Here is a 66,182-nt window from a genome sequence, read left to right as displayed (position 1 = left end):
TACATAATTATTCAGACCCCTTACTCGATACTGTTGAAGCACATTTGGCAGCGATTACACAGCCTTGCTTCTTCTTGGGTATGACGCTACAAGCTTGGCACACCTATATTTAAGGAGTTTCTCCCATTCTTCTCTGCAGATCCCTTCAAGCTCTGTCAGGCTGGATGGGGAGCGTCGCTTCACAACTATTTTCAGGTGTCCCCAGAGATGTTCGATCAAGTTCAAGTCTGGGCTCTGGCTGGCCCACTCAAGGACATTTGGAGACTTGCCCCGAAGCCACTCCTCCATTGTCTTGGCTGTATGCTTAGGGTCATTGTTCTGTTGGAAGATGAATCGTCGCCCCAGTCTGAGGTTTTGAGCACTCTAACAAGTTTTCATCAATGATCTCTGTACTTTTCTCTGTTCATATTTCCCTCAATCCTGACTAGTCTCCATTTCCCTGCCGCTGAAGAACAACCCCACTGCATGATGCTGTCACCAACATGCTTCACCGTAGGAGCAGGTTTCATCAGACTAGAGAATATTGTTTCTCATGGTCTGAGAGCCTTTAGGTGCCTTTTGGCGAACTCCAAGTGGGCTGTCATGTTTCTTTTACTGAGGAATGACTTCCATCTGGCCACTCTACCAGAAAGGCCTGATGGTTGTCTTTTGCTGATTCCAAACTTCTTCCACTTAAGAATGATGGAGGGCACTGTGTTCTTGGGGACCTTCAATGCTGCAGACATTTCTTGGTACCCTTCCCCAGATCTGTTCCTCGACACAATCCTGTCCCGGAGTTCTACAACAATTCCTTCAACCCCATGGCTTTGTTTTTGTTCTGACATGCACTGTCGACTGTGGGACCCTATAGAGACAGGTGTGTGCCTTTCCAAATCATTTCTAATCAATTGAATTGACCATAGGTGGAGACCAATCAAGTTGTAGAAACATCTCAAGGATTATCAATGGAAACAGGATGCACCTGAGCTCAATTTTGAGTCTCATAGCAAAGGGTCTGGATACTTATGTAAATAAGGTATTTATGTTTTTTAAAATTTGTAATACATTTGCAAAAATGTCTAAACCTGTTTTCACCTTGTCATTGTGGGGTATTGTTCCTTGAGGATAATTAGGAACGTGGTTTCATTTTTATGAATAAAAAAAAAATCTCAGTTTGACATTCCGCTGGAATTGCCCTAATACCTACATAGTTTGTTTAAAATGTTCTCAAATTTGGACAATTTGGACCAAAAGGTGACCACTGCATATATTCTTATATGGTGTCCCCCACACATCACACTTTGTAAGAAAGTTAGAACCACTGGGGTTGGCTATAAACAACGTTCGCTCTAAGCAGCGCAAGGGGAGAACGCAGAATAAATATCAGCCTGCACAGAGAAGAACGATACTGACCTTCACTCAACTTACCTTCCCTATATATGTCACTCCCTGTGGTTCCTTCCCCAGGCATCATTGTTTCTGTTTCAGTTTCATGTGTGTGCGTTGTTCATTTTTCATTTATTGATTAAATCACTCACTCCCTGAACTTGCTTCCTGACTCTCAGTGCACATCGTTACAGAATGATGCCTCACCTAAGGGAAGCATCAGGGAGTGTTTTTTTTTTGTTTCGGTGGGGTCCGGGAGCCGCTACAGGCTCTCATGCCTCAGACAGATCGCCAGGCACCTCTGCCTCAGGTGGTTCGTCAGGCTCCCATGCCTCAGCCCGATCGCCAGGCTCCCCTGCCTCAGCAGGGTGACCGGTCCGCTCCTGATCCCCGGGATCGTCCCTTTGGTTGGCGTCCTGCGGCTGGAGCCAAACACGCCTGGGAGGGGGAACCATCATGTATGCTCTCTCTCTAGCCTCTAGGTCACCAGGCTACTCGTTATGGCGCACACCTGTCATCACTTCCCTGATTACCTTCCCTATATATGTCACTCCCTTTGGTTCCTTCCTCAGGCATCATTGTTTCTGTTTCATGTCTGTGCATTGTTCGTATTTCTTGTTTTGTTTTATGTTTCGTTTATTGATGTCACTCACTCCCTGAACTTGCTTCCCGACGCTCAGCGCACATCTTTACAGCTTTAAATATTTAAGGAATTCCGTGTATGTCAATTGGCCTTGAGGTACAAGATTATAGATATTTTGTGTAGTCATGTCAATACATATTAGTCAAATGAACTAATACAAGTGTGGTCACTAACAGCCATTATGCCTTTATTGTTTGATCCATTGCACATTTTACATTCAGACTCATGGCAAAATGTGTAGAATATCAGGAAATTTGCTAAAAAGCATTTAGTGTTAGTTTTAACATATCAACTAACTCTAAATGTTGTGATCTTATATATCAATTACCACAAAGTGTTGGTTTATCTAACACCAAATGTGCAGTGGCCTCATCTTTAAAGTAACACTGAGCTATACTTGCATCTACAGTATGAAGATTCCAGGTAGCTTAGGTAGGTAGTAAAGGTGTTTGCGTGAAATCATATCTGATAAATGAGGGCAGTGCTCCTGTGGGCGGGAGCCCTTCAGTAGTATTAAGTGCTATTTTTTGCATGCAGTCTAAAACTTTTGGATAGGCTCTCCAGGGACTACGGGAATGGGTTGTGTCGTCAGATTCCCCACTGTAAAGCTTACCCACTTCAATTTGTAGTGCTTTTTCTGCCATCAGAGAGCTGGAGTGAGTGAATGAGAGTGTGTGTGTGGGGGGAGGTGGGCAGTTAAGAGCGCTGGGCCTGTAACCGAAAGATTGCTGGTTTGAATCCCTGACTCGACTAGGTGAAAAATCTGTTGATGTGCCCTTGAGCAAGGCACTTAACCCTAATTGCTCCTGTAAATCGCTCTGGATAAGAGTGTCTACTAAAATGTAAGTGTGTGTCGGTTGAGTAGGAAGCAGAGGTTCAAAACCATCTGCAAACGTTCACTTTTAACCTATTGTGCTGGATGTGCTGCTTTAAGTGAAACAGGATCAGTGATGTTTTTACCTGGCACTCAAAATAAGTGATAACGCACTCACCAGGACACCGTGTCAGTGTGAGGCACATGTGGTTTCAGAAATCTGGAGCAAATACTCAACCTAAGGTCACAACGCACTAGCAGATCACCGATTTTGATAGATCACTAACTCGTGTACGGTAGCAATAGGTTATGTGGAATATACAGACAAAGCCTCTCTTTTGCCATACATTATATCAAACTAAATTATAAGGTGAGAAGTCATGATTTTCATTCATGACTCATGAGATTCTAGTGGGCATTGCTGTTCTCTCATAATTTTCTAATATAGCACCTGAAAAAACAAAACATCATAGGGAAAAGCAAAAAAAAAATAATAATAATAATTTTCACATGCCTAAAATAGACATTGAACGTTCAGTGAGGCTTTACTGCCACACTGGCGGTGAGAAGTCATCCCATTTGGATATTTTGTAGCACTGTTTTTAAATGTAATTTTTAAATTTAACCTTTATTTATCAAAGCAAGTCAATTAAGAACAAATTCTTATCTACAATGATGGCCTGGCCAGTGACGACTTGGAAGTGCGGTTCAATAAAGGAAGGGGCTATATAAATAAATTTGATTTGAATAAAGGTATTCTAACTGAAGTAGACTACTTTCAATGACCTTTTAAACTGTATGCCCTCAATATACAAGTACCCTTGCCCGATCCTGGCCGTTCTACTGCTGTAGGCTAGGCAACAAAAAAAACGGTTGACCGTTTTATGTGTGGATTAATAGGGACAGGTCGAAAAGCATTAAACATTTATGGCAATTTAGCTAGCTAGCTTGCACTTGCTAGCTAATTTGTCCTATTTAGCTAACTTGCTGTTGCTAGCTAATTTGTCCTGGGATTTAAACATTGAGTTGTTATTTTACCTGAAATGCACAAGGTCCTCTACTCCGACAATCGACACATAAAATGGTCAACCGAATCGTTTCTAGTCATCTCTCCTCCTTCTAGGCTTTTTCTTCTCTGGACTTTATATTGCGATTGGCAACTTTCATAAATTTTGTGCTACCGCCACCAACCTCGTTCGTCTTTCAGTCACCCATGTGGGTATAACCAATGAGGAGATGACACATGGGTACCTGCTTCTATAAACCAATGAGGAGATGGGAGAGGCAGGACAATCTGCATCAGAAATAGAACTGACTTCTATTTTAGCTCTTGGCAACGCAGACTCCTCATTGGTGCGCGAGAGCAGTGTGGGTGGAATTTTTGAACAACATAGATTTCTAAATTTATTTTGCAATAAATTAGTCAGCCTGTTAGGCTATTTGATCAGAGAAACGTGCATGGTGTAAAAATGATGTCTTATTACATTGTCATACACTTTATCTACAGCCTGTAGAACACAGAAAGAACACAAAGTATTTATACCTTAGGCTACAGTATATTTTCTACATGATTTATGTTAGATTATTTTTTGATGGAATGTTGCTGGAGCGACGCGTCTCTCCAACCTGGAGAGGCGCGCTGGGAATGGACAAGCGTTATTTTTCGCACCTGCTTAGTGGGCACTGCTTATCACAGGGCGGCTCAGCACTCACCTAAAAAGCCCAAATGCCACTGGTTGATAGAAATTTTAATTGTTTTTGAGCAGAATTGTGTGAGGTTTTATGTGTTGTTGGAGGCCCCCCTCGTCATAGGCGGCAGCCTAATCTTGTCTAATGGGCAGGTTAAATTCAAATCAAATCACATTTATTTATATAGCCCTTCGTACATCAGCTGATATCTCAAAGTGCTGTACAGAAACTCAGCCTAAAACCCCAAACAGCAAGCAATGCAGGTGTAGAAGCACGGTGGCTAGGAAAAAATCCCTAGAAAGGCCAAAACCTAGGAAGAAACCTAGAGAGGAACCAGGCTATGCTGTGCCGGCAGTACCACTATAGCCAAAAGGTGGACATGCTCATAGAAGGCGGGGTGCTGAATTTTTTGGGGGCTCGCTCTACAGACTGCTATATTGGTCCTCTAGTACAGGACTAGTAAAGGACCAGTGGACTACTTTTGTGAAGAAAATAATAATAACAACAACAATACAATTCAAATAATAATAATTTCAGGGGGGTGCTGCAGCACCTTTGCACATCCCTACTTCCCACGGCTATGGGCATGCTGGGAGAATGTCAATTTCTTGATACCATACCAAAATGTAATCCACATAGGTGCTGGTAAAGACAACCTACACTGAACAAAAATATAAACGCAACATTTAAAGTGTTGATCCCATGTTTCATAAGCTAAAAGAAATCCATATGCACAAAAATCTTATTTCTCTCAAATTTTGTGCACAAATTTGTTTACATCCCTGTTAGTGATAATTTCTCCTTTGCCAAGATAATCCATCCAACTGACAGGTGTGGCATATCAAGAAGCTGATTAAACAGTATGATCATTACACAAGTGCACCTTGTCCTGGGGTCAATAAAAGACCACTCTAAAATGTGCAGTTCTGTCAGACAACACAATGCCACAGATGTCTCAAGTTTTGAGGGAGCAAGCAATTGGCATGCTGACTGCAGGAATGTCCACCAGATCTGTTGCCAGATCATTTAATGTTAATTTCTCTACCATAAGCCGCGTCTGACATTGTTTTAGAGGCTTTGGCAGTACGTCCAACCGACCTCAGAACTGCTGACCGTGTATGTATGGATGAACGATTTGCTGATGTCAACGTTGTGAACAGAAAGCCCCATAGTGGCGGTGTACAGTTTTTCACACAACACAATGCATAGCTGCCTCCAACATAATTTTTGAGAATTTGGCAGTAGGTCCAACAGTCAAAACCACATTTCTGTCTGTAATAAAGTGTTTTTGTGGATGTAAAAAGTGGCCACTGCTTATCACAGGGCAGCTCAGCACTCACCTAAAAAGTCCATAGTGTTTTTGTGGGGAAAAACTCATTCTGATTGGTTGGGCCTGGCTCCCAAGTGAGTGGGCCTATGCCCGCCAAGGCCCACCCATGGCTGCACCCCTGCCCAGTCGTGTGAAATCCATAGGTTAGGGACTAATGAACTCATTTCAATTGACTGATTTCCTTATATGAGCAGTAACTCAGTAACATCTTTGAAATTGTTTCATGTTGCGTTTATATTTTGGTTAAATTATAGATAATCACATTTTAATTTGGCATTATAAAATCTATCAAGTGTGTGTTTAAAAATGTCCTCCAATTCTTCGGTTGAGAGTCGTGTTAATATCATTATTTAGTTTAGGATCGGTCTGTATCCCATATACACTACGTAGCGTTTGTTTAAAAAAAAATGTGCCTGTGATACAGAGGCGCGCGCAGGCACCCTCAACGGTCATGTGAACGCGCCCTCTGTCGTGGCTTCCAATGTCATATGACTAGCAGCCGCAGTGTCATTTAATACCATACAGAAATAGCTAGCTTGTTACCAGTATCTTTTAGTTATTACCCTTAGCTACTAGCACACCAGCTATACTGTAGTTCAGGTAGAGGGTTTATTTAAGTATGGCAACCTTGGTGGGAAACAGGACAATGGACATCAACGGTCCTGCTGCGGCAAGGACACACACACAAGCTGTGACCAGAAACTACATCTCTCAACCAAGGCTGAGTACGTAGCTAGCTACCTAGCCAGATGCTTGATTCTCCATAGCTTGCTAACTACTGGATTGTTTGCGCGAAAACAAATACTTACAGTGTATGTGAAATATTCGATAAAATACATTTTGCATTACCATTGAACCGACTGTCACTGCAGCGACATAAGTAAAATGCTTGAAGGTGTGAAGTGGCTAGCTTGCAAACTAATATTAGCAAGCTAGCTAACCTGTGTGCGAAGCTGTTTTGCAACAGTCCCATTTATAATCTTTGCTTGTCTGTTATGTAAAAGTACCAGTTTAATATTAGCGTACACTTATAAATATAACTATGCGTTTAACTATTTACTATATTTGTTAATCATCAAGCGTTATGCGAACATAAGCTAGCTAGGTAAAGACAAAGTAAGCTAACTAGCTAGCATAGCGAAATCAGCTGACTGCTCCTGACAGAATGAATAACCGTGCGATAGCAAAATATAGCGTGTCACGAAATCAACGCCTTTACTCTATAATGTACAGAAGATTGGTGTATGTCATGGAAATTGTAACTATGTAGCTAACTAATTGTATTGGTTTGTGGTGTGGAAATTATTGCTAGGAAGATGGAGTTATAGACTGACAAATAAGTTGATTATCCCACTAAGACATAATCACGTGAGGCTGAAGGCACAGACAACATTGAGACCGATGTTTCACTGGATGTACAAATGTGACGCATCCGTTTGGCGTTTCCACTCACTACCAAATATGGTAGTGAGTGGAAACGCCAAACGGCGTGCAGTGGGGGAAGATGGAAGGAGATGGATTTTGTCCGACATTCAGCAAATCTACTCCTCAATTAAACATTTTAATCTCAATACAGTTTTCTGTTCCCAAAACTAGAATCTGTTATAAACAGAACGGACTAAGTTTTGTAGACTTCACTCTTAGCACACTTTTATTTTGCAGTTTAGGAGTGTGAAGGTGAACTGAGGTATTGCACACGGTCACCTCAGAGTAGGCATTCCTTACAGAATATGCAGATGCAGATTAGAACGCGCCAATAGGATATAGCTATGGCCTGTTCTGACCACTGACTCATTTGTTCCTATTGGGAATTACAAGCTGTGGTCTATCTTGGTCTAGTTATCGCTGTACATAGATTTTTTTCCTATTGTGTTATTGACTGTACGTTTGTCGCACTGCTTTGCTTTATCTTGGGCAGTTGTAAATGAGAACTTGTTCTCAACTGGCCTACCTAGTGAAATAAACATTATAAACAATCTTTGTTGCAGGCCTGCTGCTGGTAGTCATTAGATATCACGTTTTTGGTTTTCGCCCTAGCACTACACAACTGACTCATAACCAACTCATAATCAAGCTTTGCTTATTTGAATCAGTTGTCATGCTAGTGTAACCGACGTGAAATGGCTAGCTAGTGGTGGTGCGCGCTAATAGCGTATCAATTGGTGACCTCACTCGCTCTGAGACTTTGAAGTAGTGGATCCCCTTGTTCTGCAAGGGTCGTGGCTTTTGTGGCGCGATGGGCAAAGATGCTTCGTGGGAGGCAGTTGTTGTGTGCAAAGGGTCCCTGGTTCGAGGCGAGGAGAGGGACGAAAGCTATACTGTTACACTAGGGCAAAAAACAAAAAGTGCACCGGTGGGTGGGGGCAGGACAGAGTTTGGGAAACCCTGACGTAGACCACCATGGGCAGTGAAATGCTACTTACGGCCTTTCCCAATGCATAGATTATTTTTTTACAAAAGTTAAACACTTAATAAAATAACTTGGCTATATACAGTGCATTCGGGAAATTATTCAGACCCCTTGACTTCTTCCACATTTTGCTACATTACAGCCTTCTTCAAATTGATTAAATTGTTTTTCCCTGATCAATCGACACACAATACTCCGTAATGACGAAGCAAAAACAGGTTTTAGAAATGTTTGAAAATGTATTAAAAATAAAACATCACATTTACATAAGTATTCAGACCCTTTGCTCTGTTGAAACACCTTTGCAGCAATTACAATCAAGGCTTCTTTGGTATGATGCTATAAGCTTGTCACACCTGTATTTGGGGATTTTCTCACATTCTTCTCTGTAGATCTTCTCAAGCTCTATCAGGTTGGATGGGAAGTGTCACTGCACTGCTGTTTTCAGTATCTCCAGAGGTGTTCGATCGGGTTCAAGTCCGTGCTCTGGCTGGGCCACTCAAGGAGATTCAGAGACTTGTCCTGAAGCCACTCCTGCGTTGTCTTGGCTGTGTGCTTAGGGTCGTTGTCCTGTTGGAAGGTGAACCTTCGCCCTCAGTCTGAGGTTCTGAGCGCTCTGGAGCAGGTTTTCATGAAGGATCTCTACTTTGCTCTGTTAATCTTTCTCTCGATCCTGACTAGTCTTCCAGTCCCTGCCACTGAAAAAAACATCCCCACAGCATGATGTTGCCACCACCATGCTTCACTGTGGTGCCAGGTGCCAGGTTTCTTCCAGATGTGACGCTTGGCATTCAGGCCAAAGAGTTCAATCTTGGTTTCATCAGACCAGACAATCTTGTTTCTCATGGTCTGAGAGTCCTTTAGATTTCAGAATGGAAGCCACTGTGTTCTTGGGGACCTTCAATGCTGCAAACATTTTTGGTACCCTTCACCAGAACTGTGCATCGACGCAATCCGGTCTCGGAACTCTACTGACAACTCCTTCGACCTCATTACTTCGTTTTTGTTCTGACATCAACTGTGGGCCCTTATATAGACAGGTGTGTGCCTTTCCAAATCATGTCAAATTAATTGAATTTACCACAGGTGTAGAAACATCTCAAGGATAATTAATGGAAACAGGATGCACCTGAGCTCAATTTCGAGTCTCATTGCAAAGGGTCTGAATACTTATCTAATTTAATGTTTCTGTTTCTTGTTTTTTTTACATTTTTAATTAAAACAATGTTTTTTGCGTTGTCATTATGGGGTATTGTGTGTAGGTTGAGAATTTGTATGGATTTAATCCATTTTGGAATAAGGCTGTAACGTAAAAAAATGTGGAAAAAGTCAGGGGCTCTGAATTACCCCAATGCACTGTATGTACATATTTCTAGGAATAAAGTTAGAATGTTAACAGTAGCAGCAGCATATGATGAGTCAGTTTATACAAAAAAATGTTTATACTAAAAGGGTCAATGAAGTTAGCAGACTTATGACATGGGGGTAGAAACTGTTCAGGGCCCTGTTGGTTGCAGACTTGCATCGGTACTGCTTGCCATGCTTAAGCAGCGAGAACAGTCTTTAACCTGAACCCCGTTCCGCTAGCGGAACCCCTCGCCAACAGCCAAGGAAATTGCAGGGCGCCAAATACAAATCAACAGAAATCTCATAAATCAAATTTCTCAAACATACAAGTATTAGGCACCATTTTAAAGATAACATTCTCATTAATCCAGCCACAGTGTCTGATTCCAAAAATGCTTTACAGCGAAAGCTCCACAAACGATTATGTTACGTCACTACCAACTCACAGATAAACCCAGCCATTTTTTCCAGCCAAAGAGAGGAGTCGCAAAAAGTACAAATAGAGAGAAAATGAATCACTAACCTTTGAGGATCTTCATCAGATGACACTCATAGGACTTCATGTTACACAATACATGTATGTTTTGTTCGGTAAAGTTCATATTTATATCCCAAAATCTTATTTTACATTGGCGTGTTACGTTCAGTAGTTCCAAAACATGCAGTGATATTGCAGAGAGCCACATAAATTCACAGAAATACTCATTAGAAATGTTGATGAAAATTCAAGTGTTATGCATGGAACTTTAGAAACACTTCTCCTTAATGCAACTGCTGTGTCAGATTTTTAAAAAAACTTTACGGAAAAAGCATAATCTGAGAATGGCGCTCAGGGCCCAAACCAGCCAGAGAAATCTCCACCATGTTGGGTAGTCAACGTTATGCATAAATAACATTATAAATATTCACTTACCTTTGATCTTCATCAGAATGCACTCCCAGGAATCGCAGTTCCTGTTTTTGTTTGATAATGTCCATCATTTATGTCCAATAGCTTCTTTTGTTAGGGCGTTTGGTAAACAAATCCAAAATCACTTTCAGATCCAGTTGGACGAAAAGTTCAAAATTATATTACAGGCCGAAGAAACTTGTCAAACTAAGTATAGACTCAATCTTTAGGATGTTTTTATCATAAATGTTCCAACCGGAGAATTCCATTGTCTGTAGAAAAGTAATGGAACGAGAGATACCTCTCATGTGAAAGCGCAAGACTGAGAACGAGGCTGCAGGCAGACCCCTTAGTCAAACAGCTCCCATCCGGCCCCCCTTCACACGAGCAGCCTGAAACAAAGTTCTAAAGACGGTTGACATCTAGTGGAAGCCTTAAGAAGTAATAACCCATATCCCACTGTGTATTCGATAGGGGTGAGTTCAAAAACTACAAACCTCAGATTTCCCACTTCCTGTTTGGATTTTTTCCTCAGGTTTTTGCCTGCCACATGAGTTCTGTTATACTCACAGACATCATTCAAACAGTTTTAGAAACTTCAGTGTTTTCTATCCAATATTACTACTAATATGCATATATTAGCATCTGGGACAGAGTAGGAGGCAGTTCACTCTGGGCACGCTATTCATCCAAAAGTGAAAATGCTACCCCCTATCCCAAAGAAGATAACTTGGGTGGCTGGAGTCTTTGACAATTTTTAGGGCCTTCCTCTGACACCGCCTGGGCTGTCCGCACTACACTCTATAGCGCTTTATAGTTGGATGCCAAGCAGTTGCCATACCAAGCGGTGATGCAGCAAGTCAAGATGCTCTCAATAGCACAACTGTATAACTTTTTGAGGATCTGAGGGATCACTTCAAATAATTTCAGCCTCCTGGGGGGGAAGAGCCGTTGTCGTGCCCTCTTCATGACTGTGTTGGTGTGTTTGGATCATAATAGATCCTTAATGATGTCGACACCGAGGAACTTGAAGCTCTCGCCCCCCTCGACTACAGCCCATCGACGTGAATGGGGGCGTGCTCGGGCCCTCCATTTCCTGTTGTCCACGATCAGCTGCTTTGTCTTGCTGACGTTGAGGGAGATGTTGTAGTCCTGCCACCGCACTGCCAGGTCTCTGATCTCCTTATACGCAGTCTCATTGTCTTCGGTGATCAGGCCTACCACGTCGTGTTGTTGGCAAACTTAATGTTGGTGTTATGCGTGGCCACACAATCGCGGGTGAACAGGGAGTACAGAAGGTTATTAAGCTTGCACCCCTGAGGGGCCCCAGTGTTAGGGTCAGTGTAGTGGATGTGTTGCCTACATTCACCACTTGTGGGCATCCTGTCACGAAGTCCAGAATACAGTTGCAGAGGGAGGTGTTCAATCCCAGGGTCTTTAGGTTAATGATGTTCTTTTTGTCCAAGTGGGAAAGTGCAATAGAGATTGCATCATCTGTGGATCTGTTGGGGCGGTATGCTTATTGGAGTGGGTCCAGGGTGTCTGGGATGATGGTGTTGCTGTGAGCCGTGGCCAGCCGATGTTAGTGCTACGGGGCAATAGTCTTTTAGACATATTACATTGGTGTTCTTGGGCACATGGACTATGGTTGTCTGCTTAGCGTAGGTATTCAGGTGTCGTGTTATACACATGCATTTTCTGATTTTTTTTTTTATGTATTTTTTAAACTCTTAAATATCTTGCTGCGTATTGAAAATGCAGATCTAAAATGTTTGTTATTGTCATTTCTGCTCGACATCACTCAACTTGTACTTCAGTTGCACTTCTCCACTCGGAGCATAATTCACCAATGGCAGCACTCTGACAGATGTGTAGCTACTTTTCTCGGCATAGCCTACTTGTCTCCGGGGAAATGTAAGGTTCACTTCAAACAAAACATTAGGAAATGTAGCTGGCTACATTCTTTCTATGATAAACATTTAGAAATATGATGGGTATTCATCGTTTTAAAAATTTAATTGCTCATTTTTAACTCATTCACTTGTGTGACTGCTAGACAAATAGCATTACAATTCTGTCATCTGATGAAAAGGAAGCTATTTTCAGCGGAATGTGTTACAATAATATTTTTTTGTGAAGGAAAACTGTAGTTGCACGTCACTGATCACTATTGAACCAAAAAAACCACTGACATTTAATATAAAACACAGGTGAAATGGATTAAAACACAGATTCGACCCCTGAGTATTAGACTGGGTCAGGAAGAGGTTGAAGAAGTTAGTGAAGACACTTTTCAGTTAGACATCACATGCTCTGAGTACGCATCCTGGAAACCCGTCTGGCCCTTTCCCTTTGTAATCCGTGATGGTTTTCAAGCACTACCACATCCAACGAGCATCATTAAGATGAATGCACTAACTGTAAGTCACTCTGGATAAGAGCAACAGCTAAATGACTAAAATGTATTTTTTTTTAAATATACAAATAATAATCTGAGCGGTAGATCTTGGCTTGCAATTTTGACTCAGTAATCTTTAAGGTTGGAGACCACTGTTCTAGTGTTTTCCCTGTTAGGACTATCAACATCTCCCTTTACTGTGGCAATTGTGATCAAATCAACACAATATTAGCCACTTTCAATGCAACATACTGAAACAAAACGAACTATACAAGAGATATTTTTGTAGGCTGAACGCATCGGAGTAGGATTCTATTGCATTGACACGCACTACTCAGCCCGTACTCTACACAGACCAGTGCAGCATAAGCAATCAGAGATGCAGTAGGCCTTTATGCAAATAGACCATTGCCATATATGGATCTGTGTCATTTACTTTGAACTGGACTGTGTTTACTGCATGAGCGGTCTTGAGTAGATGCCTTGTTTTGAGATCAAAGCGAAAGCTGCATGTAGCCACTTGTGCACATTTTGTTTATCCTTTGCTAGTTAGTTATTAGCCGAATTCATAGATCATTTGAAGTCAACGATAAGGGAGTGATTAAGAGCACAAAATGTGTACATTTCTAGACATCTTTGACGTCAGAGCTTTTTTTTTTTGTCTTAAAGGGGCACTGTTTTATTGAGGCAGGCTTGAATAAGCTAAGTAGCCAATAGGCAGAGGGTAGTATTTTTCTGATTCTCTGTAATAATGATATGGGAACACTCTTACACTGCGAGGTCCGGAGTACTGCTCGAAAATATGGTTTATAAAGGAAATGTCCCATTCAGGCCGTTTAACATTGAATATAATGTCAGTTCCGGTCTGTTTAACATGGCGACTCTCCCATAGGCACACATGCATTAGCAGCTGGGTCTGGTCCGCTTAGTTCATGGACTGTATATGAACCACAAAAAATTAGGGAGTGGGATGTCTCGCCTCCTCTTCCATCTCTGCTGCTGGTTTTCTTTTCTACCTGATAACTAATTATAGTCACCTGGTGCCTCAGGTTTATATCAGTCCCTAATTAAAGGGGAAGTGTGAAAAAGCAGTGGAATTGCTTTCAAAGTCCAGATTTGTATTTGAGGTTCCTATAGCGCAGTGGTTCTCAAATCTCTCCCCGGGGAACCCCAGCCATGTATTTGATCTATTCCAGAGGTAGCACACCTCTAAACAGTTTTAGAAACTTCAGAGTGTTTTCTATCCGATATTAATAATAATATGCAAATATTATCAACTATGACTGAGGAGCAGGCCGTTTGATATGGGCACTTTCATCTAAGCTACTCAATACTGCCCCTACAGCCATAAAAAGTTTTCACTATTCCTGACATTTAGTCATAGTTAGAATGACCACTTTATTTTAAGAATTAGAAATATCAGAATAAAAGTAGAGAATTATTTATTTAAACTTGTATTTCTTTCATCACAATCCTAGTGGGTCAGAAGTTTACATACACTAAATTAGTATTTGGTAGCATTGCCTTTAAATTGCTTAACTCGGGTCAAACTTTTCGGGTAGCCTTCCACACGCTTCCCATAATAAGTTGGGTGAATTTTGGACCATTCCTCCTGACAGAGCTGGTGTAACTGAGACAGGTTTGTAGGCCTCCTTACTTGCACACGCATTTTCAGTTCTGCCCACAAATGTTCTATAGGATTGAGGTCAGGGCTTTGTGATGGCCACTCCAATACCTTGACCTTGTCGTCCTTAAGCCATTTTGCCATAACTTTGAAAGTATGCTTGGGGTCATTGTCCATTTGGAAGACCCATTTGCGACCAAGCTTTAACTTCCTGACTGATGTCTTGAGATGTTTCGTATTTTGTGAAGTGCACCAGTCCCTCCTGCAGCAAAGCACCCCCACATCAAATCAAATGTATTTATAGAGCCCTTCTTACAAGTGCTGTACAGAAACCCAGCCTAAAATCCCAAACAGCAAGCAATGCAGGTGTAGAAGCCTTGTGGCTAGGAAAAACTCCCTAGCAAGGCCAAAACCTAGGAAGAAACATAGAGGAACCACGCTATGAGGGGTGGCCAGTCCTCTTCCTGGCCAAGATGTTCAAATGTTCATAAATGACCAGCATGGTCAAATAATAATAATCACAGTAGTTGTCAAGGGTGCAACAGGTCAGCACCTCAGGAGTAAATGTCAGTTGGCTTTTCATAGCCGATCATTGAGAGTATCTCTACTGCTCCTGCTGTCTCTAGAGAGTTGAAAACAGTGGCAGCATTTTTTTGATTCTGCACATGATGCTGCCACCCCCGTGCTTCATGGTTGGGATGGTGTTCTTCGGCTTGCAAGCCTCCCCCTTTTTCCTCCAGACATAAAGATGGTCATTATGGCCAAACAGTTCTAATTTTGTTCCATCAGACCAGAAGACATTTCTCCAAAAAGTACTATCTTCAGTCTCATGTGCAGTTGCAAACTGTAGTCTGGCTTTTTTATGGCAGTTTTGGAGCAGTGGCTTCTTCCTTGCTGAGCTGCCTTTCAGGTTACAGTGCCTTGCAAAATGATTCAGCCCCCTTAAGTTAATACTTTGTAGCGCCACCTTTTGCTGCGATTACAGCTGTAAGTCGCTTGGGGTATGTCTCTATCAGTTTTGCACATCGAGAGACTGACATTTTTTCCCATTCCTCCTTGCAAAACAGCTCGAGCTCAGTGAGGTTGGATGGAGAGCATTTGTGAACAGCAGTTTTCAGTTCTTTCCACAGATTCTTGATTGGATTCAGGTCTGGACTTTGACTTGGCCATTCTAACACCTGGATATGTTTATTTTTGAACCATTCCATTGTAGATTTTGCTTTATGTTTTGGATCATTGTCTTGTTGGAAGACAAATCTCCGTCCCAGTCTCAGGTCTTTTGCAGACTCCATCAGGTTTTCTTCCAGAATAGTCCTGTATTTGGCTCCATCCATCTTCCCATCAATTGTAACCATCTTCCCTGTCCCTGCTGAAGAAAAGCAGGCCCAAACCATGATGCTGCCACCACCATGTTTGACAGTGGGGATGGTGTGTTCAGCTGTGTTGCTTTTACGCCAAACATAACGTTTTGCATTGTTGCCAAAAAGTTCAATTTTGGTTTCATCTGACCAAAGCACCTTCTTCCACATGTTTGGTGCATCTCCCAGGTGGCTTGTGGCAAACTTTAAACAACACTTTTTATGGATATCTTTAAGAAATGGCTTTCTTCTTGCCACTCTTCCATAAAGGCCAGATTTGTGCAATATACGACTGATTGTTGTCCTATGGACAGAGTCTCCCACCTCAGCTGTAGATCTCTGCAGTTCATCCAGAGTGATCATGGGCCTCTTGGCTGCATCTCTGATCAGTCTTCTCCTTGTATGAGCTGAAAGTTTAGAGGGACGGCCAGGTCTTGGTAGATTTGCAGTGGTCTGATACTCCTTCCATTTCAATATTACCGCTTGCACAGTGCTCCTTGGGATGTTTAAAGCTTGGGAAATCTTTTTGTATCCAAATCCGGCTTTAAACTTCTTCACAACAGTATCTCGGACCTGCCTGGTGTGTTCCTTGTTCTTCATGATGCTCTGCGCTTTTAACGGACCTCTGAGACTATCACAGTGCAGGTGCATTTATACGGAGACTTGATTACACACAGGTGGATTGTATTTATCATCATTAGTCATTTAGGTCAACATTGGATCATTCAGAGATCCTCACTGAACTTCTGGAGAGAGTTTGCTGCACTGAAAGTAAAGGGGCTGAATAATTTTGCACGCCCAATTTTTCAGTTTTTGATTTGTTAAAAAAGTTTGAAATATCCAATAAATGTCGTTCCACTTCATGATTGTGTCCCACTTGTTGTTGATTCTTCACAAAAAAATACAGTTTTATATCTTTATGTTTGAAGCCTGAAATGTGGCAAAAGGTCGCAAAGTTCAAGGGGGCCGAATACTTTCGCAAGGCACTGTATGTCGATATAGGACTCATTTTACTGTGGATATAGATACTTTTGTGCCCTTTTCCGCCAGCATCTTCACAAGGTCCTTTGCTGTTGTTCTGGGATTATTTTGCACTTTTCGCACCAAAGTACGTTTATCTCATCTCATCTGAAAAAAAACTACTAAATTGCAATGTCCGTACTGTGACAGTACGATCGTCCTCGCAGTGTAACAACCCCAACACAGGATCGGTACATCCAAACATCACACCTGCGGGACAGGTGCAGGATGGCAACAACAACTGCCCGAGTTATATCAGGAACGCACAATCCCACCCTCAGTGCTCAGACTGTCCGCAATAGGCTGAGAGACATATACCCACAGTCGCTGGACCAGACAGGTCTGGTAAAAAGTGCTTTTCACTGAGGAGTCGCTGTTTTGTCTCACCAGGGTTGAATGTTGGATTTGCGTTATCATCGAAGGAATGAGCGTTACACAGAGGCCTGTACTCTGGAGCGGGATCGATTTGGAGGTGGAGGGGCAGTCATGGTCTGGGGCAGTGTGTCATAGCTTCAGCGTACTGAGCTTGTTGTCATTGCAGGCAATCTCAACACTCTGCGTTACAGGGAAGACATCCTCCTCCCTCATCTGGTACCCTTCCTGCAGGCTCACCCTGACATGACCCTCCAGCATGACAATGCCACCAGCCATACTGCTTGTTCTGTGTGTGATTTCCAGCAAGACAGGAATGTCAGTGTTCTGCCATGGCCAGCGAAGAGCCCGGATCTCAATCCCATTGAGCACGTCTGGGACCTGTTGGATCGGAGGGTGAGGGCTAGGACCAATCCCCCCAGAAATGTCCGGGAAATTGCAAGTGCCTTGGTGGAAGAGTGGGGTAAAATCTCAAGCAAGAACTGGAAAATCTGGTGCAGTCCATGAGGAGGAGATGCACTGCGGTACTTATTGCAGCTGGTGGCCACACCAGATACTGACTGACTTTTGATTTTGACCCCGTCTTTGTTCAGAGACACACTATTCCATTTCTGTTAGTCAGAAGTCTGTGGAACTTGTTCAGTTTGTCTCAGTTGTTGAATCCTGTTATGTTCATATAAATATTTACACATTAAGTTTGCTGAAAATAAACGCAGTTGACAGTGACAGGACATTTTTTTTTTTTGTCATTAGTCTAAAAAAAAACACCTGAGGGTAAATAAATCAGATTTGACCATTCAGACACAAGTTACATTTTTATTTTATTTTTTATTTAACTTGGCATGTCAGTTAAGAAAAACAATCGTATTTTCAATGACGGCCTAGGAACAGTGGGTTAACTGCCTTGTTCAGGAGCAGAACAACAGATAATAATAATAATAATAATAATAATAATAATAAATAAATCGGGGATTAGATTTTGCAACCTTTCGGTTACTAGTCCAACGCTCTAACCACTAGGCTACCTGCCGCCCAGGCACATGGCCAGGAATCAGATTTGTATCAGACTTCAAACCACCTGTGAAGGTGGTTTGAAATGTGGCTTGAAATATCAGATTACATGTGGTTTTTGGCTGTTCAGAATGCAGGAAAAATAACCAATTCAAATTGGATTTTGATTCCCTTCAAACTGCCAATGTGAACACTGCTTAGAGACCCTGTCTTGGTGAATTACTTTCAAGTTTCAAGTGCTTTGAGATTCTTTGCTTGTTGCTTCATGATTATTGGACAATTTAACAATTTGTCGCATGCTCCGTGATTTGTAGTTGCACAAACATGAAAGGCTCTGAGTTTGAACATTTCTGGGGGTGTGCTTCCTTGAATCCCTTTGTCCTGTAAATGATCATTGAAAGTCTAGGAATATACACTTTTGTTTACCATCAAGGACATCAGAATTGAGTTGAAATTGCCTCCCTATTACAAATTGATTGGTGCTCTTGGTCCATTTGTCTCCTTTGCCTTGGATTTTGCACCATTGAAGATTCACCGAAGATCCAACACCTCCATCTCAGAGTAGCCTATCTATCCAACTTGAATAAGCCAGAGCATTGTTTGGCAATGGGCAAGCCTTTAATTTGCCTAAAGATAGTAGGGATGTTTTCATTCCAACATCCAATAAGCCTATTCTGATACTATACATGATTTGTACTGTTTGTCTTAAATGCTGCCATATTTCTTCTGATGAGTGGCAACAAGGAGATTGTTAGGTTTAGGCTGATCTAAGCAAACTTTTTTGGTTGAGTGTGTTTGTTGGCTAAGAGTTGCATGTTTGAGTTAAGGAGGTTCCCTGGTTTCAGGCTTGGGCCAATTAGCATTCCCATCTCCTGGTGGCCTGTGAGAAGCCCCCTGTGCGTGCTTGTGGTCGGGTAGAACTTGATTGTGAGCCGCATGTCACTGTTACCACTGCTTTGTACCATGTATTCAGCGTTCGAATGATGCTGCGCCCCATCCCAGCACCCACAGAGCCCCCTCTTTTTAGCTGGGAAATTCAATTGTGTTGGAATGCTCTGTGCCTCTTTTCTCTGATACTTGAATGGGCCCTTTAGTATTTCACACCAAGGTGTCCTTCAGGGTGTGAGGTCAGGCTACCAAAACAGTTTCTAGTGGCGGATTAGGACCAATTAACATCTTTGTACACAAAGGCTCTGGCAGCTGAACAGGCCGGAGGGTGACCCACACTGCCGTTGCATGCCAAGCCAGGGGACTGCTGCACTTGAGCTCAAGTAGCAAAAGAGGGGTGGGGAAAGTTTTTCAAACCTAATGAGAAATGTTGCTCCTTCACATCATATGAATGTGTAGCGCATTGATTAATCATGATCTTGTGTAATGAGTGGGTACTATATTTCTTTTAGCTGTGTGCAACTGTCTCAGAGGACATCTGAGGTTTTTTTTTCATTATTAGGGAAGTTCTGGTGGGCCTAATCTAAACCATAATTTCAACAATGTGTCTGTGCAATGCACCACAACATTTTATTTGCTTTGTTGGAAGTACTTATTGTGTTCTAAAAGGGTACTATCCACCAGATTAAACTGGTCATTTTTTCACACAATAAATGTGAAGATAGCCCTATTTGCAGAGACCATCTTGAAATTGGGCTTATGTTCCCATTTTCTGTTTTCAAATATTTTCCATTAGAGCTTTGTGGACTTGTGGAAATATCTTAAGAGGTTGATGTACAATTGTACAGCCACAATTTTCTTGCATCATAATTATTATAACCCTTCAGTAAGTAGCCATATGTATCTCCTTTGAGCCATATATGGAATATTTGTAGGGTAAGTGTAGCTATTAAGTCCATAATAGGTCTAACACGACCAACCAACATACATTCTGCAATTTGTCTGAGGAGAAAGGGGCAAACAAAAAAAACTGTACAACACATACATTAAGCCGCTTTTTAAGGGGGTATTTGGATGCAAGATTTGTCAGAGGCGAAAGTATAATCATGTCAATCATGAGGCTAATCTTTTATTTAATTGACTGTTGAGCTTGTGGGCCAATAGGAGATAAGGGTGTGCTGATGACTAGGAGTATATCACACATATTTGTGATGGCCTGCACTACTCGTTATTTGGGATATTGACAGTGCTTCTGCATATTTCTGCAGTTACGTTTTTGTATTTTTAGTTTTGGGAACAAATTTGAGTGGGAACTCAAGAGCTTTAGGCTATGAAGTAGAAGTCCATCTGAGATGAGGTTGAATTTTTACTGATTTTAGATGCACGGTTAATTGCAAGGTTTGAATGCAACGTTTTTAGTCTGAGAAAAACGAATCATTAGCGCTATAGCCACTTCCCACACACACACCTGCATTTCAACCCCTATTACCCAGACAGGCTGTAAGAGAGAGATGGGGTTAGGGGCCCTAACCTTAAATAATACAAAAAAAAGGATAATCAAAGATTTGCCTCTATTTTTATCAACCAGGTAGTTATAACCAAAACTCAAATGCTAGGCTGTATTATGGTGTGGCATAGTTAATAATTTAATATGTCAAGATATCATGTAGGCTAGCCTACATCATGATTATCACCACTGCATGCTTATATTTAATTCATATAGGCCTACTTGCAGATTTTTAGTTGTGCCAAGTTATGAAATAGAGCTAACCAGTATTCATAGCTCATTAGGAGATCATTTGAAATAAAACCGTTTTGAGACGGGGATCGTGGTCTCTCACTGAGACTTAGCAATGTTAATTAATCCTAGACTACTCATTAGCCTACGTTCAAGGCCTGTGCCTTAGGGTAGAGGGAGGCAAAACGGAATTAATCAATGACTTTAATCACTGGTAGGCGCTGAGTTTCTATCAGGATGAGATGCTGCATAATTGTATTGTAGATTTTGGAATCTTTAAGTCTCTTTACGCCTCTACAAATGTCTTTACTCCCGGTGCAGGGAGTTGTTAGAGTAGTGCGAGCAGAGGCAGTTTATTTGGAGAAGGAAGGGAAACTAGTGCCCCTCTGTTGGGGTGGTCCTTTTATCACACTTGAGCACTCCCTTTGTCTCTCACACTCTCTGTCTCACTCTCTCTCACTCTTCCCCATCTCTCTCTTACAGCCTGTCTGGGTAATAGGGGTTGAAATGCAGGTGTGTGTGTGGGAAATGGCTATAGCGCTATAGTGCATTGACAGGTTATTTGTTGGCCACTGCCTAATTAGTGGCAAAGTGGATGCACCCCGCCAGGCTTTAGTGTTCTGTGTTAGAACCAGTCTGCTCTAATTTCCTTGCAGCTTTGATATTGGCCAAGAGATTGACGGTTCACAGAAAAAAAGAAACACAAGGGCATGATGGAAGACCTGGTGAAAACAATGTACTCCCCTTCACTTCACCTCCTCATGCTATAGCTGTGCGAGGAGAAGCAGACGGAGGCCCCCGGTTTTTGCAGACACTACCAAATTGGCTCTAATGTCAGCAGAGCTAATGTTTTCCCAAAGAAAGTAAGAGGACAAAGTTTTGGACCACACCTATGCTCTTCTGTTTCTCCATACTTGGGCCTTTAAAGGGGGGCCTGAACTTCCTGATTTTGGCCTAGTTTTTCGTTTTGGTCATTAAGCAATGCAGCGGCCATGACTGAAGCCAAACCAGAGTTGTTGGTGGTTTCAAATCAAAGCACCTTACAGATTAAATGCTTCCTTACTTGCCCTTACCAACAATGCAGTAAAAGAAGAAAAAAAAAATATATATATAAGTAACATAACCTCTCTAGGGTATGTGAGACGCTAGCCTCCCACCTGGCCAACATCCAGTGAGATTGCAGAGCGCCAAATTCAAATACAGAAATACTCATTATAAAAATTTAGAAAAGATACAACTATTTTACACAGGTTTAAAGAATAACTTTTTCTGAATCCAACCACGGTGTCAGATTTCAAAAATGCTTTACGGCAACAGCATACCTTACGATTATTTGAGAACATAGCCCAGCAGACAAATCATTATAAACAGTAACCAGCCAAGTAGAATAGTTACACAAGTCAGAAATAGAGAGAAAATTAATCACTTACCTTTGATGATCTTCATATGGTTGCACTCAGAAGACATTCATTTATTCAATAAAGGTTCCTTTTGTTCGATAAAGTCTCTTTTTATATTTCCAAACCTCTGTTTTGTTCCCGCGTTTTCTTCAGTAATCCACAGGCTCAAACAGTCACAACAGGCAGACATAAAAATCCAAATTGTATCCGTAAAGTTCATAGAAACATGTCAAACAATGTGACACGGCAGGGTCCACTCATTCAGACTGCTCTTACTCCCTCATACATGGCATTGAATAGAAAACTACCAACAAAAGAAAATCCTACTTCCTGAATGGATTTTCTCAGGTTTTTGCCTGCCAAATCAGTTCTGTTATACTCACAGACACTATTTTAACAGTTTTGGAAACTTTAGAGTTTTCTATCCAAATCGACCAATTATATGCATATCCTATCTTCTGGGCCTGAGTATAAGGCAGTTTAATTTGGGCATGCTTTTCATCCAAAATTCCAAACGCTGCCCCCTACCCTAGAGAAGATAATTAAAGAGCAGCAGTAAAATAACAATAGCGAGGCTATATACAGGGGTTACCGGTACAGAGTCAATGAGCAGGGGCACCGGTTAGTCAAGGTTATTGAGGTAATATGTAGGTAGAGTTATTAAAGTGACTATGCATAGATAATAACAGAGAGTAGCAGCAGTGTAAAAGGGGGGGGGGACAATGAAAATAGTCTGGGTAGCCATTTGATTAGATGTTCAGGAGTCTTATGCCTTGGTGTTAGAAGCTGTTTAGAAGCCTTTTTGGACCTAGACTTGGCGCTCCGATACCGCTTGCCATGCGGTAGCAGAGAGAACAGTCAATGGTGGATGGAGGCTTTGATAATTTTTAGGGCCTTCCTCTGACACCGCCTGGTATAGAGGTCCTGGATGGCAGGAAGCTTGGCCCTGGTGATGTCCTGGGCCATACGCACTACCTTCTGTAGTGCTTTGTGGTCGACGGCCAAACAGTTGCTATACCAAGTGGTGATGGTGCTCTCAATGGTGCAGCTGTAGAACCTTTCGAGGATCTGAGGACCCATGCTAAATCTTTTCAGTCTCCTGAGGGGGAATATTTTTTGTCGTGGCCTCTTCACAACTTTCTTGGTGCGCTTGGGCCATGTTAGTTTGTTGATGTGGACACCAAGGAACGTGAAGCTCTCAACCTGCTCCACTACAGCCCTGTCGATGAGAATTAGGTCGTGCTCGGTCCTCCTTTTCCTGTAGTCCACAATCATCTCCTTTGTCTTGATCACGTTGAGGGAGAGGTTGTTGTCCTTGCACCACACAGCCAGGTCTCTGACCACCTCCCTATAGGCTGTCTCATTGTTGTCGGTGATCAGGCCTACCACTGTTGTCATTTATTGTGTGTGTTCGCACATAGCAAAAGTTTGTACATTCACTCTGCCAAAACCGTACACATTTAGTCACTCACTCTTCTAGATTACTTGAAACAGTCTAACCAGGTCTTGTCTTGAAGTCTCCTAGGCTAGCTAGTGCTAGCCAATTTAAAGTTATTTATGGACCGTCAATAAATTACACAATGTAAATTGGACAATATTTTCATGTTGCGCACCCTTTTAGTTGTCTCATTAAATTATTTCAATAGTTGTATATTCATTTCTATAAGCAATAGTTGGTTTGAGATTAAGTCATTGAAATTTGAGGCTATTTACATTTTACAATATTGTCCCATGTAATTAACCGACGGTCCCTAACTAGCCCCTTAGGGAAATCAAATGTCAAAACAAATTGACCATGGGAATTACAATTGGGTTGCACCCAATTTATGATTACTTACTTACAGCTGTGGGCAGGATCAAAATAAACCCAACCTAAGGAAAACTGTTAGAGGACATGAGTGTTTCAGCATGATATAGATAACGTTTAATGGGGGAGGGGAGGGGCTTTTTGGGGGAGGGTGTGGTGGAAATTAGTAGGGATTTATTAGGTTTATATTTTATTTTTGTGGTAGTTCAGAATTGGGCAGATCATGATTGATCGTACATTCCAGCACAGTAAGTGGCGGCATGCACTTAAACGGTTGTTTGCGGACTGCCATGATATCATAGAAGAAGAAAACTGTTACAGTACCCTTCATTCTGTGACACAATTTCCTTCTGGCATCTTGCAAACGTCTTTTTTGGACAAGATTAACTTTATGACAAATGATCCTATTTACACTTTGTAGTCAATTTTGACACTAGAATAAGTGTTTATGACTCGTATTGATGCCACAGACTGTTTTCAAAACGAGAAGTTTATTTTTAGGGGCAGTCGCTCTTTAATCATAGCCTCCTGGCCCGCCTCCATCTATTCCCCCATCTGCATATTTTCCCTTGACCGTGATGGCTTGGGCTCCTTAATACCCAGTGTGGTGAGTTTGGGTAGTTAAAAGTCCTATTTCAGATGAAAAGATTCAGCAAACATAATTTTTTATTATTATTGGGTGTTCTGTAAAAAAAATGCATGATCGCCTAGTTTGCACTGCCTTGCTTGGCAAAGAGATGGTTTTGATGAGGAGAGCAGGTGTTTGTGTTTTGGAAGCAGGAAATAAACAAAAGAGAACCAAAGCGGCCCACCCGTGCTGTAGTAGAAAGTCTGTTATCTACCATACCATGTGTGTTTGGGAGGGCTTTGATCACTGGTGTGGTGTTGGGCTCCTGGCCCGCCCTTAGGGGAGGGATGTGGCCCTTCACGTGGTAAGTGTTCTAATATGTGTATTTACAAAGGGGTTAGGATCCCGGAACCAAGTAAACACGAGGGCTGAATTCTCCTTGATACATCTAAAACTGATGTTATGGAGTTGGGTAGAATACATTTTAAAGATTGAGTATTAGGCTAATCATTTAATTGTTTTATTGCACAGACAAAAGAGATGGTGGGAGCCAAAAAAACTAACATACTAGCCAAATCTGAGACACTGGGGTGAATCTTTAAGTACAGGGAATGAATGATGAATTGTGCTTAGGCAGGCCTAACTTAGAATTATACAAAATTCACAGTAATTAAGTAACATTCACCTCTACGTGTCTGGCGTATTGTTTAATAAATTGTAAACTTTGGCCTGTGTAAATTCTATTTCATCCCATATGTTCAAAGTGCAAAGTGCATGTTTTTCTTGACATTTGGCCCTGAAATGCATGAAAGGCATTTAAACCCCTTTACAAAAGTTTAGTTTTTAATTTTCCCCCTATACTGATGGTCATTGTTTTGATCAACTACTTGTAAAACATTTAAAAATATATATTTTTAATATATGATGGATAAAAAAAACATATATATAAACATATATATGTATGTATGTTTATTTATTTAAAACATATATATTATTGACTGTTATTCTCTATTTCAGCATATTCTACTGTGTCTGGAGTGAATGGCCCCCTGGTGATTCTGGATAATGTGAAGGTGACTAAAGATTTAAAATTACTTTTCTATGAGGGCTCAGACACAGCAATAGCATTTCCTGAACGAGTACTTAGCATCCTGACCCATGCTAGGTCCACGTTCGGTGCGATGTGTGCAAGCACATTTTTTGTCGCTGATCATTTAGAACAAATCACAATTTCTCAATGCTCGCATCATTTGAATTTTGAAAGGGAATAGAACTTTTGGCCATAGACTTGCGTGAAACTTGCAGTTTTCGTTAAGGGGGGTGGAGACTGCAAATCACATTTGTATCTTTCCCCCCTCTGCCCCCAGAACTTATTAGAGCATGTGATGCAATAATGCAAGATTTTTGTTCTGTGGTTCTGGCTTGCTTAGTGACATTGATAGTCTTATTTTCTGCAGGGTTAACCTAATTGCTGGCCATGTATGTTTCCTGTTTTGAAAGACCGAAATAAACATGCTTGTTAAATGGAGTTTTCCAACCTTTTTTAATGTGGCAGTTTCCCAGGTATGCAGAGATTGTGCACCTGACTTTACCTGATGGCACCAGGAGGAGTGGCCAGGTGCTGGAGGTGATTGGCACCAAGGCTGTCGTACAGGTGAGTCCCTCGCAACACACACACACAAACACACACCACAAACGACTGAAAGATACCGTTTAATGTCATTTTCAGGTGTTTGAGGGGACATCTGGTATTGATGCCAAGAAGACGGCCTGTGAGTTCACCGGTGACATCCTGCGCACACCTGTGTCTGAGGACATGCTGGGTAAGATGAGCCTTTCACGACGAGCGGAGTGGCATCCGGTGGGCGCTAGGCAGGAGGAAGCATGAAATCCACCACTGATTAAGACTAATGTTTTCATCACTCTGTATAACTGTTTCCACCTACCCTCTTTCTCACACAGAAGAAAATACCATGCAGGCTTTACTCTCTTGGTGTGCTAAATACCATTGTTCTGTTCCATTTTTACCTCGCCTCTGTTAATGCCTCAATTTGAGTCCTGCATTGAGTATTCTCCGTGAGCAAATTAGGGGAACAAAACATTGAAGAGAATCTTTGAGGCTTGTATGACTTTTTATAAATCTCCTAGTCATACCACCTCAGTGGGACTCAAGGTTAGGTGTATTTGAATAGTTGAGTGAACCATCTGTTGCTAGTATAATTCAATAATGGGCCTAAATTAATTGGAAATATAAAATGCAGCATCTCTACCATTGTCTGAAACCTGAATTAACTGCTCATATTCTGTAACGAATCAGAGGCAGAGATTATTATGTGGATGGCAATCCATGCAATATGAAATTAAACTAATAGAGAATGTCTTTCATTTCAGGACGTGTTTTCAATGGCTCAGGCAAGCCCATTGACCGTGGCCCCACTGTGCTGGCTGAAGACTATCTGGACATCATGGGTAGGACGGAGCTATGATTCAGTTCATTCAGGAAGCGAAAGATATTCTTAGATAACCTTGTCTGTGTTGAAATGCAATTGGCCCTGATGTGCAGAAATAGAAACATGGTACCTGGACAATGTTCTTAGTATACTGAGCTTTCACCGGATCAATCCCATCTTTACTCTGCTAGTGGACTTAGATGTGAAGCTAACATTAGCTTGTATAGTGTGAGTTCAGTCTTTAGTTGTATCTCACTGCTACAAGGCCAAACACTGTATTTATATTGACTGTTGATCCCATCCCTGAATCCCTTTCACGTCTAGCTTGCCATTGTGTATGCATGGCATCCCAATGAATAGATGACTTGAAGAGGGTCATGAGTCTTCCATCTTAAGGGCAATAAGGTCTTTGACCCTGACCTCTGGTCTGACCATTTATTCCATCTCGGGACCATGTATGGATGTATAACCTTTTGGCGGATTTCATGTATCTCCTTCAAGTGTACTTACTTCATTTTATTTGCTAAACCATAGTTTATGCTACGTATGTGTGCAACTGCACATACAGTGTAAATGGCTGAATTGAAACTATTATAAGGCCAACTCATTTATATCCCAAATTTGACTACTACCTGGGCAATACCTGGGTTGAAAGTGGCTAACTCTCTGGTATGTGTTTCTGAACCTCTGCTGTGACCGCTGCCCTGTCCCAGGCCAGCCCATCAACCCTCAGTGCCGTATCTACCCCGAAGAGATGATCCAGACCGGTATCTCTGCCATTGATGGGATGAACAGCATCGCCCGAGGTCAGAAGATTCCCATCTTCTCTGCAGCAGGCCTGCCCCACAACGAGGTACGATGTAGACGCTTGCTCTGCGAAGGCTAGGACACCCAAACGCATACGCTATATATGCCTTAGGCTGCATTTTGCCATATTATAGCCTCAGTCAATAGCATTGGAGATGGGTTCTCTAACATTACCGATGGACTAATCGGATCTGAAACCTGAGGCAGTCCATTCTGTTAGACACCTCAGCGATTTGTAATATCGCATTTTACTGATTGTGGAGGGCGTTTTCTTATTTCACAGAGAGCTTCGCCCTGTCTATCGTCACACACCGCATTCCAGAAATCCACACACATCTACTAATTTTACTCACTTCATATGTCTTGTAGTGTTTGTACAATCACGCACCTGTCACATTGGATAGTCTGTATCAGAGACACTGTTAACTAGATGCTTGTTCCCCATTTAATTTTAGGCTCATGTATTAACAGCCTATTTAGTTCCAATGGTTTGAACACATTGCATTAACCCTACTAAAGAGAGAACCTGAAGGTAGCGTATAACGTTATTATACGGCACTGCTATTAGTTGCCAACCTGCCTCTAAACATGAGTCAGATCCATGTCTCTGTGTGTCAGTGTGTTAGTTATGGGCACATGGCAGCCATCTGGACTTCACTTCCTGTCTCACCGCCTAAAATATAGGACGGACCAACCAAACCTCCCAGAGTTCCACTGGTGTCATATAGTATTTAATTTGGATTTGGAGAACAGAGTTGAAAATATTTGCTTATCGCAGACAGTCATTTAAAATTGTATTCATTAGAAAAGTTTACTTTTTGTGGAAAAGTGCCACAGTTAACTTACTTGGCGTGAACGCAAGCGAAAAGGACATTCGTCAACTCTTTGAGGACAGTCGAACTTGGTAAAAGTGCTTATTTATTGTTGAAAGTAAAACCAACATGTTTTTGTCAGGGTTTTACCTTTGACTGAACTTGGAATGGGGTGAAAAATAATCTCTTGTCTTTGCCAGCTTGACTGTTGTTCATCTGACTCAATTTTGGGAGTTATGGCACATCATAGGTGCAAGGTTTTTTTATTTTTTTAAATGTTTATCTTTATTTAACTAGGCAAGTCAGTTAAGAACAAATTCTTATTTTCAATGATGGCCTAGGAACAGTGGGTTAACTGCCTGTTCAGGGGCAGAACGACAGATTTGTTTGTACCTTGTCAGCTCGGGGGTTTGAACTTGCAACTTTCCGGTTACTAGTCCAACGCTCTACCCACTAGGCTACCCTGCCCCAAGGTGCTGGGCAGTGTTAAGGAAGTCCGAATCATTCTCCATTCCAACATGTTACAAGCCTCATCTTGTGTTAGTTTCCACCAGTCTCCATGAGCACTTGAAATCTCAGGGAAAAGATAAGAAATATCAGTGCTAAAGGACTAACCCAAAAAGTCCGGACCACCGAGCTATTGCACAATGACTTTGAAAACAAGGTTATGAGTTTCAATAGTTCATGTACACAGTCTTAAACACGTTTAAGAGTATACTGCATCGTTTCATGAGTTCATATTGTCATATCAGACCGTGTCCATGGTTTCCCATGACTGAAGGGAGGCTATTTTCTGATGCCTTGGGGAGAGAGCGTGGTGGCCGCCGAGGCCTCCTGGTTGAACTGGTAAACAAATTAAACTAATAAGACAATGGTGGCGAGAGGAGATTAGGCGATCGTGTGAATAGTGCTGATTTAATGTAGGATTGGTAGCCCAGCCATGAGGTCGTTAACGCTTGAGGTGGCTGTCCTCTCACCAGTCATCTCTGTTTGTAAACAGCCTCATTATGACCTTATGACCGTCCGGGCACACTGCCAAACTAAAACATGCACGATCAAATTTCACCGGAGGGGGAGCCTCAATCAAATGCATATAATCCCGCTGAAGCAACAGAATAACAGTGATTTTGGGCAGTGTAAATAAATGAAGATAATCTGGTCGCTTGATTAGCAACTTTGTTTTGGAAGTGAATAAAATAATCAAAAGAGGGTGGTTGAATCCCACTGTAGAATCCTAATGTAGTAAAAACAGTGAACAGCCTTGTCTGACTAATGGTGCTGGTTGACTTCTCGTGTCACTGGAATGGTATAAAATGCTTCTCGTTTCATTAAACAGATGTCATGGGGTCATTTGTGCCGCGGATCTCAATGGGCCAGGTGTCTCAGCTCAGGGTGCACTGAGAGGCCAACCTTGATTTAACAGACAGCAACCATTACATTAAGTGATAAGCGTGAAATTCCTCCCCTCTTACATTCCTAATCACTGAGTTTTTATCCAACTATGCACCTCCGACACAAGCATAGTTGGGCACACACGCATGCCGACACACACAGAAGTCTCCAGTAACTAGCTGGCTGGATGGGGCGCTCGCTGATGTTCAAACATTTGAATAGACTGGCTGTTTTATCAACGTCAATGTTTCAAGACCTCGTCATTTTTAATCCTGTGTTTTGGTTCTCAGATTGCTGCCCAGATTTGTCGTCAGGCTGGCCTGGTGAAGAAATCCAAGGATGTGATGGACTACAGCGACGATAACTTTGCCATCGTCTTTGCCGCCATGGGGGTGAGCTGAGCGGCACCAGATAGACAATAAAAAAAAAAAAATCTTGTTCTTGTCTGTTTTTTCCTCTAGTGTGTGGCTAATTCTTCCTCTTAACCCCAACGTGACACTGCCCCAGCTCCATTTTTCACTCTCATTCACCAGGTGACTTAGCGTTTTAAGTCCCCTTTTACGTCTGCTCCTTTGAGCAGGTTCTGGCCACGGCGACAGGTTGTTATTCAGCAGTCTTGAACACATTCAGCCGGCCAGTATCAAGTTCTCTCTAGTTCAGCTGCTCTGGTCATGACTATTTAACACCGGGTGGGGAATCTTCTGTGACCTGTGACAGAGATGTTAGTGACCCCCACCTCTGCTCCTCTGGGCCCCCTTATCCTCTCCCTGCTGATGGCTAATTCACACACCATTGAGGGCCTTGTAACATAAGCACAAACTCTGTAACAGGGTAGTGGAAATGCAATGCATAGGGGCAGACTGGTGTGAAAAGCGATTAGGACATTTTGAAGCATATGTAAAGGACAGCGTATTAACACTTAACCCTGTTTTCACATATCAGAACATATTAAGTTACCTTGAGTTGAAAACTGCTGAACCAGTAAGCTGCAGCATAATTTGCACTACATTGCCCTCTGTATAGTATTTGGGAAGAATTTACCCTAATTTGTTGTGATATTTGAAAACAGGAGCTCCTTTTTCTGATATGCATTTTTTCATTCTCTGCCATTGGGTGACTAATATATTCCTGCTTTTGTTGAAGAATGTTCAAGGCCTTCTACTATCAACTTGGTGTGTAATCTCAAACCTGTCTTTTCAGGTGAACATGGAAACTGCTCGCTTCTTCAAGTCCGACTTTGAGGAGAATGGATCCATGGACAATGTTTGCCTGTTCTTGAACCTAGCCAACGACCCCACGTGAGTTCATTTGCATAAGCTCGGTGCAAAATCAGTAATGCACTAGCTCCCTCCTATAATAAATAATCTATGGAATCATGGATTCACGGCAATAAAGTGTCTGTATAATATTGCTACCTTTTTTATTATGTTAATTAAAATTGAATTCCTTCCTTGTTCTTTCCTTTCTCAGTATTGAGCGCATTATCACCCCTCGCCTTGCTCTGACCTCAGCTGAGTACCTGGCCTACCAGTGTGAGAAGCATGTCCTGGTCATCCTGACTGACATGAGCTCATACGCCGAAGCTCTGAGAGAGGTGGGCAACCAAACTAACTCAATGAGGTCTGCTGTTTACTCCTGGGAGAAATAAATGACCCGTACTTTATTTTTTGTGACGTGTCAGACTTGCACGATAATTCTGTCAAAGAGCCTTAACTCTCAAACTTCTGAATATGGGTAGCAAATTCAATATGTCGGTTAAAGTTTGGTCAGTACAGGCTACATGGTTGTGATATTGAAAACCTCCACAAATCAAATCACAATTTATTGGTCGCATACACATATTTAGCAGATGTTATTGGTCGCATACACATATTTAGCAGATGTTATTGGTCACATACACATATTTAGCAGATGTTATTGGTCGCATACACATATTTAGCAGATGTTATTGGTCACATACACATATTTAGCAGATGTTATTGGTCACATACACATATTTAGCAGATGTTATTGGTCGCATACACATATTTAGCAGATGTTATTGGTCGCATACACATATTTAGCAGATGTTATTGGTCACATACACATATTTAGCAGATGTTATTGGTCACATACACATATTTAGCAGATGTTATTGGTCACATACACATATTTAGCAGATGTTATTGGTCACATACACATATTTAGCAGATGTTATTGGTCACATACACATATTTAGCAGATGTTATTGGTCACATACACATATTTAGCAGATGTTATTGGTCACATACACATATTTAGCAGATGTTATTGGTCACATACACATATTTAGCAGATGTTATTGGTCACATACACATATTTAGCAGATGTTATTGGTCACATACACATATTTAGCAGATGTTATTGGTCACATACACATATTTAGCAGATGTTATTGGTCACATACACATATTTAGCAGATGTTATTGGTCACATACACATATTTAGCAGATGTTATTGGTCACATACACATATTTAGCAGATGTTATTGGTCGCATACACATATTTAGCAGATGTTATTGGTCACATACACATATTTAGCAGATGTTATTGGTCGCATACACATATTTAGCAGATGTTATTGGTCGCATACACATATTTAGCAGATGTTATTGGTCGCATACACATATTTAGCAGATGTTATTGGTCGCATACACATATTTAGCAGATGTTATTGGTCGCATACACATATTTAGCAGATGTTATTGGTCGCATACACATATTTAGCAGATGTTATTGGTCGCATACACATATTTAGCAGATGTTATTGGTCGCATACACATATTTAGCAGATGTTATTGGTCGCATACACATATTTAGCAGATGTTATTGGTCGCATACACATATTTAGCAGATGTTATTGGTCGCATACACATATTTAGCAGATGTTATTGGTCGCATACACATATTTAGCAGATGTTATTGGTCGCATACACATATTTAGCAGATGTTATTGGTCGCATACACATATTTAGCAGATGTTATTGGTCACATACACATATTTAGCAGATGTTATTGGTCACATACACATATTTAGCAGATGTTATTGGTCACATACACATATTTAGCAGATGTTATTGGTCACATACACATATTTAGCAGATGTTATTGGTCACATACACATATTTAGCAGATGTTATTGGTCACATACACATATTTAGCAGATGTTATTGGTCACATACACATATTTAGCAGATGTTATTGGTCACATACACATATTTAGCAGATGTTATTGCAAGTGTAGTGAAATGCTTGTGTTCCTAGCTCCAACAGTGCATTAATATCCAACAATACACGCATCTGAAAGTAAAAGAATGGAATAAAGAAATACAGAGATGTTAGTGTGTGTGTGTGCACAGTGCATTTGGAAAGTATTCAGAGCTCTTGACTCTTTCCACAATTTGTTACGTTAGTCTCATTTTAAAATGGATCGGGAAAAAAAATTGCCTCATCAATTTACACACAATACCCCATAATGATATAGCGAAAACAGGTTTTTAGAAATGTTTGCTAATTTAATAAAAATAAAAACTGAAATACCTTATTTACAATCGTTAAGAATCCAACCACCCAAGCCATGGACTGTTCTCTCTGCTTCTGCACGGCAGGCAGTTCCTGTGCATCAACTCTGGCTCCAACAGACTCTTGAACAGCTTCTATCCCCAAGCAATAAGACTGATAAATAGCTACACAGACTATCATAGGTAACCTTGTATCCTCATTGACTTATTTATTTTTGTCTCTATTCACACACACATTCACCCCATCATCATCTGCTCACTCACATAACATCTGTCGTGGAAATTCTCACACAGGGACACTCAAAGTCAATCTTAAATAAATCATCCTTTATTTGTCAGCGCGCTGGAGAGTTTCCAACCAACTAAATGCAGCATAGTACACATGTTAATCGGGAGCTCTGTCTGTGGGCAGTCCCAGCAGTTGTCTTATATATGGCTATGCACAGACAAGTTAGATTTGCATGATTTAGCATAATTAATTAATCATTACCGTTTTGTTTCATTCATGTGACCGACCAATACTGGTTCATAACATGTGACAGACCAATACCTCACGAGACCTCTTCTCTCTAAGCTGAGACCTTGAAACTGAGATCTTTCATTTGTACTCAAAACAAGGTCTGGTTGTACTGACAAATTGCAGCTACTGATAGTGAGGATTTGTACAGTCAGCCACTTGCATGAACACAGACATTGGTTTATAGAACAGCACATGAATAGAACACAGAAATTAGTTATAAGAAAAGCACAAACAGAAAGAATTCCATTACACATCCACATACGTTACCTTCAGAAAGTATTCAGACCCCTTGACGTTTTCCACATTTTGTTACATTACAGTCTTATTCTTAAATGGATTAAATGAATTTAAAAAAACAGAACAATCGACACAATACCCAATAATGACAAAGCGAAAACAAATACCTTATTTACATAAGTATTCAGACCCTTTGCTATGAGACTCATAATCGAGCTCAGGTGCATCCTGTTTCCATTGATCATCCTTGATGTTTCTACAACTTAATTGGAGTCCACCTGTGGTAAATTCAATTGATTGGACATGATTTGAAAAGGCACACACCTGTTTATATAAGGTCCCACAGTTGACAGTGAATGTCAGAGCAAAAACCAAGCCATGAAGTCGAAGGAATTGTCTGCGAGTGAAAGCGAGTGAAATGGGCAGTGAGGTGTTTTCTCATGTGTGTCTGGAAGTAGCTAGCTACTAAGCTAGCCAACTTTAGCCAGTTAGCTTGGGTGCTTGGTTGGGACAACGCGTGCATTGGCAGACAATTTGCAGAAGGACGAGCAGACTATTCCCCATTGTTTATCATTGCAATTTTGACGATCATCTAGCTTAAAAGGTTTGAGAGGGTTTATCTAATGTTTCTTTGTTAGATTTTTGCTCATATTGCTCTGACTAGCATTAGTTGGTCATCTTGTTGTTGAAGTGCATATAGGGAGAGATGGTCTACCTTTTTATGGTTGTTTGATCGGTAGGACTGTAAAATTCCCAAATGAAAGAGGACTCTTGTGGTATTTAGCTACGTATTTGCAGAAATCCATTCAAGTGTGTTTGGTGGCTTTTGACAAATGATTCTAAGCATTCTAATGATCTAAAGTCACACTGTTGCAATTGCATGTAAACAAAGTCCAATTCAAAGTGAATGATTGCAGGCCCTTGTGGAAAACTGCTTATTTGCATATAGGACTACTGTACCGCTGATTGGCTATGGCGCACTAGTCTGCATAGACTCCGGTCCTCGATGAGACCGGTGTGCTTTTATTAGGTTTGATTAACTGCAGTGTCTTAATGGTCCAAACGCATGACACTTTCCCACTCTATATTGCTATAGAATTTTCACAAATGCCTTAGTATACGTAATTCCTAAACATTCTAACTACTTGTGAAAATGCCAATGTCTAAAGTGTAATTCTTCCTGGGAGTGTACAGTTGAAGTTGGAAGTTTAAATACACCTTAGCCAAATACATTTAAACTCAGTTTTTCACAATTCCTGACATTTAATCCTAGTATAAATTCCCTGTCTTAGGTAAGTTAGGATCACCACTTTAAGAATGTGAAATGTCAGAATAATAGTAGAGAGAATTATTTATTTCAGCTTTTATTTTTTCCATCAATTTCCCAGTGGGTCAGAAGTTTACATACACTCAATTAGTATTTGGTAGAATTGCCTTTAATTTGTTTAACTTGAGTCAAACATTTCAGGTAGTCTTCCACAAGCTTCCCACAATAATTTAGGTGAATTTTGGACCTTTCCTCCTGACAGTGCTGGTGTAACTGAGTCAGGTTTGTAGGCCTCTTTGCTCACACACGCTTTTTCAGTTCTGCCCACAAATTTTCTATAGGATTGCAGTCAGGGCTTTGTGATGGCCACTCCAATACTTTGACTTTGTTGTCCTTAAGCCATTTTGTCACAACTTTGGAAGTATGCTTGGGGTCATTGTCCATTTGGAAGATCCATTTGCGACCAAGCTTTAACTTCCTGACTGATGTCTTGAGATGTTGCTTCAATAAATCCACATAATTTTCCTTGCCTCTGATGATGCCATCTATTTTGTGAAGCGCATCAACCCCTCTTGCAGCAAAGCACCCCCACAACATGATGCTGCCACCCCCGTGCTTCACGGTTGGGATGGTGTTCTTCGGCTTGCAAGCCTCCCCCCTTTTCCTCAAAACATAACGATGGTCATTATGGCCAAACAGTTCTATTTTTGTTCCAACAGACCAGAGGACATTTCTCGAAAAAGTACGATCTTTGGCCTCATGTGCAGTTGCAAACCGTAGTCTGGCTTTTTTTATGGCGGTTTTGGAGCAGTGGCTTCTTCCTTGCTGAGTGGCCTTTCAGGTTATGTCAATATAGGACTCATTTTACTGTGGATATAGATACTTTTGTACGAGTTTCCTCAAACATTTTCACAAGGTACTTTGCTGTTGTTCTGGGATTGATTTGCACTTTTCGCACCAAAGTACGTTCATCTCTAGGGGACAAAACGCATCTCCTTCCTGAGCAGTATGACAGCTGCGTGGTCCCATGGTGTTTATACTTGCGTAAGAGGCACTGAATTTGAAAGTAGGCCTTGAAATACATCCACAGGTACACCTCCAAATGACTCAAATAATGTAAATTTGCCTATCTGAAGCTTCTAAAGCCATGACATAATTTTCTGGAATTTTCCAAGCTGTTTAAAGGCACACTCAAATTAGTGTATGTAAACTTCTGACCCACTGGAATTGTGATACAGTGAATTATAAGTGAAAAAATCTGTCTGTAAACAATTGTTGGGAAAAATACTTGTCATGCACAAAGTAGATGTCCTGACCGACTTGCCAAAACTATGGTTTGTTAACAAGAAATTTGTGGAGTGATTGAAAAACAAGTTTTAATGACTCCAACCTAAGTATGTGAACTCATGACTTCAACTGTATATGAACAGATTTGAATAAGAATTCATGTTGCTAAAATGCTGTCCATTCCACTTTAAATCCCAATGCACACAATACATTCATTAACTCAATCACATGCTCTAACAATGAAATGTTCAGTAGTTTGTGTTCAGGGTTCCTATTACCTGGTTCCACCTATGGCTCACTTCTTTGTCCCATGTCTCCCCAGGTGTCTGCTGCCAGAGAGGAGGTCCCTGGTCGTCGTGGTTTCCCCGGTTACATGTACACTGATCTGGCCACCATCTACGAGCGTGCTGGGAGAGTGGAGGGCAGGAACGGCTCCATCACTCAGATCCCCATCCTCACCATGCCCAACGATGGTGAGACATGCCGGTTTTTCTCAGAGAAAAACAACCAATATTTATTTAGGAAATAATGTATTTATATAATGTATTATTTTTATTTGTTTACTTGTCACATTAGCAATATTGGCCCAGCGTTGTCCCGGTTTGGCCGGTGTAGGCCGTCACTGTAACTGACTTGCTTAGTTAAATAAAGGTTAAATAAAAAATGTTTTGTTTATTCTCCGGTTTTGTCTCCGAAGAGCTGCGTTCTTTCTTTTTTTTTGACAAGGAACAAATTGTTGCTTGCCGTTACTATAGTAACCTCTTGATGGGCCTTCAATCTGTATTTGAATGGGAGTCTCCCCACTTTTAACGTCAAAGAGAATTTGAGCGAGCATATTTTTGAGCACTATCCTCCCAAGATGTGGATCAAAACACTCATTGTCCTTAAACTGGGAAATGCTGTAAACTTTACATTGGATCTGCATTTCAGTAGCTATAGGCATTCTACTCTTAAATTGTAGACATTTTAAAGTGTATGCCTGGTTCATTGACATTTATTTTGGGAACAGTGATTTACGAGCGTGCTCAGTGCATGCTTTATCAAACATACACTCGCTTTACTGTGCATTCAAAGGCCACTTGATTTATCGTGACTTGAACCCTGGATATTATCTCTTGATGTTGACCTCCATGTTAACTGTGTTTTCCAGATATCACCCACCCCATTCCTGATCTCACAGGGTACATCACTGAGGGACAGGTCTATGTGGACAGACAGCTGCACAACAGACAGGTACAGACATACTCACTGATGATAGACATGTATTCACATTCTCACTAATATGGCTCAAACCCACCCTTTGTACCTGACTATTGAGGAGTCTATCTTGAGAACTATAGTTCTCTCTCCTGACAATTGTCCAATTGTTGCCCAATGATCATTTGTTTACTACTACTTTGTTGAACATTGAATTGACTATTATTATTCTATTATTTCATGCTTTCCTTTCAGATTTACCCACCCATCAATGTGCTGCCCTCTCTGTCTCGATTGATGAAGTCTGCCATCGGTGAAGGAATGACCCGTAAAGACCATGCTGATGTCTCCAATCAGTTGGTAGTTGTCAAGATCTTCTATAACGAAGCCTAATTTCTAATGAACTACAATACACATTAAGCATTTGTCGCATACAGCACCTTTAATTCACTGACCTCCCACCATGCTTCTCTCTCAATGGCTCACATCAACACCATCATCCCAGAAACCCTAGACCCACTCCAGTTGGCATACAGCCCCAACAGATCCACAGATGACGCAATCTCTATTCCACTCAACACTGCCCTTTCCTACCTGGACAAAAGGAACACCTACATGAGAATGATATTCATTGACTACAGCTTAGCATTCAACACCATAGTGCCCTCAAAGCTCATCACCAAGCAAAGGACCTTGGGACTAAACACCTCCCTCTGCAACTGGATCCTGAACTTCCTGATGGGCCACCCCCAGGTGGTAAGGGTAAGCAGCAACACATCTGCCATGCTGATCCTCAACACGGGGGGCCCTCAGGGGTGTGTGCTTAGTCCCCTCCTGTACTCCCTGTTCACCCATGACTGTGTGGCCAAGCACAACTCCAACACCACTATTAAGTTTGCCGACGACACAACACAACAGTGGTAGGCCTGATCAGAGACCTGGCAACAACCTCTCCCTCAACGTGACCAAGACAAAGGAGATGATGGTGGACTACAGGAAAAGGAGGGCCAAGCACGCCCCTATTCTCATCGACGGGGCTGTAGTGGAGCAGGTTGAGAGCTTCAAGTTCCTTGGTGTCCACATCACCAAGAAACTATCATGGTCCAAACACACCAAGACAGTCGTGATGAGTGCACGGCAACACCTATTCCCCCCAGGAGACTGAAAAGATTTGGCATGGGTCATCAGATCCTCAAAGTTCTACAGCTGCACCATCGAGAGCATGGTTGCATCACCACCTGGTATGGCAACTGCTTGGCCTCCGATCACAAGGCGCTACAGAGGGTAGTGCGTACGGCCCAGTACAGCACTGGGGCTAAGCTTCCTGCCATCCAGGACCTCTATACCAGGCGGTGTCAGAGGAAGGCCCTAAAAATTGTCCGACTCAAGCCACCCTAGTCGCCATAGACTGTTCTCTCTGCTACAGCACGGCAAGAGCTACTGGAACGCCAAGTCTAGGTCCAAGAGGCTTCTTAACAGCTTTTCTCCTAAGCCATAAGACTCCTGAACATCTAGTCAAATGGCTACCCAGACTATTTGCATTGACTCTGTTATGATCTATGCATAGTCACTTTACCCTTACCTACATGTACATATTACCTCGACTAACCTGTACCCCCGCACGTTGACTCTGTACCGGTACCCCCTGTATATAGCCTCGTTATTGTTATTTTGTTTTTGTGTATTTCAGTTTATTTAGTAAATATATTTCTTAACTGCATTGTTGGTTAAGGGCTTGTTAGTAAGCATTTCACGTAAGGTCTGTTGTATTTGGCTTATGTGACAAATAGAATTTGATTTGATTTGAATCTCCATGTCTTGATCTACCTCTTCCCATGCCTTTGTCCACCTCAGTATGCCTGCTATGCCATTGGTAAGGACGTGCAGGCCATGAAGGCCGTGGTAGGAGAGGAGGCCCTCACCTCCGATGATCTGCTCTACCTGGAGTTCCTGCAGAAGTTTGAGAAGAACTTCATCGCTCAGGGTGAGACAGATGAGACTCAACTTATGACCGTAGCACCACAACCAGAGAGCATGCCTAGTAAAAATGTAGTTGTATGGCATAATTTAAATCAAAAGGTGAAAACGGTGGCATGGCATTCTCCCGGGGTCCAGTATTTGGTAACAGAATGAATGGGTGTTTTTCACACCGTTAAGTGAGAGGCATTATGCTTGGCCAGGTCATTGACAGACTTGTTCAGAGATCTTGTCTGGAGATTTTATTTACATGTTGCATTAGATATTATACATTTGCCACCATGGCTTCTCCTGTATCTTATGTTTGTCTTACCTTTATTCCACAAATTCCTTTAAAGCATTGACTGATCATGTGTTGCCTGAGGTCTTTGACCTTATTACCCCAAAATTCTGCCTGCATAGCGGCATCATTCAAGTGTGATATTAAAATGGAGATTGATTTTGCCCAATGACTGAAAAATATTGTAGTATTATCGGATTAATAATATTTTGTTTGCATGTTGAATCACACTTCAGCTATTTAAGGTTTGTTAGATGTTTCTTAATAAACCATTTTGTTTTGCATGTCATTAATTGCCGATATTATCATAAAATGTTGCATCGCTGGGTTTTGAAATATATTTGACTGAGCTCTGCCACCTCTTGGCTCCTAGCAAAGGACCTATGAATGCTGCATGCTGTTTATTCTTCTTTCCTTCAGGTCTTTGTTAGTAAAGGTACATTTTCAATGCCTTCGGGCATGATCATTTATATCAGCAGAGGGAAACAAAAACCAATGGCAAACTTCATGTCAGATATATAGATGTATTTTTTTCACTCAGCACCTTGGTGACATTCATAATGTGTGCATGTCGTCAAAGCATTATGCCAAACCTATTCTCACACTTGGCCTTGGATTGATGAGATTGCTAAAGGAAGGATTTGTGAGCAAATCTATCCAGCTTAGTGTATAGTGAGCCTGAATTCCTTTTTTTAACATGAGTCAAAGCCTAATGCGATCCATTAAAATGAGAATGTCATTAGTATTGAGTCTACTGACGTGAATTGAAACCTCAAATGGAAAACCTCGCTCCATAGTAGTAATATGAAATGCAAGTATCATGTCAGACTTTTGCGTCTTCTCTCTCAGCTGAAACAGACAAATGGGTCCGTCTTTTGGGCGAAAAACAAGTGCCTGCCGTTCAGTCTTGTCCTTCAGATAATGAGATTACAAAGCAGGGATTGCACAATTGTAGGCTATGTTTCACAGGGACCTAATGCTTGTAATCCTGTTGTGACACGATATGATTATTGACTTAATATCTAGCCTATAAATGATCTCTTTCCGACAGCGTAAGCTGTGATGTATTGTTGGGGGGGGGGGCATTTAAGACATGTTAAGCTCGATGACCTGACGTTGACCATGGAACCCACAAGTGTTCTGAAAAATATCACTGAATCACTGGGGAATATTGTTGTATTCATACTCTTAAATAAAACCTCTGAGTAAAATACTAAATTTGCAATTGGTCATCACATGGAATATTGTCAAATGTCATAGCATTCAATATCTAATACGATGTAACCTCACCCCTCAGGCCCTTACGACAACAGGACTGTGTATGAGACCCTGGACATTGGCTGGCAGCTGCTCCGAATCTTTCCCAAAGAAATGCTGAAGCGGATTCCCCAGAGCACCCTGGCTGAGTTCTACCCCAGGGAGTCTGCAGCTCGTCACTGAGCTCCCCTCAACTCAGAGATCAGAGCAGTAATCTCAGCTCCCTCTGTAATGTATTGTACTGTATCTGTGTCCAGAGTCCCGTATGGATTGTGTCTGATTATCTCCTTTTATTTAGAGATTTAAGCTTACCCTTAAATCAAAAAATTATCCTGTTATTTATTGGGATATGTTACTGTTGGATTTTGTTCATTGAATGTTGTCCCCACCTAAAGTAAATGAAACTTTCCAAGAAGGTAAAACATCCTATACATTTAGATCTCAAAGGAAGTTGTGTGTTCTCTTTCACATTTCAATGGTTTAAATTTGTCAAATATGTTTGTTACTGTCACCCTGAAGATAGCACTTCAATCACTTATTTCAGATGGTGGGGCAATTACTGTCAAATTGTAGGACTTCATCAAACACCCAGGAGGTCTGAAAGTGACATGACATAGTTTAATTTATTACACTGAACCTCATTGGTACTTAAATGTTTACTTGTATAGGCTTCAGGTAAGGGTTTCGATATTGGACAAACTTTTGGGCTACTTGAAATTGATTTATATTGTAGATGTCGAACTTTGTAGACTGTAATTGCTTATTTATTGGCCTCTAATTACTATTGATAGATAATTGTTTACATGGTTTATTATTGCTATATATATGCGCTGTAAAAAGAGTACTAAACATTCCCCTGTTTCGTTGTTAATTCTCTTGTTCGTTTGCCGAAATCATCTCTGTTATGGCTCTTCTGTTTTCCTGTCCATAAATAAATTATGTTAGAACTACGAAGGATATGACATGTTTATAATCCCACCTGACATTGCATACAAAATCAATGTAATTTAAAGGGGCAATCTGCAGCTCAAACAGCCCTGCCACTGATTTGGTAAATAGCTTAGGCATGGGGCTTTAGAAATGTGACCACTGTCAAATTCATAGATGGAGCTATGGTTGCAAGGGCGGGCTGTCCATCCATCATAATGCAATTATAGTCTAAACCATGTTGAGGCTATACGGTGTTTGTTTACACATATGATGGGTTAAGACCAATTAACGAAGCTCATGAGGCATTTATAAGTCATACCTTTCAAGAATCAATGGGTATATATGAATTTAAGAATCCCAAAATGGATATAGCAACAGTAGATTGACCCTTTTAAGGTTGATGGGTCTCGCGCACTTGTAGTAGGGCTTAGTAGTGACTGTCAGCAAAAAAGCCAAATCGAAATCCAAACTCGAGTAATATTTTTTTATATTAAGTGTCTGAGTCATAGACTGTAATATAGGCCCAAATTAACAAAAACATGCACTTGTATCCTAGATCAGACCTGAGGTTGTAAAATATGACCAAAGGTGAGTCTTGTACATAGGCAGAAAGGAAGAGGCCTAGCAAGAGGGTCCACTCCCATTAAAATCTGTCCACGTGGAAATACAGCTATAAGCAGAACACCTGCCTTGCTGTGTTTTGGACAATGACTCCCATTGCGGAGACGAGACCATCTCAACATTATATACAGTATCTCTGGCACAGGTGTCTCAGGGTATCAATTTCCTGTTGCACGTGCAGTAATGTGTAGCCTACTCACTACTGTAATTTTAGAATTTCTTGCAATAGTGACCCCAGAGGAACTAAATCAAATAAAACTATACTGAACAAAAATATAAACGCAATATGTAAAGTGTTAGTCTAATGTTTCATAGAGCTGAAATAAAAGATCCCCCAAATTTTTGCGCACAAAAAGCCTATCTCAAATTTTGTTCACAAATTTGTTTACATCCCTTTTAGTGAGTATTTCTCATTTGCCAAGATAATCATTCCACCTGACAGGTGTGGCATATCAAGTAGCTGATTAAACAGAATGATCATTACACAGGTGCCCCTTGTGCTGGGGACAATAATAGGCCACTCCAAAATGTCCAGTTTTGTCCCACAACACAATGCCACAGATGTCTCAGGTTTTGAGGGAGCGTGCAATTGGCATGCTGACTACAGCAATGTCCACCAGATCTGTTGCCAGAGAATTTAATGTTAATTTCTTTACCATAAACCAGATCCTACCGGCCTCACAACAGCAGACAGACAACCTGTAACCACGCCAGCCCAGGACCTCAAGCTTCTTAACCTGCTGGATCGTCTGAGACCAGCCACCCGGACAGCTGATGAAACTGGGTTTGCACAACCAAAGAATTTCTCCACAAACTGTCAGAAATCATCTCAGGGATTCTCATCTGCCTGCGTGTGATCTTCACCAGGGTCTTGACCTGACTACAGTTTGATGTTGTAACTGACTTCGGTGGGCAAATATTCACCTTCGATGGATACTGGCACGCTGCTGAAGTCTGCTCTTCACAGATTAATCCCTATTTCAACTCTATGGCATCCAGTGGGTGAGCGGTTTGCTAATGTCAACATTGTGAACAGAGTGCTTTGTGGTCGTGCAGTTATGGTATGTGTAGGCATAATCTACGGACAACAAACACAATTGCATTTTATTGATGGCAATTTGAATGCACAGAGAAACCGTGATTAGATCCTGAGGCATTGTCGTGCCGTTCATCCACCGCCATCAACTCATGTTTCAGCAGGATAATGCATGGCCTCGTTTCAGCAGGATAATGCATGGCCCCATTTCGCAAGGTTCTGTACACCATTCCTGGAAGCTGAAAATGTCCTCGTTTTTCCATGGCCTGCATACTCAGCAGACCCATTGAGCATGTTTGGGATGCTCTGGATTGATGTGTACAACAGCGTGTTCCAGTTCCCACCAATATCCGGCAACTTCGCACAGCCATTGAAGAGGAGTTGGACAACATTCCACATCTTTCAGAACTAACCTGCTCCGTGGTAGGCTAACTCCACTTACCCTGAATGAAATTACTGAGCCTTGCGTTGTGGACCAATGAAATCAGATTCCCTCCATCTTGCAAAGATTGCGTCATCATCCACTTAAATTGAGGAAGGCGACTGGTTAAATATTTTATTAATTATATTGTATATATACACATACATACTAGCTACTACTTTGAAATATTTTTACCCCAACTGAACGTATGATGTCAATGTAGTCTGTCTGAGGTGCCCTCTGAATCACCTATTTGGAACACGGTGAATGCACATTATTCACCCCATTATTCACCCACTCAACCCCAAATTCCAGCTCCTTCTCTCTGGCTGCAGGTACAAACTACCTAAGGTAAAAACAAAAATAGGGCCAAGCATAATTTTATTCCGAATGCAATTCTGCACTTTAACGCTTGTACTTTAACTATGAAATTGCACTTACACAGCCTACTGCTTATTTTATTATTACTTTTTATTATATGTTTTATGAGTGTGAAATCCCAGCAAAAATGAATCACTGCATTCAGAGAGAGGATGAGTTTGGGGGTAGGGTGCTAGCCAACATGTGTTAGAGCAGTAGTGTTGAGTAAGCACATGTGACCTGAATGTTGTACCCTAAAGGAAATAGTACTTGAGCTGGTGTGTAGATTGAAATATGACTGCACAGTGCTTCACAGTAGGGTACCTACTAAGCAACCAATGCTGATAATGTTACATGTAAGTCAGAGTTATCCTCAATTTAAAAAATAAATACATTTGAAATACTTCAAGGGTAGAACCCTTTTTGCTTCCAGTTGGAACCCTTTTGGATTCCATGTAGAACCCTCTATCGAAAGGGTTCTACCTGGAACCAAAAGGGTTCTTTCTACCTGCAGCCAAAAAGGGTTATTGAAAGGGTTCTCCTATGGGGACATCTGACGAACCCATAAGTTTCTAGAAAGCAGCTTTTTTTTCTAAGAGCGTATGCATTGTGCCTTAGGACCATCAATGTAGTCTTGACTTTGGATGATATTGCTTTTCTCATTTCACTTTAAAGCCATACGGCAGCGGTTCATATAGAACTTGTTAAGGTTCACATAAGGTTCATTCAAATTGGGAAGATTTATTACATAGCCCATCATCCTCATGACCTCAGCTTCTCTCCCTCTGAATATCTAACTCAGAATGAGTTTAAGTGGAGTCTGATCTTGCATTGACTGGCTCAGTGAAAGTAGGTCACTAATGAAAATGAAAAAGAGATATTGTCAGTGTTTTTTGTTCTCTTTTGTGCTTTTGGTCGTATCGGTGTCGACGGATGCCGGCAGCAAGAGACGAGGCAGTCTTAAAAATGATTGACAAAGATGATTGAGCTAATATTAACACGGCATTCTTACATATCAGACTGATATTGTTTCCCCCCTGGCAACATTTGCATCATATTGGAAACTAGTCCGTGATTGTATAGGAGGGAATGTTGTGACTGTTAACACATTCAGTTCTGTTGTGTAGTGTTTACTGATAGCATTCTCTGCCAACTATGCCAACTATCAACCACACAATCTCTGCTGCTGTGACCTTTGAAACCTGGACTCGCTATGAACTGTGTATGTTTGACGTTTACCTTTGGTAAAAAGCACACCCTAGCACAGTTATTTACTCTTGCTGCCCCTTTTGTCAATGCAAAACGTATTCATCTTTAGTTTAATAGAGAAACATACACTAACTGGATTCTCTTTTGTAGATGTTAGTGTTCAGAATGCAAAATGACACCTAAAGCACTAAGCCACTTCTCCTTGTGGCTTTTACTTTTCCTTTTTTCACATACACATACAAATGTGCTTGAAATACAATGTATTTCTGTGTTATTTTGCAGGGGCAGTTTTTCTTAAAACCAAAAAATGCATCACTCAAGCCCGTGATTTTGATCTCTGGAATTTTAGAAAAATATCGAAGATATTTGAAATAGTTCTTTGTAATCGTTACAGTCGAGGGATTTTTATCTGAATAAATGTGGCCTTTGCTCATACATCCAGTGTTTTCTCCAGTAAAAAAAAACACATATTGTGTTTGACTTCCACTTTAAGAGGCTGCCTTGCTATGCCAAGCAGCTGCATATTAGGACCTATTACGTGATTTCATAGCTCTTAGAAAATTGCTCCTATTCACGACGAAACACCGGGGCTACAGAGGGAGAGAAAAAAAGCCCCCAACACACAATCATGTCTTTTCAATTGACGATGGCAAGGTTGATGACAACATGACCATTGTACTATAATGATAACACCACAAAGGCATCTGCCCCCTCATCAAGGATTCCGTACGGCTGCAGATACAATTTAATTCACTTCTCTGTCTGCGCTGATACCATTATGCAGCGCGTCGGCACAGGGGTAATCACTGTCTTCCCCGATAGGAGGGAAAAGAGGGGAGAAAAAAAAAGACGGGACTGATGATGGTGAGGCCGAAACTTACAATTAAGACTGCCAAATCTGACGTGTCAGAACCCCTGTCACCCCGCACTTGTACACTTCCAGGCCTGTTTATTTACCATGTCTACCAGAAATTATAATTAACGTATAATTTAGTTCAAGACGTCCTTTTCTGGCGTTGATTGAGTTGGGCATTATGGAATCTGTGAAAGAGAAGAGCAAGAGAGAGGCTGGGATGAAACTGGCAGCTAAGTGCTGTTGAATGAATGACGTGGAGAGGTTGCAGGAGGAACTTTGATATCGCAGGCACAGACGTTCATCAAGTTTTAATTTAGGTGTCATTGGGAAGGGAACGGCCCGTGTTAACGGCCTTAATTCCTATTTTTCCCCTTCGACCACAATGTTTAATTAGTTAAGTGGCAGTAAGACTCGTTCACTGGGGTTTGTGATTACGCCTGCACATTATGTCAATGTTTATAGTATTAAGTGTGTCTCTGAATGTTTCTGTTTTTACAACAACTCTAACTGGCTAAAGTGAGATTTTATACTTCAATGTTTTAAAAAGTCTAACATCAGGGTCTAAAAAATGTTCCCTAAATGACTTGAATAATTCATCATAGATTCAATCTCTTGTCCTTTGTTTTCCATCAACAGTTTAGAACCATTCTGGTGATAAAATCTATTATGTTTCTATAATAATTTGCCTTTCTGACCTTGATCACACAATGACATTAATTACGTTGTAATAAAATGCACCCGTTGTTGCAGGGAGGTTGTTTTCTTTGACCTTTTGTATAGTGGTCTCAAGTAGTCTCAGATGTGTAGTTCCGTAGTTCCGCTGATGTTGTGGCTTTCACAGAAAGCAGAATAGTTAACACCTCAGTCGCAGTGGTAATATTAGTTCAGCTTTTCAATTGAAAAGAGAACATATGTGGTTCACGGCAAAGCTTTGACAGAACAGAAAAATGCAAACACACGTACTTATATTGTCAAGTTTGTCAAGTACTTTCTTAGTAAAGTTTGAGATTTCACAGTAAGCGAGCCTACAGAAATGCTCGTGTTTCTGCTTGTTTTGTAAAGAGCTCATAAGAAGTGCACAAAGCGTAAAAGTCCTAGTCGTCTCATCCTTCAGCGTTACCTCTGTCCTTGAGATGTAAAGCTATTTGTGAAAGCAACTGAACATGACCAACCAAAGACATGTAAAAAAAAATTTGTATCTGTATGATATTCAAGATTGAAACATAAAGAGATGAGTTCCAATAAGGTGAACCTTAGGATCAGACAACATGGCAACATTTGTGTTGTCTACAGTATGCCAACAACCAAGCTACTGTAGGCCTACCGCTGTAGTGTAACTCTGCTATTGATCAAAATAAAAAAATAGATGTAGTTCTTGGGCTTCAATTCAATCAAATTGTTCTCGTCACATGCTTCGTACATTAACAGTGAAATGTTTACTTACGGGCCCTTCCCAACAATGCAAAGAGAAGAAAATAGAGAAATAATAGATAACTAAAACTATTAACAATAGAATAAATAATAAATACATAATGAGTAACGATAACTTGGCTATATACAGTACCAGTCAAAAGTTTGGACACACATTCAAGGGTTTTTCTTTATTTTTACTATTTTCTACATTGTAGAATAATAGTGAAGACATCAAAACGATGAAATAACACATATGGACTCATGTAGTAACCAAAAAAGTGTTAAACAAATACAAGTATATTTGAGATTTGAGATTCTTCAAAGTAGCCACCCTTTGCCTTGATGACAGCTTCATGAGATAAACTGGAATTAACATGTGTACCTTGTTAAAAATACATTTGTGGAATTTCTTTCCTTCTTAATGCGTTTCAGACAATCAGTTGTGTTGTGACAAGGTAGGGGTGGTATACTGAAGATAGCACTATTTTGTAAAAGACCAAGTCCATATTATGGCAAGAACAGCTCAAATAAGCAAAGATAAATGACAGTCCATCATTACTTTAAGACATGAAGGTCAGTCAATCCGGGCGGCAGGTTGCAAGATCAAAAGGTTGCAAGATTAAATCCCTGAGCTGACAAGGTAAACATCTGTGGTTCTGCCCCTGAACAAGGCAGTTAACCCACTGTTTCTAGGCCGTCATTGAAAATTAGAATTTGTTCTTAACTGACTTGCCTAGTTAAATAAAGGTCAAATAAAACAATGAACAAATCCGGAACATTTCAAGACCTTTGAAAGTTTCTTCAAGTGCGCTAGCAAAAACCATCAAGCGCTATGATGAAACTGGCTCTCATGAGGAAAGGAAGACCCAGAGTTACCTCTGCTGCAGAGGATAAGTTCATTTGAGTTAACTACACCTCAGATTGCAGCCCAAACAAATGCTTCACAGAGTTCAAGTAACAGACACATCTCAACATCAACTGTTCAGAGGAGACTGCATGAATCAGGCCTTCATGGTCGAATTGCTGCAGAGAAACCACTACTAAAGGACACCAATAAGAAGAATAAACTTGTTTGGCCAAGAAACAAATAATATTTGAGATTTTTGATCCATCCGCCGTGTCTTTGTGAGACGCAAAGCAGGTGAACGGATGATCTCTGCTTGTGTGGTGGTGAGTTGGTGACACTGTCTGTGATGTATTTAGAATTTAAGGCACACTTAACCAGTATGGCTACCACAGCATTCTGCAGCGATACGCCATCCCATCTGGTTTGCGCTTAATAATAATAATTTGTTTTTCAACAGGACATTGACCCAAAACACACCTCCAGGCTGTGTAACGGCTATTTGACCAAGGAGAGTGATGGAGTGCTGCATCAGATGACTTGGCCTCCACAATCCACCGACCTCAACCCAATTGAGATGGTTTAGGATGAGTTGGTCCGCAGAGTGAAGGAAAAGCAGCCACCAAGGGCTCAGCATATGTGGGAACTCCTTCAAGACTGTTGGAAAAGCATTCCTCATGAATATGGTTGAGAAATGCCAAGAGTGTGCAAAGCTGCCATCAAGGCAAAGGATGGCTACTTTGAAGAATATCAAATATCAAATATATTTAGAGGTTTTTAACACTTGTTTTGGTTACTACATGATCCACATGTGTTATTTCATAGTTTTGATGTAGAAAATAGTAAATATAAAGAAAAACCCTTGAATGAGTAGGTGTGTCCAGACTTTTGACTGGTATTGTACATGGGATACCAGAGTTCCGAGGTGATGTATGGGGGTACGGGGTAATTGATGTAGATACAGTACATATAACTTGGAATCAAGTGGCAGATAATAAACAGTAGCAGGCAGCGTGTGTGATGAGTCAAAAGATTTTCTGCAAAAAGTCTGAAAGAGGATAGTCTGGGTAACTATTTAGGAGTCTCATGGCTTGGGGTTAGAGGCTGTTCAGTGTCCGGTTGTTTCCGGACTTGTTGCGGTAGCAGAGAGAACAGCCTATGACTTGGGTGGTTTGACCATTTTTTGGGCCTTCCCCTGACACTGCCTTGTATAGAGCAGTGGTGTAAAAAGTACTACATTGTCATACTTGAGTAAAACTACAAAGTAAAAGTAAATTCTATAGATCAAATTCCTAACATTAAAGCAAACAAGACCGCGCAATTGTTTAATTTTTTATTTTTACGGACAGACAGGGGCATATTCCAACCCTTTGACATAATTTACCAACACACTAGTTGTGTTTAGTGAGTCCGCCAGATAAGAGGCTGTAGGGATGACAAAGCGTTATATTGATAGATGCATGAATAGGACTTGATACAGTAGATGCATGAATTGCTGTCCTGCCTGAGCATTTTAAATGTAACGAGTACTTTTGGCTGTCAGGGATAATGTATGGAGTACAAAGTACATGTTTTCTTTAGGAATGAAGTGGAGGAAAAGTAAAAGTTGTCAAAAATAGAAATAGTAAAGGAATGTACAGATACTAAAAAATACACTTAAGTAGTACTTTAAAGTATTTCTACTTAAGTACTTTTCATCACTGGTATAAAGGTCCTGAATGGCAGGGAGCTCGGCCCCAGTGATGTACTGGGCCGTAGCACTACCCTCTGTAGCGCCTTGCGGATGGCAAGCAGTTGCCATAGCAATCGGTGATGCAGCAGGTCAAGATGCTCTCAAAGGTGTAGCTGTAGAAAGTTTTGAGGATCTGAGGTCCCATAACAAATCCTTTCAACCTCCTGAGGGGGAAGAGGTGTTGTCGTGCCCTCATCATGACTGTGTTGGTGTGTGTGGACCATGATAGATCCTTGGTGATGTGGACACCGCAGAACTTGAAGCTCTCGACCCTCTCCACTAGAGCTCCGTCGGGCCACCATGCGGTCTTGTGAAAGTTAACCTGTTTAAAGGTTTTGCTCACACCTGCTCGTCAAACATCTCATTCCAAAATCATGGGCATTAATTTGGAGTTGTTCCCCCCCTTTGCTGCTATATCAGCCTTCACTCTTCTGGGAAGGTTTTCCACTACATTGCTGTACCGACTTGCTTCCATTCATTAGTGAGGTCAGGCCATGATGTTGGGCGATTAGGCCTGGCTCGCAGTCAGCGTTCCAGTTCATCCCAAATGTGTTTCATGGGGTTGAGGTCAAGGATCTGTGCAGGCCAGTCAAGTTCTTCCACGCCGATCTTGACAAACCATTTTTGTATGGACCTCGATTTGTCCACAGGGGCATTGTCATGCTGAAACAGGAAAGGGCCTTCCCCACAAAGTTAGAAGCACAGAATCATCTAGAATGCCATTGTATGCTGTAGCATTAAACTTTCCATTCACTGGAACTAAGGGGCCTAGCCTGAACCATGAAAAACAGACCATTATTCCTTCTCCACCAAGCTATACAGTTGTCCCTATTCATTTGGGGCATTCTCCTTGTACTGCCAGATGGTGAAGCGTGATTCATCACTCCAGAGAACGTGTTTCCACTTGCTCCAGAGTCCAATGGCGGCTAGCTTTGCACCACTCCAGTCAACGCTTGACATTACATATGGTGATCTTAGGCTTGAGTGCGTCTGTTCAGCCATGGAAACCCATTTCATGAAGCTCCCAACGAGCAGTTCTTGTGCTGACGTTGCTTACAGAGGCAATTTGGAATCGGTAGTATGTGTTGCAAACGAGGACAGACTATTTTTACGCGCTACACGCTTCAGCACTCAGCTCAACAGGACACCTGTTGTGTGAGGTTGTGTGGCCTATCACTTTGCAGCTGAGCCGTTGTTGCTCTTATGCATTTCCACGTCACAATAACAGCACTTACAGTTGACCAGGGCAGAAATTTGACAAACTGACTTGCTGGATAGGTGGCATCCTATGACGGTGGCACATTGAAAGTCACGGAGCTCCTTAGTAAGGCCATTTTACTGCCGATGTTTGTCTATGGAGATTGCATGGTGGTGTGCTCTATTTTATACAACTGTCAGCAACAGGTGTAGCTGAAATAGCCAAATCCACTAATTTGAAAAGGGTGTCCACATACCTTTGTATATATAGTGTACTGTACGGCGTTACTCTGGACCCTGATCTCTCTTTTAACGAACATATCAAGACTGTTTCAAAGACAGATTTTTCCATCTAGGTAACATTGCAAAAATCTGAAACATTATGTCCAAAAATGATGCAGAAAAATGTATCCATGCTTTTGTTACTTCTATGTTAGACTACTGCAATGCTCTACTTTCCGGCTTCCCGGATAAAGCACTAAATAAACTTCAGTTAGTGCTAAATACGGCTGCTAGAATCCTGACTAGAACCAAAAAAAAATTATCAAATTACTCCAGTGCCAACCTCCCTACACTGGCTGAAGACTCATCTCTTCAGTGGGTCATATGATAGAGTGTAGTCTGGCCCAGGAGTGTGAAGGTGAACGGAAAGACTCTGGAGCAACGAACCGCCCTTGCTGTCTCTGCCTGGCCGGTTCCCCTCTTTCCACTGGGATTCTCTGCCTCTAACGCTATTACAGGGGCTGAGTCACTGGCTTACTGGTGCTCTTTCATGCCGTCCCTAGGAGGGGTGCGTCACTTGAGTGGGTTGAGTCACTGACGTGATCTTCCTGTCTGGGTTGGCGCCCCCCCCTTGGGTTGTGCCGTGGCGGAGATCTTTGTGGGCTATACTCGGCCTTGTCTCAGCATGGTAAGTTGATGGTAGAAGATATCCCTCTAGTGGTATGGGGGCTGTGCCCCCCCCCATGGCTTCGTTTAAGCCGCATTTTCCCGGTCTTGGGCATTACGGCCTGGTCCGGGGTGAGCGTGTGCTGTGATTCCGACTCGTTGAAGTAGAAATCCTCATTCAAATCTAGGTTAGTGATTGCTGATCTGATGTCCAGAAGCTATTTTCGGCCATAGAAAACGATGGCGGAAACATTATGTACTAAAACAGTTAAGATCAGCTAAAAAAAAAAACACAAAATAGCAGAATTGGTCAGGAACCCGTAAAACGGCTGCTAGCCATTGCAGCGCCATTCCCTGTGTCAATTAATCACGGATAAAGGAAAACTGCGATGCGCGATGTTTATGCTGGTTTGGAGATGATTAACAGTGTTGTTTCTGTCGCTCTCCAACAGTGTCCCACATGGTCATTGAAGAGGTCAACAGCATTCAAGAGAATCTGGACATAGAGAGGCCATGCAGACACAGTGTGGAAGCCATGACCTCCAAGGTAGATCAGCCTAATGAGCATTGCCCTTTGTTTTCTTCCAATTCTAACTTTTGTATGCTCACAATTCTTCCCTTACACCAAATACTTTCTGTGGTAAAATTGGTCCTGTAATCCAGTGCACAATTATTGTTGTGAAATGCTTGCCAAACTTCTATGTCTAATCATTACCAACAAATGTTTTTGGACAGAAGCCTGGCAGTTCTGTACAATACCTTCTCCTTCTCCTCCTCCTTCTCCTCCTCCTAACAGTCCAGTCCAATTTGAGCTTTACCAAAGAAATATATATCTATATAAATTGCAAACATTTAACCTTGTAGCAGCATGTTATACAATGTGTGAGTTCTTTGTAGATTTACACGTGTGTGTGTGTGTGTGTGTGTGTGTGTGTGTACTTGCGCATGTGTGTATGAGCGCATGTGTGTATGAGCGCTCACGTGTTTTTGTATGATTAATTAATTGGCTTACCATTTGAATCTGGTTGTTGTGGTCTTACAGGTTTGGATAACCACATAGGAAGACAGAAAGAGGGAGAGAAGGATAAGAGAAGGTCTAGCAGATGAATCAAAGCCATTCTTCAATTAAAAAAAAAGGGGAGAGAAAAAGATGTTGCTTACAACAACCATGGAGAGAACAGCATTATAAAAGCGCTCCAATATGGGTCAGACCAGCCTTGTAAAGGGGTCTTTGTTCTCTTCTCTCTCTGGTGAAAACAATGCAAGAGAAAAATGAAGACATCTCTTTTCTTACTGTGATAAATGGGCTTTACTGGAACATCATAAAATGAATCTTCCAGAATGAACTAAAATATCAGAGAACCTTGAATGCTGTGTCACTGTATAATCCTCTATTGTTCACGCAGGGGACATACAAGTCTAAAGGACAGCCTAAACACAGAGTAAAGAATTTAGAACACATGATTACAAATGCATTGTTGTCAATTACAACCACCTGGAAATATTGTACTGTTTTCCCGTGAAATGTTTTTTCTTGTCAAATGATGAGCTTCCCTTATATTTAGGCACTACCTTTGTAGTGCCTCTCAAACCTCTCCTCGGGTATCCCCAGATGTTTCACCATTTTGTTCTAGCCTTGAACTAGCTCACCTGATCAAGAGCTTGATGATTAAATCAGGCATAGATCTCCGTAGGCACAGCCTACCTTCTATGGTTTTGTCATAGTGCTCTGCACACCACTTTAGTCTGACAAACAGTTTTTCCCAATACAAGGAGTATGTGTGAGGTGGTAGACATCTTAATAGGATACTGTGAGATCCAACTAATTCATTATTTTTTCCAATATGGAAGGTATTAGGATATAGTGTGAAAAATAAATAATAGAAAATGAATTAAATGTGTTTGAATCCAAAGAAAGTGCCATTTTGAAGATGACAGCATTGTCAGCTCATTTACATTTAAATTGAACACAACATATTTTGGTAGGTCTCATGTAAAAAGACAGCCAAACTGACTTCTGTGAGTCATTTGTTTCATTTTCTTGAGCCCAGCGCTGGTAATTCTGACTGCTAACAGCACCCAAGGAAAAAAAAAGTTATATCAAAATCTTAAACTCTCCAACATTTTAAATTAAAAATCCATAATAGCGGGTACTTACAATTTACCACCAGTCAAATCACAACAGCGTTTAGTGTTGATGTTTGATCAAAGAAGATGAGGGGGCCATGATTTTGTAATGGTGACCTCTGAAACGCCTCGTATAGCCTGCCTGCAAGCCACACTGATTTCTCTGAGTATGTAATTTCATAATAATCTGCTATTGATGAGAACAAATTTATCAAAGACTGTGATTCTGTGTTATGTATTGTTGATTGCATTTTTTAAAAGATGCACTTCGAAGAGCACCATCGGAAAATGGAATTGCTGCAATCTGCCCTGACTGGGATGTCATTAATAAATGCTTCTATTATAGCTCTGCTTTTTTCTCTCTCACCACACTCTCCGTCTGAAATGACATCAAGAAATGTGCATCATCTGCACCCCTTTTCTTTCCTTAGGCTTCATTAGTCTTTACTTAGTAGTAGTATCCATAATTGACACATATGGCCATCTTGATGATAGAACTTTAGAATTTGAACGTCTCATACTGGTAGTTCAATATGGGTGACTTAGGTTGAATTGATGAAATTGTATGGAATTTGAAAAGAAAAAGGACACAAAGTCCAAAGTGCCATAGGAATGGGGGATGTAAATACATTTGTTTCATGAATCAATGTGAGTAAGGCCTTTCCCCCTGGCTCTTTCTAACGCCATGGCTGTTATTTCACACCTGATTATTGCTTGTGCATCCTTCCGCGATGCCACTTACAGGTACAGTGTGATTAAATGGATGATGAATGAGAAAATCGGACCAACATTTTATCTGGCATCTTGTGCCACATTGTCTATTATCTGCTTTCCTTCCCATCTGTTTCCTATGAAATGTTCTTGAGATGCTATCTAAAAAATACATGTATATACATAAAAAAATACTTACATTTGTGTTATATGAATTACTCCGTTTTGCCTTATCTAAGTGAATTGCTTGCATATGGAATATGCCATGAGCTGCAAGCCACTAACAAGTGAGATTCAATCAGTGTTTAAACCTACTTATTGTGGTTCTGAGCCAGAATTCTGCTTATATCATTTTATTTTTACCAGGTAAGTTGACTGAGAACACAATCTCATTTACAACAAATTATTGAGTGCACTGTATCAGCAGAATTGACAGTGCCCTACAGCAAGGGCTTTTTAGTAATGAATATAGGCTACAAGAGAGACAGGGCAGTTCAACTATTACAAACAGCCTATGTGAATGCAGCCGTACACACAGCTGTCTTAACAAAATAATGCAAACTAAATGCTGAAAGTAGTAGCATAGTTATTCATGCATGCATGCAAAAAAAAAAATACTGAATAGCAGTTTAGCTTAGGATACCGACACAACTGCGAAAGCAAATGAATGAATGTGAACAAAATCGATAAAGGCAAGACACAATCTATATTTAGGCTAGTTACATTAACTTCTTGGTGACGGGGCAGTATTTTCACGTCCGGATGAAAAACATGCCCAAATTCACCTGCCTGCTACTTATCCCCAGAAGATAGGATATGCATGTTATTAGTAGATTTGGATGGAAACACTCTGAAGTTTCTAAAACTGTTTGAATCATGTCTGTGAGTATAACATAACTTATTTAGCAGGCAAAACCCAGAGGACAAACCATTCAGATTATTTTTTTTTGAGGTCACTCTTTTCAGTGAGATTTCATTGGGAATCCAGAGTTCTAAGGGACCTTCTTCGAGTTCCTATTGCTTCCACTAGATGTCAACAGTCTTTAGAAATTGGTTGAGGTTGTTCCTTTGTGTAATGAACAAGTATGGCCATCTTGAACGAGGGTCACTTGAAGTGTACTGTTAGATCGAGGCGCGTGGCCAGAAAGCATGCTTCAGTTTGATTTCTTCCTGTATTGAACACAGATCATCCCGTCTTCAATTTTATCGATTATTTACGTTAAAAAATACCTAAAGTTGTATTACAAAAGTAGTTTGAAATGTTTTGGCAAAGCTTACAGGTAACTTCTGAGATATTTTGTAGTCACGTTGAACCAGTGTTTTTCTGGATCAAACGTGCCAAATAAATGGACATTTTGGATATATATCGACGGAATTAATCGAACAAAAGGACCATTTGTGATGTTTATGGGACATATTGGAGTGCCAACAAAAGAAGCTCGTCAAAGGTAAGGCATGAATTATTCTTTATTTCTGCGTTTTGTGTCGCGCCTGCAGGGTTGAAATATGCTTTTCTCTCTTTGTTTACGGAGGTGCTATCCTCAGATAATAGCATCGTTTGCTTTCGCCGAAAAGCCTTTTTGAAATCTGACATGTTGGCTGGATTCACAACAAGTCCACCTTTAATTTGCTATCTTGCATGTGTGATTTAATGGAAGTTTGATATTATAGTAATTTATTTGAATTTGGCGCTCTGCATTTTCCGACGCTAGCGTCCCACATATCCCATAGAGGTTAACAGTAAACAAACGATGTAAACAAAAGCAGAATGGAGATCAAAATAACCAAAACATAGCCTACAGCCAACTAGAGTGAGATGCAGCCTTGCATAGCTGTCTTGTCAAATAAATAGGCCTATACAGCCCCCCCTTCAAACATGGAAAATCATGCTGCTCGGTCATGAGATAAGCAACATTTTGTGATATGGCACAATACACTTCTGTGAATCAAATTCGACCCACGTAATCATTTAAGCAATGCCAGCCTATCATAAATACGTACAGTTCCATTTACAGCAACGATAACCAATAGGCTACCAAGAAAACCATAATAGAATGTATCTATTTCTATGATGAAAAATACCGATTTGTAGTTATACCCAGGGGTGTCATTTGGGTTATTGCATTGGAATATATAGAATTTTGCTTATATCACACTATACCACTATAAACATAAAAGTTAAAATGTTTTTGACCAAGAAGTGACAGGTTCGATGGCACAAAATCTCAGCTGTGCATTATCATAACCGTGGACAGCGCCCTACACAATAAACCAAGATTTTGATAAAAACCAACCAGCTAGATTGAAACAATTTTACCTTTTCAATGCAGCCTCCTTGATGCTCTGTGGACCTTCCTGAGTAATCGATCATTCCATTCTCCCCGAAATCCTCTTGTAAGATCCCCCTCAAATGTCAGTTGGATTAGGTGAGCTTTCCTTGGGTGTAGCATGCTTCTTCTTTGTTGACTGAACACGTTTCTGAAAAATGGAAAATAGGGCACACAGGGCGTCCAACCAGTTGGTTCTTGGGTTCGCAGAATCGTTCTGACATTTCACCAATGACGCATCCAAAGTGCTGAAGAACACTCAGTCTCTTCTCCTATGTCCTGCTGGCCTACTGTACTGTCCACCACGTATTGCTGGAGATTTGTTACTTACATAACGTTGTCGTTTGCTTGGAGCTGTTGGTGGTGCATCAACTCTTTTGGTACTATCAATAGCATTCTTCCAGGTAGAATACCCATCTTGGGTCAAGGCCTTGTCTGTGTTAGCATTGGACCCAACACAGAATTTTCAACATGGGAAGCATGCCACATCTGCAGTAACCGAGTATTCCAGCCACTCTCTTCCTATGAACCAGTTGCTATTAAATTAAAGATTTTGGAGAGAAAAAAGAACTGGAAAACCTGTGGCTATGGTAGGATTCTAGGTTAACTTGGGTTCGCTCCCCTGTTTCAGGAACAGTCAGAGGTGGAGGTGGCTGTGGAGCCATTATACTGACAGCACTTGTGGGGGTGGGTATGCTCTGCACACGGAACTAGCTGAACTCGGCAGCATCATCACTGCTGTGCTAGGCGGTGGTTTGATGCTGCTTCTGCTGCTCATCGCTGTCCTTCTTCTCCTTTGTTTGGGTACTTTGGCGAAGCAGATTTCTGATATCTATCGTGACAGATTAGCTGGTTCGAGCTAGCTAAATAGGCTACGGCTAATAACACTAAAGCTTTTTACAGTTTGCTAAGAAGCTAACTACACTCGGTAGTGGTGGGGCGCCGAGACAGAATTGAGTGAAGCAACTTCAAAGGTAAACTTGACCGCTCCCTTATAAATGAAGACCAAACCAGGCATATCATGTTGTTCAATTAGCCTACCACAGCGATAAGAGCTGAAAGCGTATTTTCCCGCTTTTTTTGGAAACCCAAAGGAACCATACTTGACTGCCAAGTTGCTTTCCATAGCCCCCTTACACACACCACACCGTGCCCTGTCCATTGTGCTGACACAGCGCATTGGAGTTGCAGATTTTTTTTGAGCCAAGCTGTCGCTCAATCATTTAAACTATTTGCTATTTTGATATAGGGACAATAAAATTAAACTGAGGGGGCTCAATTTTGAACTGAGGGGGCTATGCCCCCTTTAGCCCCCTCGTGAAGCCGGGCCCGTTCTGTGCAATATGAGCTTCAGGAACCAGAACATCATGACAGTTTACTATAATATAACTATAATAGTTTGACCATAATTGAATACTATTGACATACCATCAGAAAGATGAGAAATCCCAAAGACAGTAAATCCAAAGCACCAGGTTCTTTCTATGTGAAAGAGTTCAGTCAGCCTCCTCTGCATCTATTTCTCTCTCTCTCTCTCTGTTAAAAAGGCCATTACAGACCACAATTTAGTCCTCCAATTACCTTGCTGGTGTCTGCCTACTGGGTATGACTTATCTGATAAAGAGGAGGAAATGGACACATGGAAGCAGAGCTATCAACAAAAAAGTGTTTGCTATGGTACTGTGTGTTGATACAACATGTAAGTAGCCACATTTCTTTTTTTTTCATTTTTGGAAGATTTTATTTGATATTTTATACACAATACAAAACATACACATACAAACATCAACTTGATTACACCTGCCCAGAAGCACGAGTACACACCTCCATCTCCAGTGCCCGCATCACTTTTTGTCACATGGCCTCAAACTGCAGCATTTTGTTTCTCTCTGTAGCCTGCACACTTAACATTTTTAGATAAGCATTTGAATTTTCCATTCAAATAAAATAAAATACAATTTTATTTGTCACATGCTGAATACAACAGGTGTAGACCTTACTGTGAAAGTCTTACTTGCAAGTCCTTAACCAACAATGCAGTTTGAGAAATAGAGTTAAGAAAATATTTACGAAATAAACTAAAGTAAAAAAAAATATTCAATCAAAAAGTAACACAAGACATATAGATAACAATAACGAGGCTATATACAGGGAGTACCGGTACAGAGTCCATGTCAATGTGCGGGGGTACAGGTTAATCGAGGTCATTTGTAAAGTGACTATGCATAGATAATATACAGCGAGTAGCAGCAGTGTAAATAAAAGGGAGTAGGGGGGGTCAATGTAAATATTCCGGGTGGCCATTTTATTTAGTTTAGTTGTTCAGCAGACTTACGGCTTGGGGGTAGATGCTGTTAGACTTGGCCCTGCGGTCCTGCTTGTCGTGCGGTAGCAGAGAGAACAGTCTATGACTTGGGTGACTGGAGTCTTTGACAATTTTTGGGCCTTCCTCTGACACCGCCTAGTATATAGGTCCTAGATGTCAGGAAGCTTGGTCCCAGGGATGTACTGGGCCGTACGCACTACCCTCTGTAGCGCCTTATGGTCAGATGCAGAACAGTTGCCATACCAGGCTGTAATGAAACCGGTCAGGAAGCTCTCAATGGTGCAGAACTTTTTGAGGATCTGTGGACCCATGCCAATTCTTTTCAGTCTCCTGAAGGGAAAAGGCGTTGTCGTGCCCTCTTCACAACTGTCGTGGTGTGTTTGAACCATGATAGTTTGTTGGTGATGTGGACACCAAGTGACTTGATATTCTTGACCTGCTCCACTTCAGTCCCATTGATGTTAAAAGCCTGGGTTTTCTGCACGTTAACACTAGAAGCTTATTACCTAAAATGGATCAATTGAAAGTGTGGGTTCACAGCTCCAATCCAGATGTGTTGGTCATTACTGAGAAGTTGTTCAGGAAGAGTGTTTTGAATACTGCTGTTAACCTTTCTGGTTATAACCTTTTTCGGCAACACAGATCTTCCAAAGGTGGGGGAGTGGCAATCTTTACCAAGGATTACCAAGTCTGTCCCCAAACAATTTCATTTGCTGGTTTTAAGCATTACACTTTCAAATAGCTCTTTGTTCACTGTTGCTGGGTGCTATCGTCCTCCATCAGCACCGGCCTGTACCATACAATACCTGCCCTAATAAGCTCTCTCCTGGCCCCTTAAACTGAGTCTAAATTGCTACGTGATCTAAACTGGGACATGCTTAAACCACCTGACCAAGCCCTAAAGCAATGGGACTCCCTAAATCTTTCTCAGATTATTACCAATTCCACAAGGTATGACTCCAAACACCCAGAAAAGGCTACTCTCCTCGATGTTATCCTCACAAATACTCCTGATAGGTATCAGTCTGGTGTTTTCTGTAATGACCTTAGTGATCACTGTTTTACAGCTTGTGTTTGTAATGGCTGCTTAGTGAAACAACCTGTCCTAATTTGTCATAGATGCTTGCTAAAAAATCTTAATGAGCAAGCATTCCTTCATCAACTTGCTTCTGTAAAATGGCATAGAATCAGCTCGATCCCCTCTGTAGAAGACGCTTGGACCTTCTTTTTTTATATTGAGAATTAAAAATAGGTTCAGCTGCTGGTTCGACCGGGATCTTGCAGAGTTACTCCACCTCAAGAATTGCATTTGGCAAAAGGCTCGGCACACGCATACTCAGGCTGACTGGCTATCGATCAGGCAAATGAGAAATAAGTGCACTCAGATTATCTTGAGGGCCAAAGTTAGTTACTTTAAGGAGCAGTTCTCTCTCTGTGGGTCTAACCCAAAGAAGTTCTGGAAAACGGTTAAAGACCTGGAGAATAAACCCTACTCCTCACAGCTGCCCATCCCTTAATGTTGATGATATGGTTGTTACTGACAAGAAGCACATGGCTGAGCTCTTTAATCACAACTTCATCAAGTCAGGATTCCTATTTGACTCAGACATGTCTCCTTGCCGTCCAACATTTTCTCATCTCCCACCCCTTCTAATGTGACTATCCCCAATGCTTCTCCCACTTTTATCCCTGCCCCGCTACAAAGTTTCTCCCTGCAGGCAGTCACTGAGTCCGAGGTGCTAAATGAGCTCCTTAAACTTGACCCCCAAAAAACATCTGGGTCAGATAGTTTAGACACCTTCCTCTAAGTTTGCTGGCCCTATCATCGCCAAGCCTGTCTCTCCTTTCTGGCGAGGTTCCCATTGCTAAGTAGGCAGCCACGGATCATCCTTTGTTTAAAAGGGGAGATCAAGCTGATCCTAACTGTTATAGGCCTATTTCTATTTTGCCCTGTTTATCAAAGTGTTAGAAAAACTTGTCAATAATCAACTGACTGGCTTCCTTGATGTCTATAGTTGTCACGACTTCTGCCGAAGTCGATGCCTCTCCTTGTTCGGGCGGTGCTCGGCGGTCGACGTCACCAGTCTTCTAGCCATCATTGATCTATGTTTCATTTTCCATTGGTTTTGTCTGGTCTTCTTACACACCTGGTTCCAATCCCATTCATTATATGTTGTGTATTTAACCCTGTGTTTCCCCTCATGTCCTTGTCAGAGATTGTTTATTGTTATGTTCATGTTTTATGGATTGGTGTGCAACGGGTTTCTTGTACCCACATTTATTTTATCATGGACTTTGGTTTTGGAGTTTGTGTTTTGAGTTATTAAATACTCCAGTTCTACCATGTTTGATTCTCCTGCGATTGACTTCCCTGCCACCTACATTCACGACGTGACAATAGTATTCTCTCGGGTATGCAATGTGGTTTCCACTCAGGTTATGGAAGTGTCACTGCAACCTTAAAGGTCCTTCATGATGTCACCATTGCCCTTGATTCTAAGCAATATTGTGCTACTATTTTTATTGACTTGGCCAAAGCTTTTGATACGGTAGACCGTTCCATTCTTGTGGGCCAGCTAAGGAGTATTGGTGTCTCGGAGGGGTCTTTGGGCTGGTTTGCTAACTACCTCTCTCAAAGAGTGCAGTGTACAAAGTCAGAAAATCTGCTATCTCAGCCACTGCCTGGCACCAAGGGAGTACCCCAAGGCTCGATCCTAGGCCCCACGTTCTTCTCAATTTACATCAACAACATTGCTCAGGCAGTAAGAAGCTCTCTCGCCCATTTATATGCCGATGATACAGTCATATACTCAGCTGGCCCCTCCCCGGATATTGTGTTAAATGCTCTACAGCAAAGCTTTCTTAGTGTCCAACAAGCTTTCTCCACCGTTAACCTTGTTCTGAACACCTCCAAAACAAAGGTCATGTGGTTTGGTAAGAAGAATGCCACTCCTCTCACAGGTGTTATTACTACCTCTGAGGGTTTAGAGCTTGAGGGAGTTACAAGTACTTGGGAGTATGGCTAGATGGGGCACTGTCCTTCTCTCAGCACATATCAAAACTGCAGGCCAAAGTTAAATCTAGACTTGGTTTCCTCTATCGTAATCGCTCCTCTTTCACCCCAGCTGACAAACTAACACTGATTCAGATGACCATCCTACCCATGCTAGATTACAGACACATAATTTATCATTCATAAGGGTACTCTCGAGCGGCTAGATGTTCTTTACCATTCGGCCATCAGATTTGCCACCAATACTCCTTATAGGACACATCACTGCACTCTATACTCCTCTTTAAACTGGTCATCTCTGTATACCTGTTGCAAAACCCACTGGTTGATTGTTATTTTTAAAATCCTCTTAGGCCTCACTCCCCCCTATCTGAGATATATACTGCAGCCCTTATCCTCCACACACACAACACCTGTCCTGCCAGTCACATTCTGTTAAAGGTCCACAAAGCATAAACATCCCTGGGTCCTCTTTTCAGTTCGATGCAGCAAGCGACTGGAACAAGCTGCAACAAACACTCAAACTGGACAGTTTTATCTTAAGCTCTTCATTCAAAGATTCAATCAAGGACACTGGTGATGTATTGTCTCTACCTTCTTGCCCTTTGTGCTGTTGTCTGTGCCATATAATGTTTGTCCCATGTGTTGTGCTGCTACCATGTTGTGTTGCTATCATGTTGTTGTTATGTTGTGTTGCTACCATGCTGTGTTGTCATGTGTTGCTGCCTTGCTACAGTGCCTTGCGAAAGTATTCGGCCCCCTTGAACTTTGCGACCTTTTGCCACATTTCAGGCTTCAAACATAAAGATATAAAACTGTATTTTTTTGTGAAGAATCAACAACAAGTGGGACACAATCATGAAGTGGAACGACATTTATTGGATATTTCAAACTTTTTTAACAAATCAAAAACTGAAAAATTGGGCGTGCAAAATTATTCAGCCCCTTTACTTTCAGTGCAGCAAACTCTCTCCATAAGTTCAGTGAGGATCTCTGAATGATCCAATGTTGACCTAAATGACTAATGATGATAAATACAATCCACCTGTGTGTAATCAAGTCTCCGTATAAATGCACCTGCACTGTGATAGTCTCAGAGGTCCGTTAAAAGCGCAGAGAGCATCATGAAGAACAAGGAACACACCAGGCAGGTCCGAGATACTGTTGTGAAGAAGTTTAAAGCCGGATATGGATACAAAAAGATTTCCCAAGCTTTAAACATCCCAAGGAGCACTGTGCAAGCGACAATATTGAAATGGAAGGAGCATCAGACCACTGCAAATCTACCAAGACCTGGCCGTCCCTCTAAACTTTCAGCTCATACAAGGAGAAGACTGATCAGAGATGGAGCCAAGAGGCCCATGATCACTCTGGATGAACTGCAGAGATCTACAGCTGAGGTGGGAGACTCTGTCCATAGGACAACAATCAGTCGTATATTGCACAAATCTGGCCTTTATGGAAGAGTGGCAAGAAGAAAGCCATTTCTTAAAGATATCCATAAAAAGTGTCGTTTAAAGTGTGCCACAAGCCACCTGGGAGACACACCAAACATGTGGAAGAAGGTGCTCTGGTCAGATGAAACCAAAATTGAACTTTTTGGCAACAATGCAAAACGTTATGTTTGGCGTAAAAGCAACACAGCTGAACACACCATCCCCACTGTCAAACATGGTGGTGGCAGCATCATGGTTTGGGCCTGCTTTTCTTCAACAGGGACAGGGAAGATGGTTAAAATTGATGGGAAGATGGATCGAGCCAAATACAGGACCATTCTGGAAGAAAACCTGATGGAGTCTGCAAAAGACCTGAGACTGGGACGGAGATTTGTCTTCCAACAAGACAATGATCCAAAACATAAAGCAAAATCTACAATGGAATGGTTCAAAAATAAACATATCCAGGTGTTAGAATGGCCAAGTCAAAGTCCAGACCTGAATCCAATCGAGAATCTGTGGAAAGAACTGAAAATTGCTGTTCACAAATGCTCTCCATCCAACCTCACTGAGCTCGAGCTGTTTTGCAAGGAGGAATGGGAAAAAATGTCAGTCTCTCGATGTGCAAAACTGATAGAGACATACCCCAAGCGACTTACAGCTGTAATCGCAGCAAATGGTGGCGCTACAAAGTATTAACTTAAGGGGGCTGAATAATTTTGCACGCCCAATTTTTCAGTTTTTGATTTGTTAAAAAAGTTTGAAATATCCAATAAATGTCGTTCCACTTCATGATTGTGTCCCACTTGTTGTTGATGACCCCTAGCATACTTCCACAGTTGTGGCAAAATGGCTTTTTTAATTATTTTTTTATTTCACCTTTATTTAACCAGGTAGGCTAGTTGAGAACAAGTTCTCATTTGCATCTGTGACCTGGCCAAGATAAAGCTTAGCAATTTGACACATACAACAACACAGAGTTACACATGGAATAAACAAAACATACAGTCAATAATACAGTAGAACAAAAGAAAACAAAAAG

At 41.3% G+C, this 66,182-nt stretch overlaps 1 protein-coding gene and 1 long non-coding RNA gene across 2 annotated transcripts; both read left to right on the top strand.

Annotated features, from left to right (window-relative positions):
- The first annotated feature begins 6,447 nt into the window (after nt 1-6,447).
- LOC100136607 (V-type ATPase B subunit) lies at nt 6,448-42,602 on the top strand. Its single transcript, NM_001124597.1, is given in 14 exon segments — nt 6,448-6,566; nt 25,689-25,744; nt 26,227-26,325; nt 26,401-26,494; nt 27,063-27,140; nt 27,835-27,974; nt 30,423-30,524; nt 31,333-31,430; nt 31,603-31,726; nt 37,305-37,455; nt 38,133-38,215; nt 38,435-38,539; nt 40,034-40,163; nt 41,734-42,602. Coding segments are annotated over 14 exon segments (1,509 nt in total). The 5' UTR covers nt 6,448-6,460; the 3' UTR covers nt 41,877-42,602.
- Nucleotides 42,603-53,163: 10,561 nt separating this feature from the next.
- On the top strand, nt 53,164-55,294 carry LOC110503056. The gene is made up of 3 exons (XR_005039163.1): nt 53,164-53,222; nt 53,653-53,747; nt 54,243-55,294. It is a non-coding gene; the product is annotated as an uncharacterized LOC110503056 (long non-coding RNA).
- The last annotated feature ends 10,888 nt before the right edge of the window (nt 55,295-66,182 follow it).

Source organism: Oncorhynchus mykiss, chromosome 23, assembly GCF_013265735.2.
Source record: "Oncorhynchus mykiss isolate Arlee chromosome 23, USDA_OmykA_1.1, whole genome shotgun sequence".
NCBI lineage: Eukaryota > Metazoa > Chordata > Actinopteri > Salmoniformes > Salmonidae > Oncorhynchus > Oncorhynchus mykiss.
Note: the sequence above shows the minus strand (reverse complement) of the source record. Positions and strands in the feature narration are given on the sequence as shown.